This window comes from Suncus etruscus, chromosome 13 (genome assembly GCF_024139225.1).
Source record: "Suncus etruscus isolate mSunEtr1 chromosome 13, mSunEtr1.pri.cur, whole genome shotgun sequence".
NCBI classification, from domain to species: Eukaryota; Metazoa; Chordata; class Mammalia; order Eulipotyphla; family Soricidae; genus Suncus; species Suncus etruscus.
The window spans coordinates 87225217-87297305 of record NC_064860.1 but is presented as its reverse complement, the minus strand read 5'-3'; positions in this window follow the sequence as shown (position 1 = coordinate 87297305).

The window sequence follows — 72089 nt, the reverse complement described above, 5'->3', positions numbered from 1 at the left end:
AAAAGTTAATAGTGTAAATCATCAGGTATTATTTTGAGTCATCTTTGTAGGTGAACCAACCAAATAATTCTAAAAATATAGTTTTAGTAATTTTAGAAATTATTTATATATTTTCAAAATTATATGTTGTAAATAAATATAGTAATAATAGTTTCAATCTGACTTTATTGAGAAAATTTACAGTTACCATTCTGGAAGTCCAATGTCAATACTCACAGCATCAAAATGAAAGTAAGTGTCTCTCCATTATATTAAATACAAGTAAAGTTCACTGAAGCACCATCTAATACTAATGGAAGAACTAAAAGCCGGGTGCAATTGAGCCAAATTCACTTAGCTCAGAAGCTCTCAAAAAATAGATGCACTTTCTTCCTCCTTAGCCAGATGAGTGGAAAACTAAATGTACTGTTCTATTGCAAAAGTATGTGCTTCAAAAAAGGAAACCCATAGAAAGTGAAAGCCCAATTGTGGAAGGCAAGAGATATAAGTAAATATTGGGTGTCAATTATGTTCAAGTATGTGGTGGAAAAGAACAAACAGCTCGGAATATAAGAAATGTCTTACCATGAAGTAGTCCTCTTTGTGAATGCCATAAGGAATGGAAGTGGATATAGTCCATTACCTAGAAATAAAACACATTTTTACTTCAAACAATCATTTTTCAAATTGTCACAAAATCTCAGCAGCAAAAAAAAAATGTCAAATAGAAATAGAACAAATGGGCTGACTCAGATTGTTTTAGGATGATTAGTCCTTCATATTGTTCTTTTTTTGTCCATTGACTAGGTAGTGGAAAATATTTTACTCAATGATGGAACTTTAATTATATGTATTCAAATCAGTGAAAGAAATGATAAGATTGAGAACATGTGCATCAATTCTCTTCTGGCCTGGCCTACATAATGAAGTTAAAATGAAATGTGAATAGTACTAGTGATGGTATCTGTTAGTTGTTTAGAAAAATTATAGATGCTTTGGTAGCAAACACCTTTTCCACAATTTTCAATATAAGTTGTGCATGTCCATGATAACCTGCGATGCAATTAAAATGAAACGTGAAAGTTCAAGTCAAAATCTAAAACCATCATCATTGTGTTTATTATTGTAACACTATAGTTACAAACTTTCAGTTATTTATGAATTTTAAGTAAACAATATCTGGACACCAATTCTTTTACTAGTGTCCACTTTTTTCCATCAATATCCCTAGAGTTCTTCTGTCCCTTCAGCATTCTTTATGGCAGGCCACTCTTTTTTTCCTCCTTTTTAGCCTAATGGTTTGCAATACTATTATTAAGAGGCTATCATGCATATAATTTTACTTCTTTTCACAGTCAGTTCTTATCTAGGGAGACTACTTGACTCAAACATATCAGAGCCACTCCTTTACTATCACATCCCCTGATTTTCTACTGTCAGAAGCTTTCCTATTAAGGATCATTTCTCCTGCTCTTCATTTCTGTTGCCTCTGGGCATTAGTATTACTCTATTATATTTCTAGTGAAATCATTCTATGTCTGTCCATCTCCCTTTGACTCATTTCATTCTCCAAATCCATTTATTTATTAGCAAATTGTACAAATTCACATCTTCAAAAGGTCACACAGTATTTCACTGTGTCTATATAACATAGCTTGTAGCATAGCTTCTATCCAGTCTTCTGTTCTTGCGTTCTGAGTTATTTCCATATTTTGACTATTGTGAATAGTGCTGCAAGAAAAATGGGAGAACATATGTCTTCTAGGCATTGTGTTTGAGCATATGTCTTCTATGCATTGTATTTTTGAATGCTTATCTTCAGTTTTTTTAAGGAACATCCTTATTGTTTTCTAAGAAGGGTGAACCAATTGGCATTCCCACCAGCAAAGAATGAGGGTCCCTTTTCTTCTGCATCCACCTCAATACTGGATCTTGTTGCCTTTTTAATGAGGTTCAGTAACTTTGGTGTGAGGTGATATCTCACTGTTGTTTTGAATTTTCCCAGGTTATTAGCAATATAGAGCATATTTTCATATGATTTTTATATTTCTTCTTTGAGAAAGACAAAGGACTTTACCTGGAAGCTAGACTGATGTGGACAGCTTAAATGTTGTGGTGATCTTCTTGGCTACCATCTTGGCCTCACTGAAGTCAAAAGAGTAGATGCTTATCTTTGTGATCCTGGCATATTCGGGAATGATCATGGCCATTGTCTAATAGAGTTCACCTGAGTATGGGATGTGGGACAATGAAGGTACCCCAAATTCTTAGAGTGGCCTTGCCATTCACCCCAGGGCCAGTGCCAAGGCATCTCTCTCCTGAGGAGCACTGAATGCTCCAGACTGACTCTACCCCCTGATTTCACCACAGCCCTGGAAGCTCCTTTAACAGTTGGGAGAACCTCAGGAATCCTGGATCAATTTTGAGGACTCAGTTGCTTAGGTCAGCTTGTATAGGCCTGGGTCCAGGGAGTTGGTTTGCTTGAATTTGCCTCCAGGTTGGGGGACAATTTGTGCACACAGCATACACCAATCTTGTGGTGATAAAATGGGCACAAAATTATTTGACTACTACTCATCTGATAAAGGGTTACTATCAAGATATATAAAATATTGGTAGAATAAAAAAACAAACACCCACCCCCACTAGAAAATGTGGAGAAGAAATGAATAGAAATTCCCCACCAGGTTTTAAATTTGAGACCCCTTGAAGTCCCCAGCATACAAGGCTGCCTCAAGCTGACCTTTGTTGAGCATCTGTGGAGACCTAGCTGCTATGTTCCTTCACAAACAGGATCTTATAGATGACTCCATGAGATTGGGACACTATCCTACATTCCAGAAGGGGATCAAACTATAAAAGAACATGGTTAGGTTCTTGCTGTGCCAGGGGCGAGCACATTGTAAGGGACTGGTGCCAACCAGGTAGCTGGGGCAAGGGTAGCTAGCACTTACAGAGAAACTGAGCCACACTACCCAAGCTCAAGAGCAATAGGCCCATGGGCAAAAGGTCCTACCACAACACCAGCACTGGGCAAGCTTTCTTTCATTCCATTTCTGTCTATCGACCCCACTGTTGGGGTAGAGATGATCCCCAACTCTGATACCAGTTATAGGAAAACTTCCTAGAGTCACTGCAAGAGCCTTTCTGACTATCCTGCTCATGTGCCACCTGCAATCATTGGGACAAACTTGACTTTTTCCTTTCCTGTCTAGATGCCTTGAATATCTTATTTTCTTGGCCAATTACTGTGGGAATTATTTCCTGTACTCTTGAATAGAAGTGGTAATTATGTCCAAACTTGCTTGTGCCTTATCTTAGAGAAGAGGTTTTTAGTTTTTCCTCATTTAGTATAGAATTTTTTGTGGGATTGTGTTAAAAGGCTTTGTCTATGTTGAAGAAGGTTCCTTCAATTTCCATTTTGTTGAGAGTATTTATCTTGAATGCATGCTCAATTTTGTCAAATGTGTTCTCTGTGTCTATCAAAGATATACAATCGAGTTTTTGTGTATTACATTGATTGACTTAAGTATATTAAATCATCTGTATCAGCACTGAATTCCTATTGGTCATAGTTAATGGTATTTTTAATGAGTTGTTGGATTCTATTAATTATGAGTTATTATGAACACTATGAATTACATAATTATTACTGTAATTCTATAGTATTATGCTCAAGATCTTTGCATAAATGTTATCAGGGATATAGTCTATAATTCCCTTTTTTATGGTGTCTTTGCTTTGATTATCAGGGTTATGTTTGCTTCATAGAAACTGGTAGTGTTTCTTTTTCTTTTTTTATGGAAGTCAGAATAGGATTAGAAATAAGGCTTCTTTCATTACTTTTTTGCATTATTTCTGGATTTCCATTCATTTATTTATGCCATAAGTCTTATTACTTCTTTCCTGCCTGATTCAGAAGAAGTTTTCTTTTCTGGTATTTTTCAGTTTCTTAAACTATGCAGTCAAATAATTTATGTTGTTCTTGTATCTCATACTGATGAATACTTGCATAACAATAAACATACTCTTCTGCTTTTGCTGTATCTGAAATTTTGTTAGCTTTCATCCTCATTATTGTTTATTTCTAGAAATCTTTTATTTTCTCTTCAAATTACTCTCTGACCTGCTTGTTCAGTATTAAGAGATTTAATATCCAGGTATTTGAGTTATTTCTCTGTTTTCATTCATTATAAACTTCTATTTCAGTACCTCATGGTCTGAGAGGGTATTTGGTATTATTTCTATCTGCCTGACTTTGTAGAGATAGTCTCTGTGGTCCAAGATGTGGTCTATCTTGAATAATGTCATATACTCATTTGACAAGAATGTGTGCTTAGCTTTGTGGAGATAAGATGCCAAAGCACCTGACTTTTATTTCTTCAAAATCAATATTTTCCTGCTGAGTTTTAGTTTAATTAATCTTTTGAAAGAATGATGGTGAATTCTCCAACTACTAGAATGTTGCTATTAATGTCTTTCTTCAAGTCTATTAGCAATAGCTTTAAGGGTTTTGCTGGTCTTTCCTTAGATGCATATGTATAAAAGTGAGTTCTTTCTAATATACAGAAGCTTTCTACATTAAGAAATAACACTTTCTGTCTCCTGTAACCCTTTTGAGCATGAAATCTATGTGTTTCAATATTTATAGAGCCACAGTGACCATTTAGAGATAGTATTTTGCTTAAAAATTGTCATCCATCCTTTGACTTTAAGCCTATGATTGCTGTGATATTTCAGATGTTATTTGTGAAGACATCAGAATGTTGGATTTAAATTGTAACTCATCTGTCCAATCTGTGTCTCTTACTTGGTGCATTTAGACTGCTGACATTGAGAGATATTGTCATGGAATTGTTTGCATCTTTTAATATAATTTTGTCATGTTTTTGAGGATTGTATTGTCAGATCAGTGGAACAGGCTTGAGTTCTCAGACAATGTTCCCCAGACATACAATCACCTAATCTTTGACAAAGGAGCAAGAAATCCTAAGTGGAGCAGGGAAAATCTCTTCAACAAGTTGTGCTGGCAGAACTGGTTAGCCACTTGCAAAAAAGTGAACATAGACCCCCAGTTAACATCATGTACGAAGGTAAAATCCAAAGGGATTAAAGACCTTGATATCAGACCCGATACCATAAGGTATATAGAACAACACGTCGGTAAAACACTCCATGACATTGAGACTAAAGGCATCTTCAAAAAGGTAACTGCACTTTCCAAACAAGTGGAAGCAGAGATCAACAGATGGGAAGACATTAAGCTGAAAAGCTTCTGCACCTCAAAAGAAATAGTGCCCAGGATACAAGAGCCACCCACCCTGTGGGAGAAACTCTTCACTCAATACCCATCAGATAAGGGACTAATATCCAAAATATACAGGGCACTGACAGAACTTTACAAGAAAAAAACACCTATCCCATAAAAAAATGGGGAGATGAAATGAACAGACGCTTATATAAAAAAGAAATACAAATGGCCAAAAGGCACATGAAAAAATACTCCTCATCACTTATCATCAGGGAGATGCAAATCAAAACAATGATGAGATACCATCTCACACCACAGAGATTGGCACACATCACAAAGAATGAGAACAATCAGCTCTGGCGGGGGATGTGGAGAGAAAGAAACTCTTGTCCACTGCTGGTGGGAATGCCGTCTAGTCCAACCTCTATGGAAAGTGATATGGAGATTCCTCCAAAAACTGGACATTGAGCTCCCATTCGACCCAGCTAATCCACTCCTAAGGATATACCCTAAGAACACAAGAATACAATACAAAAACCCCTTCCTCACACCTATATTTATTGAGGCACTATTCACAATAGCCAGGCTCTGGAAACAACCAAGATGCCCTTCAACAGATGAATTGCTAAAGCAACTGTGGTACATATACACAATGGAATATTATGCAGCCGACAGGAGAGATGAAGTCATGAAATTTTTCTATACATGGATGTACAATGAGTCTATCATGCTGAGTGAAATAAGTCAGAGGGAGAGAGAGAGAGATGCAGAATAGTCTCACTCACCTTTGGGTTTTAAGAAAAATAAAAGTCATTTTTGCAACAATCCTGAGACAATGAGAGGAGGGCTGGAACTTCCAGCTCACTTCATGGAGCTCACCACAAAGAGTGGTGAGTGCAGTTATAGAAAGAAATACACTGAGAACTACCATAATCATGTGAATGAATGAGGGAACTGGAAAGCCTGTCTAGAGTACAGGTGGGGGTGGGGTGGGATGGAGGGAGATTTGGGACATTGGTGGTGGGAATGTTGCACTGGTGAAGGGGGTATTCTTTACATGACTGAAATCTATTCACAATCATATTTGTAATCAAGATGTTTAAATAAAGAAAAAATATTGAAAAAAAACGTTCTAAATTTAACACACAGAAAAAAAAATAAACTCAGTCCTTTGGTACTTACAAAGTCTATGAAATTCCTGAGCTGCTGTTTATTCCTGCAATTCTGTATACCATTTCTTCAAATCTGAATGAGTTTAGCTAGGTAAACTATTTTTGATGAGGTGTTCATTTCACTAAGTATTTTTCTTCCTTCTTTCATCCCTCCCTCCCTCCATCCTTCCCTCCCTTCCTTCCTTCGTTCCTTCCTTCCTCCCTTCCTTTCTTTCTCCTTTTTTTCTTTCTTTCCTTCCTTCCTACGTTCTTCCTCCCTCCCTCCTCCCTCCCTTTCTACCTTCCTTCCTCCCTTTCTACCTTCCTCCCTCCCTTTCTACCTTCCTCCCTCCCTTTCTACCTTCCTTCCTCCCTCTCTCCCTTCCTTTCTCCATTCCTTTCTCTTTCCTTCCTCCCTCCCTTTCTTCCTCCTTTCCCCCTCCCTTCCATCCTTCATTCCTCCCTCCCTTCCTTTCTTCCTCCCTTCCTTCCTCCCTCCTTTTTCCCTCCTCCCTACTTCCCCTCCCTCCCTTCCCTTCCTTCCTTCCTTCCTTCCTTCCTTCTTTCCTTCTTTCCTTCCTTCCTTCTATCCTTTCTTCCTTTGTTCTTCCTTCTTTCTCTGTTCTACCACCATTTTCCTTGAATCTTGGTCTCTTTTAATAAATCTGCTATAAATCTTAGTGATACTTCTTTGCATGTAATTTCCTTCTTTAATTTTGCTTCTTTCACATTTTTAGTATGATATATTGTGCTTTATTTGATCTGTACATATCAATATCTTTTATTTCCCAAGATACATTGAGAAAATACTTGTTAATATAAGAAAAATATGTTGTAATTGGGTTCAGATGTGCTATATAAACAGAATGAAAAATGTTCTTCTTTGTATAACATGAAATTAGCATAACACACAAATACAATTTACTTAACTAATCAGATACTGTACCTGATAGAAACAGAAAACAGAATAAGTCAACTTTTTTACTTTCTAGTGGTCACCAGGAGGGGAGGGAATGAGTGAATAGGGATAAAGGGGTAAATTGTATGGTAAATAATAACATAAATCATTTATTATAAATTTGATAGTACACATATGTTGGTTTTCAATGGTGTAATATGCGTAAAACATACACATACATAATAAATACGTTAATAAAATAATTTAAAGTTAAGAAAATATACATTTTTTGTTTGCTTTTGTTTTGGGGCACACCTGCCGGTGCTCAGGGCTTACTCCTGGCTATCTGCTCAGAAATAGCTCCTGGAAGGCACAGGGGACCATATGGGATGCTGGGATTCAAACCAACCACCTTAGATCCTGGATCGGCTGCTTGCAAGGCAAACACCGCTGTGCCATCTCTCCAGCCCCTAAAAAAATATAAATTTAATAAAAAGACTTCATGCTGAGAAACTGTTCCTAGGGTTGTAAATATTATTTTAACCTTAATTTCAGTTACGTGTCCTTGAAAAAAGCTATTCAAGAAATTTAAGACTCATCTTCCTTATCTCAACATAAACATAATAATATCTATCTGCAATATTACCATATTAAATGAATGAATATATACAAAATTTGAACAAATAGTGCTCAATGAATATAAATAGTATATTACATGTGCAATAGACATATTCTTTATTCAACCTGAAAATATTACTCATTGCATAGATCTTCTAAGTCACTCAAGAACAATAATTATTTGAATAATTTTTGTTGTGACCAAAGTAAATTACAAGTCTTGCACAGTAATATTTAAAATACATAGTGACAGAGAATTAGGGTCATTCCCACCACCAGTGTTGTTCTTCCTCATCCCTGTTCCCAGCATGCATTCCATACCTCACCCCTTTGTCCCATGGACTGCTGGTGTAACAGGTCTCCTTTGCATATAGATTGTTTTAGATTGGGTATCGATTCTGGTGTCATTGACTTGGGTTTGGTGCTTAAATCTGATCATTTTTTATTTCCACTAAATTGTTGCTCCTAGTATCATCCATTTTTTCCCTCTCAATTCAAGAGGAAGAGAACAGGATGATTCAAGTGCTGTGGTTCTATTGAAAAAGAAAAAGAAGAAAAAAAAAAGAAAGAAAAAAAAAGCTGGAAGGAATTCGTCTAGAGGCTCAAGAACAATAATTTAAAAAATTTTCCTAAATAACACTTTATTTAAAAGCATGTGACTTAAAGATATAAAAATAAATAAAAGCATATGTCGCTTATGCTACTAATATATACTATTTATATAATAATATATAATACATATAATATATGCTTCAAATTTAAGGTGGAAGAATTAATAAAATGGCCTTTGTCCATATAAATAGACAGTGTTTGAAACCTAAGTGACTGGAGGTAAAATATAATTTAGAGAATCATGCAGATGAATGTTAACCTGTGATTTGACATGAAAAAATCCTCAAACCTTTAGCCTCCCTAATCACGTCTCCCTGAGCTCCACTTCCAACAAATACATAATTGTCTGCTTTAGTGCTAACAGACAATTTTAGTGATAAATAAATTTGAATACTTTTAGAGTAAGATCTGAATTACTTTGCATATATTTACACATAAAGCAACATTTGGCAATTCAGAATTTGTCTGGATAAAATATATTAAATTTAAATGATCTCTACCTAAATTTGTTCCAGATGCAAACAATAATTTTACACCATTAATATAAGCATTAACAATGAATTAATGAATAGCTGAATAACTCGGGCAACTTGCTATCTTTGCAGATTTTGTTTCTTCTCATATTAAAAATTTCTTTTCTTATTTAATTTCACCTACCTTTTCTAAATTTGAGCATACAAAACAAGTATTGAAGAAATAGTTTCCTTTCTAAGTAAAAACATACATGATAAAGAACAAAATAGTTCAAAATTGATATATTTTTAATTCAAGTAAAGATTATATATTTAATGTATCTTATATCTAATAATAATAAATGCCATTCATGAATAAAAGAAAAGTTTACTTTCAATTTATAGAACCCAACAGGATATATAAATAAGAGCATTCTGAAATAAAAATTATAACAGGTTGAATTTGACAACTTTCCTCTTAAAGGCTGCTTTTAAGTGAATAGATATCCTATAGAAATTGTGAGCAATGATTATGTTAATAGAACAGGGAATATTTAGAGTGTCCAGGGAAACTATAAACAACCTGTCATTGAAGTAGTGATAACTTTTTAAAAATTTTAGACATTTATGTAGACAGAAATTGATAATGGAAGCTCTTCTCTATTGTCTGTAGCTTCTCAGTTAGTCTGAAATAGGTCATTGATTAAGAATAGTTTATTAGCAGTGGGAAGAAGAAAGTTAGGACTGCTTGTCTTGGGACTTTCTGAAACCTATAAAAGCATATTACCAAGAGTACAATTCCTCTCCCCAGTGATAGTGTAATATATTGTATAGTGTAATATATTGTATATACCAGGCTGGAAATGTCCAAGTAAACAGATACCTTCCTGGCTGGGGAAGAATATGTAAGTTCATAGGATCTTCATTCCTAGGTGCATTGCTGGAGGTTAAAATATTCTTTTCTACTTTTTTATGATATCTAGCTGGCGATTGACAAAATATAGATCAAAACTAGAAAATCAATCAAAAAATGTTGTTTGAATGAGCATGTTCAGAGAGGAGTGACCTAAAGGGATAGATAAAATTTTGGGAAAAACAATAAAAGTGACTATTTTCAAATGTGAAACTAACAAGAAAACACATACCTGGAAAGCTGAGTAGGGCATATATAGAATGATTGCACTCATTTGTGGGATACAAAAAAAAGTAAAAGTATTATAATAATTTCCAAAGATAATAAAGATAATAGAGACAAAAGATAAGAGGACTTGTTCATGGTTCTTGGTAGGAAGTTTGCCACAAATTGCAGGGGAGTGTAGTTAGGGCATAGAATAGTCTATGACAATGCTAGTTGGAAATAATCACTCTGGAAAATAACTGGGTGCTGAAAAAGAAAAGAACTCTGTGTGATACCCCTTCAGCAACGGTATTGCAAATCACAGTATCTAAAAGGAAAAAAAGGAAGAGAAAGAAAACAAAAATGTTTACTATAGAGGCAGGCAGGGAGGAAGCTGGGAGAGAAGCTGGGAACATTGTTGGCTATAAATGTGGAATGGTGAAGGAATTGAAAATTGTATGACTGAACTCAGTCATGGTTTGTAATAGTGTAGCTCATGGTAATTCAATTAAAGAAAGTATTTAAGTAAAATAATAAAAAATAAACTTAAAAAAGAGAGTAAGTCATAAGGATTGTTGTGTGTACTCCTTCTATATCAGAAACTGTTTTGATTCTGAAGAAAAAATTTTGACCTTCCTATGAGAAAGAAGGGACACCTTTGCAAATGTTTGTCCTGCTTCCAATGAAAATGAAAAAGGTGTTTTCTTGCAGTATGTCTGTTTTTTCTCAATACTCTTTAGCTTAAACTAATCCTTATGACAAAGTGGCATGCTTTGGGGTGAAATATTTTATTACAGAATTAAAGTCTCACCTAGGAGTGAGAATTAAATCTCTCACACTCATAGCTGCATTAGATAGTATAAAACTTGAGTAGGTAGAGATAACAAGTCATTCAAACCTAGTAATAAACTTGGGAAATATTAATTACATTTCCTAAAATTAGAAAACAATAGAGATCAACAAAATTTTTTATTGGTAGCAAGTTTTTTTTTTCCGAATTTCATGCATATCTTGTTACATTTCTCTAAATCTTTCCAGTTAACCATATAGTTCATACAACCTTGGAAATTATTTTTTATAAAGCAAGTCTTCTTGGGGGGAGGAGTCACATCTGACAGTTCTTAGAGATCACTTTTTGCTCTGAGCTCAAGAATTACTCCTGGAAGTATTAAGATATTAAATTTGTGGTGGTGATTAAGTCTAGGCGACCATGTGTGAGGTAAGTTCTGTATTTGCTGTATTATCGCCTTGTTTCCCCACAAGAAAATTTGTTAATGAGTTTGGAATTAATAAATGCTTTAAATTCCTTTCTTATAACTTTTTACATAGAAATAAAGATTGCTTTTTGCTTATAGATTAAAAAATATGTGACTCTTACGTCTGGAAAACAAAAACAGTTGGTAGGTTACTCATTTTTCACAGCATGGTTTCATATCCTGGCTTTGAATTTAGGCAACACACAGATGGCATTATAAAAACATAATATGTAACCCTTAAATCATTGGAGGTGGTCTATGACCAAGAACATGGATCCAATTCTTAGTAATATTAAGCCTACCTAATACTTCAAGATTGGGAGTTACATTATTTTATTAATGTTTTAAACACTTTCAGGGAAATTCTGAGATCAGTTGTTACTGTTAGGATATTGCTTGATTTGATATGTGTACATAGGTGGTATAGGATATTTAAGATTTTAAAACAGAATTAAGGATTAACAATTGTTTTCCTTGTAGACACCTATCCTTTTGCTAGGACTAGGGCATGGCTCACATCCATAAAGGGTAAAATTACTTAAGTACTATTGTGGTTATATCTCTGTGTGTCTATCTAGATTTATGTCTATATGGTCATTAAAGCACTCATTGATTACTGTTGTATAAAGTGAAATAATTACAATTATAATGTACATTTGTGTCTTATTTGAATATGTTTACCTAGTTGATTCTGGAACATCAGTTTAGAATTATCTTTCCAGAAAGCTTTTACTACATTATGCAAAGATGTTGTTATCAAATAAATGCTTTAGGAAAATATAATTTTATTTTAGAATTTTTTATTAGTTCAACAATTCTAAATTCTAGATTTAACCATAAAACTATTATGTGACTAATATGTGTTAGAAGTCACGTATTTTCTATATATTTTTATATATATTTAAATTTTTTTTCTTTTTTTGTTTTTGGGTCACATCCGGCAGTGCTCAGAGGTTCCTCCTAGCTCTATGCTCAGAAATCACTCCAGGCAGGCTCGGGGGACCATATGGGATGCAAGAATTTGAACCACCTTCCTCCTGTGGCTAAGGCAAATGTCTTACCTCTGTGCTATCTCTCCGGCCCCTATAAATTTAAAATTTAAAGGCTGCCATATATCAATCATTTTACAAAGATCATCTTTTATATGGAGATTCTGTACATGAACAAACATTTCCAAAAAGCCCCAATAGACCACCAAAAGGAAGTTTACTGAATATCAGATTGAATAGTGGAAGAAGAGATAAAGTTAGGCCATTTGGGGATTTGAATGACCTATATGGCATTCTTCTCACCTCCTTGATAGATGTGAAACTTATATTGAGAATCTTTGTACTCAGTTGACAACTTCTGAGTCAGTATTTCTAATAGATCACAAGTTTTATATAGTCACTGGATCTGTGTTTCTTTTTATAAATAAATAGTCATGAAATACAACTCGTGAGAAGTGATTTGCGAATGATAAATTGTGCCTTGTGAAATTTAGGTACTAAGTGTCCAATAATCAAATAACGTCCAGGTGAAAAGAGCAATAAATCAGTCAATTTCTCTGTTTTATAGGAGCATAAAGCATAAAAGTGGCTTTTAATTAGGAATTTTTTCTCTTGTTTGGTTTTGGGAGACACTTGCAGAAGTACACACTGCTTTGGTTTCACATCCCTGGTTCTGTGCTTAGGTATAACTCATGACAGGTATGTGATGCTGGGAATAGTCCTGGCAAACACCCTGCCCACTGCATAATAACTAGAGTGATAGCTCTAGTTCCTAATTTTAAAATTGTAAAAGTGAAAATTTTAGAAATTAATTTCACTTGTCTCAAACCATATTAGTTTTTAAAAACAGAAAGTGTCATGTTTCTGTACTATTATTTTTTCTGAAAACCATTATAATTCGATATGTTGTAATGAAAATATATAACTTGCAATGCAAACACTTTTTCTTAAATATTAAAAAATATTTGAAAGCCTTTAGAATGGGGCCATATTGATAGTAGAGTGCACAAGTTGTTTGCCTTGCATGCTGCTGATCCAGGTTCCATTCCACATTGTCCCCTGAGCACCTGCAGGAGTAATTCATGAGTACAGAGCCAGGAGTAACCCCTGACCACCATTGCTGGGTGGAGCTCCAAAACTAAACCAAACCAAAGCAGACCAAAAACAAAACAAAACAAAAAACCCTTTAAACTAACCAAGGAGTTGCAAGGATAATAAACATAATTCTTGTATGTCCTCCATAAATACTTTCTTCCATGTTAACATCTTACATAATGATAGCAAATCAACAAAACTAGGCAATTAATATTGATAAACATCGCATGAATCTAAACTCTTTGCATTTTTACTATTTATCCTCTTATTGTTTATTTTGTTGCATTTTTATAAAGAATCTAACTTTTATTTTTTATTTTTTGCAGGGGGTGGTACATCTGATGACACTCATGGGTTACTTCTGGCCATGCACTCAGAAATCACTCGTGGCTTGGAGGAACCATATGGGATGCCAGGGATTGAACCCAGGTCTGTTCTGGGTCAGCTGCGTGCAAGGCAAATGACCTACTGCTGTGCAATCACTCCGGCCCCAATAATCTAACTTTTTAGATTCTTTCAATATGCCAGTTCAATTCCTCTGAATTTTTTTGTTTTCCATTACATTGAAATTTTAAGATTGCTGCTCAGTATTTTATAGAATGTCTCTTTAATTGTATTTACCTAAGGTTTTTTATCAGAAATTATGACATTTGATTAGGAATGCCACTTCTCAGTACATTACACCAGGGATAAATGATATCTAGGACTTATTACGAGTGCTATTATTTTGATAATTTGATTAAATTCTATATACTATTTGGGTCTTACCAGCATTTTGAATTTGACAAATAATTAGAAGACTTTCTTGATTTTGTTCTACTGTAAAATATCTCTCCATCTCTATGAAGTGAAATTCCTGAGTTCTGTCATGCCATGTTCTGTCATGCCATGGTCTGGATTTATTAATGAGTATCAAATTCTTTATATGATCTATTGTAATTTTGGAATTGTTTTATTTTTCATATTACTCAATTCTTAATTTTTAATAGTTTCATATTGAGTATAAAGATATCATACTGCAGGTAGGATGCTTGTCCTGCATGTAATTGACCCAGGTTTGATCCCCAGCATCTTAAATTATCTCCACAGCATCACCAAGAGTAATTCTTGAGTGCAGAGCCAGGAGTAAATTCTTATTATCACTGTGTATGGTCCAAAATAACAAAATAAAATTTGTAGCTTTTTTTCTTATACAAAAGTATTACAAAAGTAGTCCTCACACAAAATCATACACAAGGTGTAAGAAAATTGCATATATAAATGTCCAGAAAAAAGCAGAACTAATTCAATTTGACAGTAAAAAGTAAAGGAAGAACTATGTAAAAGTGACCATTATCTAAACATAGAGTTAAATTTGAAAAATATTATATTTTATAAAGTTTTTTCCTGAAATATATTAGCAGCTGGTTTTGATTATTTTAAATGTTTCTACTAGTAATGGTAAAGATTCATCTATAATTTTTTAATGTAAAAAGTACAGGCTGTAGAATGTCTTATCAATAACCCCTCTATGAGTGTTCTATAATAATGTACATTAACTTGATAGAGTAGTGGCCATTACAGTCTATCATTGCAGTGATCCATACATTGAAGACTCCCTAAGCATAAGTTGACACAATATTGCAGCAGTGATCCATGAATTAAATATGCTTTGAATTCAAGTCATTATAGGTTTAATAGCAGAAATAAACCAATTTCACTGAAAAATAGAGTTTTGACTGATCAATTCTTCAATAAACACATTTATGTGTTTATTTCAGTAATGATTATCCTTTTTAAACCATCTATGCTTATTGCTTTGTGACTTAATCAGCATGCAAAATTCCATTTTATATTAACTATTTGAAACTATTGTGTGTCACAAAAGAGATCTATGAAATAATCGCACAACAATATTCAATGTACATAAATCTTCATGAATAACTGAAAACACTAATTTTGTCCCTTTTAAGAATGGGGTGAAATAAATATTCACTAGAGTTTAAATGAAAAAAAATATTTTATTTGGGTCATTAATCAGTCCATTCTTTTTTTTTTTTTTTGGTTTTTTGGGCCACACCCGGCTGTGTTCAGTCAGGGGTTACTCCTGGCAATCTGCTCAGAAATAGCTCCTGGCAGGCACAGGGGACCATATGGGACACCAGGATTTGAACCAACCACCTTAGGTCCTGGATTGGCTTCTTGCAAGGCAAACATTGCTGTGCTATCTCTCCGGCCCCAATCAGTCCATTCTTTATATAAAGAGATCATGAAGTTATTTCCTTGGTAGATTAAGCACAAAAATATGGCATTGCTCCCTGGCACTACATTTATTCCATATATTTTATTGTTTTCCATATATATTAAATTTTTCTAGTAAAAATATCTAAGAAACATTATTTTTATCAAATATTTTATAATTTCTATAAGTATTAGACTTGCATATATTCTTTGTTCAACACATAGTGAGCACTGCCTCTAAAGAAAAATTTTGCTGCTTATGGATATACAGAAAAATTGACTGAGGGCCAGAGTCATATTTCAGCAAGTAGAATGTTTGCCTTGCATGTGGTCAACCCAGGTTTGATCCCCAGCATCCCATATATTCCTCAGATAATACCAAGAGTAAGTTCTTAGTGCAGAGTCAGGAGTAAACGTGAGTGCTGCTGGGTGTAGCTCCCAAAAATCAAACAAAAAAAAAAGAAAAAAATAACTAAAAAGGAAATTAATATATGAATAATGAAGATAGGTTGGGGTTTAGTTTTTATTTTTCTCATTTTTTCCAAGACTGTTCCCCCTACCTCAGAGCATATTTTAGAATATTTAGCTTATAATGGGCTTCCCACAATCTCATAACTGAGAAAATTTCTTCTAGCCCCAGGACACCTGTCCCAAACTCTCCCCAAGCCACTTTCTCCCCTTGGTTGCCTCTAATGCACTGCCTCCTTCTAGAAGCCCACAGGATGCACCACCATCTCCAGCTGCCCATGTCACACCATTCTTCCACTTTGTGATACAAACCTCCAGTCCTTGCTCCCATGTGTTTTGGGGGGACCCTCTTTGCAGCATCCTAGGAGTCCCTCAAGACCCCTAGGCAAGGTCAGTCAACTTTTCCACTCTGTATACCCTCCCCGATTTTTAACACTAAATATAATTTTGTACTTTGCCTAGAGAGGGAAAGAAGCTATATTATCCAACATACTGGTACTATTTATTGTTCCAAATATATATATATATATATATATATATATATATATATATATATATATATATATATATATATATATATTTGTGATAGTGCTTTTGTTCCTGAGAGAGTAAGAAAATAGACTTGGACTGTTCTTGGTGAAGAATATGGCACTGCACACTCTCTAGCCTGAACCCCACCACCAGTATATACCTTCCCCCCATATTTGGCTCCCTTTCCAGACTGTAAATCCTTACCACCCCTTGTGAGGTCTGAGGGGCAATGCAGCAGCAGGAGAGAATAGATGGAGTTGAAGGAGTCATGGATGGGTACCCTATTGAAGGTTCCAGAAAAGCTGTCTCTTCAGGGCATCAGCTGGGCTTGAACTCAGTGGGCCTGTTTTTTTTCCAGGAAAGTGCTCTGAGACAAGTTAGGAGGCATCTCAGGAAGGCCCCCCCAAAAGTTTTGTCTGCCGTGTGTTGTTTGACTTTGCTATGTTGCTCTGGTTCTGGGTATGGCAGAGAAACCCATCCTGGACTTCACTGTGCCCCTGTGGGATCCTGTAAAATAATTTATTTTTAAATCTAGGATCTAAGAGGAGACCTTGCAAGCCTTCATCATGGGTCAATTCTGTCTGGTGATGAACATTGGGCTGGGGTCCCTCCTAGCCCCCTATGTTCTTGCAGCACATGCTCTGTTCTCAAGAGCAGACCAGTCAGACATTTGATATTTGACATGTATGTTACAGAACCAATATTTTATTTATAATAAAATCGGAATATTTGTTACCTGCTTAAAAAATTAAAAGAGGCAGCCCTTTAAGCACTGCAGTATTTCTCTGACCCCATATTTTTAACTTTTTAAGCTAATGTTCATTCTATTTCTCCATTTCTTTTTCTGTTTGCTTTTTTCTGAATCCTGTTTTTTTTTCCTCTGTCTTCTCTTCACTCTATCTGAATTCACTTTAGAATTTTTCTGTATTTACAAATTTCTAAGAATCTAACTGTGAGTAATGAATGATTCTGCTGTAGTAATTAATCAGGTTTGTCTGCCTTACCTCCCTTTATGATAGATAATATCAATAGATTTAGGAGTAGACAAAATTTGAACATGTATCTGTGAGACACAGGAACAGGGAAGATGTGGAGAGTAAAGGCACTGATGTTGTGTGGATCATTGAATCAGAGAAGACCTGTTCTTATCAGCAGGAGTTGTAGAAAGCACACAGTATGAGAAAGAAGCCCAGGCAAAGAAGAGAAAGCAGCTAAGCAGTTCTAATAAAAAGAAGAAAAATAAATGCCTAAAAGATTGAAACACAGAAAAAGTATCTACTAACTACTTACTCTTTTCTAGAGAAACTGAAATGTAATCTCACATACATTATCTCTTTTATTTTCCACAACCCTGTTAGATAAATATGTCAAGGTTATAAAAGTGTCAATTTAAGTAGCTTTATCAAAGAAAGCCCTGAAACTTGGTGGCAACCTGAAAATAAATGAGAGCAATTATGACCAAATATAGTCTCATAAAATATCAGCACTGGTATGCAAGAGGGATGACTAAATGTAAGATAATTCCATATGTGTGAAGTATTCTACTATCATTAAAATAAATACTTTCAATGTATTAAAATATATTCAGTGCATTAAAATATATATGAAATATATCTTCAAAAAGATCAAGATACTGTCTTTTATGGATCTGAAATATAGGGAAATCACATTGTTTTGTCTGTTTATACATCCACCCAATATTTTTTCAGCTTGACTAAATTTAAATTTATCCTGAATGATAGATCTGACCTCCATTAAAAATTACTTTAGAAAACTTATATAAAAATCAATGCTAGGTACCTTTGAAATACAGCTCTTACAGCCTTTTGGAGGCTTCAGAAACCAGTAATGGCTTCACTGTAGTAAAGCAGATAAGGAATTTACATGTGACAGATTACAGTCTAAGGCCCAGATCCACATCTGTTATCTGAGCACTGCAATACTCCTTGAGCAATGAGAGAAAACCCTGAACATAGCCAATTTTGGTCCCCCAATATTCAATCTCTTTGAAATGTCAATAATGCTGGAGCAATACAAAATTATATAGGCACTTGACTTGCACATGGTCAAACCAAGCTTCAACCTTGGCATTAAATATGACCCCCTGAGCTCCACCAGGAGTAATTACTAAATGCAGAGCAAGGAATACACACTGAGCACTGCAGGGTGTATCCCCAAAGCAAAAAACCATAAAAGAAATGTAATTAAGGTAACCTCTGTGGGGGGCTGAGGCAATGGCACAAAGGGTAAGGCATGAGCTAACATAGGAAGGACCACAGTTTGATCTTCATGTGTCTCATATGGTCCCCCAAGCCAGGAGTGATTTCTGAGCACATAGCCAGGAGTAACCTCTGAGCATCACTGGGTGTGGCCCCAAAAGCAAAAAAAAAAAAAAAAGGTAACACCTATGGGATTCAGTATCTGTGTAATCATAGAAATCTAAATACAATGATATGATATCAATTAGCAAGCACAGCATGTCTACTCATGTTGACCAAGTTTCCCTATAATATTCATTGTGAGTGTGGTGGGGGCATGGGGGTCTGTGGTCACTGTTAGTGATATTTGTTTGGCAATGCAACGTAAATGACATGCACTCTAATCCTCGGAATTATCTCCCAAGATCATGATGACAATTATTTTCCACTTTTTACTTTAGCACTTAAAAACTCTCCTGGTTTTTGTTCCAGAGAAGTTGAGTTCACTCTCTCTCCTTTGTTACAGTTGTTTAGAAATCTATCTCAAGAGTATAATCTAGTTTCCCTGACTGTTCAACTTCAAAAGGTACAACTTTTCTTTGACATTAAAAATCCCAAGTGTCCATATGTAAGACTAAGTATACATTAATATTCCTCTATCAAAACATAACATCCACAAAGTACAGGGCCATATGTCTTAAATAATCAAATTAATAATTCTCCTTAGGAAAAAAATATTTGATAATATTTGAGGTCATTAAGAGATTTTATCTTTAAAAACAAAGTTCTTATAAGGTAAAATGAGTGTTAACAATGTAAAGAAGCGTTTTATGTAGATTAAGAATATTTTTCAGGAAAATGTGGTCAAGGATAATATTACCATGTGAAGCTTACTTCTTGTTGCCCAAACACATTTTTTTCTGTATTTTTTTTTGGGGGGGCACACCCGGCGGTGCTCAGGGGTTACTCCTGGCTGTCTGCTCAGAAATAGCTCCTGGCAGGCACGGGGGACCATATGGGACACCGGGATTCGAACCAACCACCTTTGGTCCTGGATCGGCTGCTTGCAAGGCAAACACTGCTGTGCTTTCTCTCCGGGCCCCCAAACACATTTTATAAAAGTGATTTTGATTTTAAATGTTGTGATAATATTATACAATAGATAGATAAAAAGACATTGAGAATGAATGAGAAATAAAAATGGAGCACACTGTGATGAATATGGACACCATGCCAAAGGGCTTGCACTAGAGGTCTTTTTGTTTTTCTTTTTGATTTTTGGGTCAGACCCAGCAGTGCTCAGGGGTTACTCCTGGCTCTACCACAGGGTGTGGCCCCAAACCAAAAAAAATTAAAAGGAAATAATTTACAGTTTTATCTCTAAGGTGGAGATGAAAATATATTAATTAAGATATAGTTAATATTTTGATATGTGCTTTTCATAAACTAAATTTTTGTGTTTAATAGTAACATATTATTTAGAGGTGAGATAGCCAGACTTCAAATATATTATCTACCATTTATTTCATGTGTGATCTTGAATTAATTTCTTTAGCTCTCAAATCTACTATTAATTTTATTTTGATTCGTTTTCTCCATCATAATAACTTGACTCTTTCCCAGTGAGAAAGGAAGGAGAAGACTTTTTTTTCTATATCTGTTTTATTTTAACTTAGTATTCTTTATTTGTTTGTTTTTGCTTTTGAGCCACAACAGCAGTACTCCTGAGTTACTCCTTGCTTTGTGCTCAGAAATCACTCCTGGCAGGCTCTAGAGACCTTATGAGATGCCAGGGATTGAACTGAGTCAGCCATCTGTCAGGCAAATGCCCTGACATATTGCTCCAGCCTCAAATTTAACATGTTACTTTTTATTCAAGTATTTCACTTTAAAATTTTGGTATGGCAGGTGCTCAGTCCATTGACTTTCATTTGTTTCCTTGTGCAGTATTTTATTAAAACACCTTTTCTGCTTTCCCATTAATGTAGTTTGCATATCTTCTTCATGATTGCTCCAATGCACTTTACTCAATTACTGAGACTATTTTCTATGAATAGTGTAATTCAGACCCAATATTGGCAAATTATATAAGGTTGATACTTTATTTTTGGGGGGGTGTTGAGCCACACCCATTGACATTCAGGGGTTACTCCTGGCTATGAACTCAGAAATTGCTCCTGGCTTGGGAGACCACATGGGACACTGTGTGCAAGGCGAAAGCCCTATCACTGTGCTATCGCTCTGGCTCCAACACTTCATTTCTTATAACAAATTTCCTTCTTCTGATAATGGCTTGTTCCTTACTATTTTTTATAGCCATTGAGTGGAGTCTTCTCATTTCTATAGCACACATTCCTGCGCTTATTTGGAGAACTTGGATCCAGCTTTCAACTCGATACAATTCTAAAGATTTTCTGATGTTGTGAAGTCATTAATATTCATTCCTTCAAGTATCAGCTTCAATAACCATAGGAACTTTTAACTTTAATTTCATGTATCTCTGCAACTCTGAGTTATTTCTTTGCTTCTGATGTATGGTATAGTCTTTCTTTGATATGATACTGCTTTCTCCAAGAGCTTATACTTGATTGGTGGAGTTGACCAGAGTGAGTGCATATGGGATAAATTTTATAGTAAAATTAATTTAGTATTTTTTTTGGTTTTTGGGCCACACCCATTTGACACTCAGGGGTAACTCCTGGCTATGCGCTCAGAAGTCACTCCTGGCTTGGGGGACCATATGGGATGCCGGGGGATCGAACCGCGGTCCGTCCTAGGCTAGCGCAGGCAAGGCAGGCACCTTACCTCTAGCGCCACCGCCTGGCCCCTAATTTAGTATTTCGATTGAAAATTGACTAAACTCTAAACTCTATTTCTTGATCTTATTTGTATCAAAAAGAATTTTGTTCTTGATCAGTCTATGGTATAATACATATAAAATTCTTAATGTAACACTGATTATTACTTAATTGAACTTTAGTCATTTGATTCACTGGCTCTCTATATTTAAAATTATGTATGTAGAGCCATAGTAATTGTATAGAAGGTAAGGCAGTTGGCTTGCTTGTGGGTTTGATTCTTAACACTGCGTTTAGTCCTTGAGCATCACCAGATACTGGATCCAGGAGTAAGTTTAAACACAGACAAGGTACCTTAATATTTTCCCCAAAATTACATATATAAATGCATTAAACATAATATATTGTACTGAAGCAAATACATTTTATTAAAATATGGAGGAAAAAAGGTAATGTGGACTTATCCAGAGGAAGAGAGAAATGTGCTATCGAAGAGTTAGGGACTAGAGAGATAGTACTGTACTAGATAGTACAGCCAGCAGATGGGGTGAATGCCTTGCATGAAGTTAACCTGATTTCAATTTCTAGTACCCGTATGATCCCTTGAGTCACAAGTACCAGCAGGAGTAATCTTTAGAGCAGAGTCAAAAGTAAGCCCCGAAGCACCACTGGGTGTTTTCCAAAACTCAAGATTCCTGCAAGAAATCAAAGATGATGTAAAAGGATTTCTCTGATATGATATTCAGGTAATCCCAAGGTGGAATGAATCTAAAAGTAAATTTATGATCTATATTAAACAAGTATATGCTACATGCTAAATAGTAGTATATTTATTTGTTTCAACATTGGCTATATTTTGATAAATTTATTTTATTCAATTTTGTCATTGTGTGTGTTAAGTAAATTATATAAAACTAAATGGTAAAACCTTGTCTATGTATAAGGACCACATTCTTGTATGTGCTTTGTTGTTGATTAAAATGTATAAGTTAGTAATATGGTAGGTACATAGTAATATAAAGTTACATATAAAACAATTGTTAGGGCTTATTATATAAAATCCCTGAGGCACAGTGATCTTTCAATTTTTTTTTGATTGAGGGTCACAGATCTGGAGTGCTTTATACTTGCTCTGCTCAATGATCACTTGTGGGGCTCAGAGGACTATCAAGAAAAGCTGGATCAAAAGACTGGAGTGATAGCAGAGCAGTAGAGCATTTGCTTTGCACATGTCCGACCTGAGACAGACCCAGGGTCAATCCCCAGCATCCCATATGGTCCCCTGAGCCTGCCAGGAGCGATTTCTGAGTGCAGAGCCAGGAGTAACCCGAGAGCACCACTGGGTGTGACCAAAAAACCCAAAAACCACACAAACAAACAAACAAACAAAAAACCCAAAAACCCAAAAACCAACCAAACTGAATCAAGTGTGTGCAAGTTAAGTCTCCCTGATTTCCAATCACTTTAGTGCAAAAACATTTCTTTTCCCTATATTAAGCTGGCTTTTTATACGTGCCTATTTCTTTCACCCACAATAGGAAATATCTCCTATGACGTTTTCTGCAGTTGCCAATGCCGTCTAATATAGATTAGAAATCACATCTATTGGACACGTTCTTTGTAAAAAATAAAAAAAAAAACACAGTAGAATGCAGGTAAAGGCATGTGATTTGCTTTCCATTGTACCTTTTCATGTATGCAGGTAAAACTGAAGTGAGATCAAGCTGCTATGAGCACCTTTCTTCTTGTTTCCTTTGTAGAGAAAGGAGGCAATTTGAACATGCAGTTGACAAAGAATGATATATAAAATCGTACAGAAAAATGTCTGACACCTTGAATCACTTTTGTCAGTTTTCCTCTTATTGCTACTGAGCTCCAAATTGAGCTTTAATGTATGCTGTGATTTTTTTTTAAAAATATTTTCTCCTTTAGAAAGGACAGTGTTAAATTTTTTCAGTAGAGGGCACTGGAGGAGCACAACACAAAGAATGGACTAACCAGCTAAATAGCTGTATAAGTGGTTAGAGGAAAGTCCATTAAAGTTCTGCAGCAACCACAGACTCAAAGTGTGTGGATCCAGAGACAACTTTCATTGCCAGCCAGGACTGATGATTTCCTTTCTATTCCCACTTTCCACCACAAGGAAACCAGCACCCATTAATCTATTGGTATAAGCATCCCAGTTTCTGCAGGCACCAGAAGCTAAAAAGTTTCCAGCCAGCTGCCTTTCTCTTTGAAGTTACTCTAACATTTTGATCATTTCCACCCTTTTTATATGCCCTTGTACTGGAAGTTGATCACCTACTTTCTGACTCCTCTCTTTGGGCTTGTTTTGTATTTTTAAAGTTTTGCATATTATCCAATAACTAACGTTTGCCTTTTCCTACATTCCAAGTTAAGAACCTTAAGCATGACCAGAGAGTCCCCTTTTAAGTTTGCCCTTCATCAAGAACTGTCTCCTGGGGGAAAATCCGCGAAAGTACACCGGCCCAGTGGGGCTCAGCTGTGAAAGACTGTGAGTGTGACCTGTCTATGTCTGTCTACTGTCCTCTTGCGTGAAACTCTTGCGAGTGGGGCAAAAAGAGCCTCCAGAAACCTCGCTCGCCCAGACGCCATTTTCAGGGAGGGACTTCAGAGCATAAAAGCCGGCTATCCTTTGCAAAAGCTGGCTCCCTGTGTGTGACACCAGGCGGGGAAAATCCGCGAAAGTACACCGGCCCAGTGGGGCTCAGCTGTGAAAGACTGTGAGTGTGACCTGTCTATGTCTGTCTACTGTCCTCTTGCGTGAAACTCTTGCGAGTGGGGCAAAAAGAGCCTCCAGAAACCTCGCTCGCCCAGACGCCATTTTCAGGGAGGGACTTCAGAGCATAAAAACCGGCTATCCTTTGCAAAAGCTGGCTCCCTGTGTGTGACACCAGGCGGGGAAAATCCGCGAAAGTACACCGGCCCAGTGGGGCTCAGCTGTGAAAGACTGTGAGTGTGACCTGTCTATGTCTGTCTACTGTCCTCTTGCGTGAAACTCTTGCGAGTGGGGCAAAAAGAGCCTCCAGAAACCTCGCTCGCCCAGACGCCATTTTCAGGGAGGGACTTCAGAGCATAAAAACCGGCTATCCTTTGCAAAAGCTGGCTCCCTGTGTGTGACACCAGGCGGGGAAAATCCGCGAAAGTACACCGGCCCAGTGGGGCTCAGCTGTGAAAGACTGTGAGTGTGACCTGTCTATGTCTGTCTACTGTCCTCTTGCGTGAAACTCTTGCGAGTGGGGCAAAAAGAGCCTCCAGAAACCTCGCTCGCCCAGACGCCATTTTCAGGGAGGGACTTCAGAGCATAAAAACCGGCTATCCTTTGCAAAAGCTGGCTCCCTGTGTGTGACACCAGGCGGGGAAAATCCGCGAAAGTACACCGGCCCAGTGGGGCTCAGCTGTGAAAGACTGTGAGTGTGACCTGTCTATGTCTGTCTACTGTCCTCTTGCGTGAAACTCTTGCGAGTGGGGCAAAAAGAGGCTCAGAGGAGCACGGCTGCTCCGCTTCGCTACGCGGCCGTGCACTCTTTCTAAGGAAAGAACTCCATTGCAACAAGAAGGAAAAATCACACTAAGAACGGCGCTATATCACAGAAGCAAACATTTCTCTCTGGACTGTCTTCTCTGTTACATGCTCGGGCCTAAGATTTGACCCAGTGTGAGGCTTCATCCACGGAGGACTCCCCTCCCTTAGAGGCAAGTCAGCCCATCCAGAAAGGGAGGAGCCAGAGGAGTGTGCTGCCTACATCATATAGACAATGAATACCACTACAACACGTAGAAAAACCCACAATACAAATGTGACAATGGGGAAACAGCGCAGGCCAGCATCAGACATAGAGAATGAAGATGACAATTCTGAGGACCAGATAATGACTGAACAACTAATCAACCTCTCAGATAAGGACTTTAGACTAGCAATATGGAAGGTGCTCAACAGACTCCAAGAAACCATGGATCGAGTTGAACAGAACACTAATAAGAACCAAGAAAATATGAAGGCAGAAATGACAAAACTCCAAACTGAAATAACATGTCAACTAACAGGCCTGAAAAACTCAGTAAACGAAGTGAATGACAAAATGGATAAGCTCTGGGACAGGGTATCAGAAGCTGAGAATAGACTTGGTGCTGTGGAAGATGAGATACATAACAATTCCATACAGCAGGAGAGATTGGACAAAAAACTTAAAGCAAATGAGCAGACAATGGAAAAATTAGTCAAAGAATGGGAACAGACGAAAATAGAAGTCTATGATAAGATCAACAGAAACAACTTAAGAATCATTGGAGTCCCAGAGACCCAGGAAGAAAATTTCCAGGAAGAATCAATGGTCAAGAACATCATTAAAGAGAAACTCCCAGAGCTAAAGAATATATGTGATCAAATCCTGCATGCCCGAAGAGTACCAACCAAAAGAGACCCCAGAAAAACCACCCCAAGACACATCCTAGTCACAATGACAAATCCCACAGATAGAGACAGAATTCTGAAAACAGCAAGATCAAAAGGGGAAATCATGTTCAAGCAAGCTTCCCTGAGATTTACAGCAGACCTGTCACCAGAAACGCTCAATGCCAGAAAGCAGTGGTGGGATATTGTGACAAGACTGAATGAAATGAATGCTTCACCCAGAATACTATACCCAGCAAAACTCACTTTCCGGTTTGATGGAAGAATACATGGTTTCACAGACAAAAAACAGCTCAGAAACGTCACAGACACAAAACCAGTCTTAAGAGAAAAACTGAAAGACCTAATCTAAGACAAGACTACCCAAAAGACACACCAAATTTTGAAATAAAGATGGCGTTAAATCCCAGGACAATTCTTTCTCTCAACGTCAATGGACTAAATGCACCAGTTAAGAGACACAGAGTGGCTAAATGGATCAAAAAACTCAATCCAACCTTCTGCTGCCTACAAGAAACGCACCTGAATAGTCAGAACAAACATAGACTCAAAATAAAAGGCTGGAGAAAAGTTATCCAAGCAAACAACACCCATAAAAAAGCTGGAGTGGCCATACTAATATCAGATAATGCAAACTTTATACTCAGGAAGGTTGTAAGGGACAAAGACGGACATTTTATATTAATCAAGGGGTACGTAGAGCAGGAAGAATTCACTCTCCTAAACATATATGCACCGAATGAGGGGCCAGCAAAATATTTAATACAACTGCTGACAAATCTGAAAAATAATATCAACAACAACACAATAATTGTGGGGGACCTAAACACGGCTTTGTCAACACTGGACAGGTCAACCAGACTGAAACCCAACAAGAATATACTAGACCTGAGGAGAGAAATGGAAGAAAGAGGCCTAGTGGATATATATAGGACACTCCATCCCCAGAAACCTGGATACACATTCTTCTCCAATGTACATGGGACATTCTCCAGGATAGACTACATGCTGGCACATAAAACATACCTCCATAAGATCAAGAGGATAGAAATTTTGCAGACTACCTTCGCTGACCACAAGGCTCTGAAATTATTTGTGAACTCCAAAGGGACTCAGAAGAAACACTTTAACACCTGGAAGTTAAACAGCCTCATGCTCAATAACCAGTGGGTCCGAGATGAAATCAAGGAGGAAATAAAAAGGTTCCTGGAAACAAATGACAATAAAGACACAAACTCTCAGAACTTATGGGACACAGCAAAAGCAGTACTGAGAGGAAAATTTATAGCTTTGCAAGCACACATCAGGAAGGAAGAAGGAGCTTACCTGAGTAGCTTAATGACACAGCTAATAGAACTAGAAAATGCTCAACAAAAGGACCCAAGAACAGGAAGACAGAAGGAAATAACAAAGCTGAGAGCAGAAATCAACGAAGTGGAAACTCAAAAAACAATCCGAAAGATCAACGAAAGCAGAAGTTGGTTCTTTGAAAAAATAAACAAGATTGATAGACCACTGGCAAACCTAACAAAGAAAGAGAGAGAGAGAAACTTGATAACTCGTATCAGGAATGAAAAAGGAGAGATCACTACTGATATGACAGAGATTCAAAGGGTAATCAGAAACTACTTTGAAAAACTCTACGCCACTAAAAATGAGAACCTGGAAGAAATGGATAAATTCTTGGACTCTTATAATCTTCCACGGTTGAAGGAAGAGGATGTAGCATATCTAAACACCCCCATCACCATTGATGAAATTAAAACAGTAATCAAATGTCTGCCGAAAAACAAAAGCCCAGGTCCAGATGGATTCACTAATGAATTCTATCAAACTTTCCAAGAGGAACTACTGCCAATCTTGGCAAGACTCTTTCATGAAATTGAACAAACAGAAACACTTCCAAATAGCTTTTATGAAGCCAACATCACCTTGATACCTAAACCAGACAGAGACGCTACCAAAAAAGAAAATTACAGACCAATATCACTGATGAATGCAGATGCAAAGATCCTCAACAAAATCCTGGCAAATAGGATTCAATGCCTCATTAAGAAGATCATCCACTACGATCAAGTAGGTTTCATCCCAGGAATGCAAGGCTGGTTTAACATCCGTAAATCTATCAACATAATACACAACATCAATAACAAGAAAAATAAAAACCACATGATCATATCAATAGATGCAGAGAAAGCATTTGATAAGGTCCAACACCCATTCTTGATCAAAACTCTCAGCAAGATGGGAATGGAGGGAACCTTTCTCAATATAGTGAAGGCCATCTACCACAAGCCAGTGGCAAATATTATCCTCAATGGAGAAAAACTGAAAGCCTTCCCTCTAAATTCTGGCACAAGACAAGGCTGTCCTCTCTCACCACTCCTATTCAACATAGCACTGGAAGTACTTGCTATAGCGATTAGGCAAGAAAAGGATATCAAGGGAATCCAGATAGGAAAGGAAGAAGTCAAGCTCTCACTGTTTGCAGATGACATGATACTCTACTTAGAAAACCCTAAAGACTCTATCAAAAAGCTTCTAGAAACAATAGACTCATATAGCAAGGTGGCAGGCTACAAAATTAACACACAAAAATCAATGGCCTTTCTATACACCAACAGTAATAAAGAAGAAATGGACATTAAGAAAACAACCCCATTCACAATAGTACCACACAAACTCAAATATCTTGGAATCAACTTGACTAAATATGTGAAGGACCTATACAAAGAAAACTATAAAACTCTGCTCCAAGAAATAAGAGAGGACACACGGAAATGGAAACACATACCCTGCTCATGGATTGGCAGGATTAACATCATCAAAATGTCAATACTCCCCAAGGCATTATACAGATTTAATGCCATCCCTCTAAAGATACCCATGACATTCTTCAAAGAAGTGGATCAGACACTTTTGAAATTCATTTGGAACAATAAACACCCTCGAATAGCTAAAGCAATCATTGGGAAAAAGAATATGGGAGGAATTACTTTTCCCAACTTTAAACTGTACTACAAAGCAACAGTTATCAAAACAGCATGGTATTGGTATAAGGATAGGTCCTCAGATCAGTGGAATAGGCTTGAATACTCAGAAAATGTTCCCCAGAGATACAACCATCTAATTTTTGATAAAGGAGCAGGAAATCCTAAATGGAGCAGGGAAAGCCTCTTCAACAAGTGGTGTTGGCACAATTGGATAGCCACTTGCAAAAAATTAAACTTAGACCCCCAGCTAACATCATGTACAAAGGTAAAATCCAAATGGATTAAAGACCTCGATATCAGCCCCAAAACCATAAGATATATAGAACAGCACATAGGCAAAACACTACAGGACATTACAGGCATCTTCAAGGAGGAAACTGCACTCTCCAAGCAAGTGAAAGCAGAGATTAACAGATGGGAATATATTAAGCTGAGAAGCTTCTGCACCTCAAAGGAAATAGTGCCCAGGATACAAGAGCCACCCACTGAGTGGGAGAAACTATTCACCCAATACCCATCAGATAAGGGGCTAATCTCCAAAATATACAAGGCACTGACAGAACTTTACAAGAAAAAAACATCTAACCCCATCAAAAAATGGGGAGAAGAAATGAACAGACACTTTGACAAAGAAGAAATACGCATGGCCAAAAGACACATGAAAAAATGTTCCACATCACTAATCATCAGGGAGATGCAAATCAAAACAACGATGAGATACCACCTCACACCCCAGAGAATGGCACACATCACAAAGAATGAGAATAAACAGTGTTGGCGGGGATGTGGAGAGAAAGGAACTCTTATCCACTGCTGGTGGGAATGCTGTCTAGTTCAACCTTTATGGAAAGCGATATGGAGATTCCTCCAAAAACTGGAAATCGAGCTCCCAAACGATCCAGCTATACCACTCCTAGGAATATACCCTAGGAACACAAAAATACAATACAAAAACCCCTTCCTTACACCTATATTCATTGCAGCTCTATTTACCATAGCAAGACTCTGGAAACAACCAAGATGCCCTTCAACAGATGAATGGCTAAAGAAACTGTGGTACATATACACAATGGAATATTATGCAGCTGTCAGGAGAGATGAAGTCATGAAATTTTCCTATACATGGATGTACATGGAATCTATTATGCTGAGTGAAATAAGTCAGAGAGAGAGAGAAAAACGCAGAATGGTCTCACTCATCTATGGGTTTTAAGAAAAATGAAAGACACCCTTGTAATAATAATTTTCAGACACAAAAGAGAAAAGAGCTGGAAGTTCCAGCTCACCTCAGGAAGCTCACCACAAAGAGTGATGAGTTTAGTTAGAGAAATAACTACATTTTGAACTGTCCTAATATTGAGAATGTATGAGGGAAATGTAGAGCCTGTTTAGGGTACAGGCGGGGGTTGGGTGGGGAGGAGGGTGATTTGGGACTTGGGTGATGGGAATGTTGCACTGGTGATGGGTGGTGTTCCTTTTATGACTGAAACCCAAACACAATCATGTATGTAATCAAGGTGTTTAAATAAAAAAAAAATTAAAAAAAAAAAAAAGAACTGTCTCCTGTTCATAATTCATCTTACAGTGTTTACTCATCTGTGATCATTTCTCTATTAATGTTGTCTACAAAATATTTATTCAATATTTGTGGAAAATAGTTTCCCTAATACAAACCACAAAATTAGGACAGTTCCCTAAATAAAATTTAATGATGGATGCCAACCAGCACACAAACTAGAATCTGTCCTTCTTGAATAGAATAGATTGCCATGAACTTAATGCTATATACTAAAGGTGCCAACTGATAGTCTACTACACTTTATGGCCACAGCTATGTAAATATGTCATATTTTACTATTAATGTGTTTATTTATTATTGATGTAGTTAATATAACTGCTTACTATTCTTAATATGTCTGTTAAACATGGCTCACATGTCTAAAGCCTGGGAACCAGAAAAATCAGATATTTTACTTATTAATAAATGACCAGTCTATAATAATTTAAGCTAGCTAGTGGATCTGCACAATATTTTTCACCTTCTTTTTGACTCAATCCTTTTGTACAGAGAATACATTTGCCAATCAAACTGGTTTTATTATGGTAAATTGCCACAGCTTTAGTTCTTCAAACCCAAGTGATTTCTATTTGAATCCAGACTAATAGAATCATTATATAGTGCAAATGATAGCTACACAAGATACAAATATTCTGTAATGGCAAATATGGGGACATAGTAATGTACCAAAATTTGACCTCTGAGTCTTCGTTGGAGTTAATATAAAATCTTATAAGTAGACAATTTAATAATTTTGTCTCTTATTCTGATAAAAATTAAAATGAATGTTCATAGAAAGGCTTGTGCAAGAATGTTCTGAAAAATAACCCAAAGATGAAAAGAAGCAAAATATCAATTAATGGGCACATGAATAAAAACTAAAGCATATTAATGTGATGGGCAATGTGCACTAAATATTACAATGAACAATAAATGTGCTAAAATTAAATGAAAGGAAGGACTGCATACAATACCAGTGAACCTTATGTTTAGTAAATGAGCCTTGAATCAAATTTCTGAATATATAATTTTACTCTTATTGTAAAGGCTTCAGTTGCCAAAGCAGGGGCATCACAAACATTAAGAAACCAGACAGAAGCTGGAGAGATAGCACTGCAGTAGTTTGTTTGCCTTGCACGTAGCTGACCCAGGACAGACCTGAGTTCAATTCCCGGCATCCCATATGTTCCCCTGAGCCTGCCAGAAAAGATTTCTGAGTTCGGAGACAGAAGTCCCCCAGCGCCATTGGGTGTGCCTCCCCAAAAGAAACCAGACAGGTATAAGGAAGAAAAGCAGGGGGTGAGGGGTGAGAGGGCTTCTAGCCTGTGGACTGAGAGAACCACGGAGGGGGGGGGGAGAGAGAGAGACAGACAGACAGACAGAGACAGAGACAGAGAGAGACAGAGAGACAGAGAGAGACAAAGAGAGAGGCAGAGAGAGAGAGCGCGCAACCGCCTCTCTTATAATTAGTTTACTTCATAGAACTACATTGAAATTAAAATGTTTGTTTTGGGGGGATTGGGGCTGAGGATCCTGAGCAACATTTCTCAAGAACGTTTCTTGGATCTGTGCACAGGGGTCAATCCAGTGACCTTTTGTAGGACTGGGGAACTAAATCAGAGTTGGCTGCATTAAGGCAAGTGCCCTCCATTCTGTATTATCATTCCCGTTCCCTGAGCTAAAATATGTTAAGCAAATCATAATGCATATGTTGAAGCATTTAGATAGGAAGCCTATCCTTACCTGCAATTTATATTTGAAATGCATTTAAAATAGTAGATTTTGATCCAAGCAATAGTACAGGTGGCAGGGCACTTGCCTTTCATGTGGCCAGCCTTGGTCAGATCCCTAGCACCACATTTGGTCTTTCAAGCCCCCTAGGCATTAACCCTGATCACTCCTAGTGTGCCCCCCAAAATCATGGTAGCTTGATGGATGCATAGAAGATGAATAACTGAATATAAATGATGAAGCAATATAAAATGTGTTGATTGTTGGATATTTAATAACTGAGATACTAATGTTTATTTTATTTTTTAAATTTACTAAGTTGAAAATTTTGTCTTTGATGTAATTGGGAAAAAATTGGATGTGATCAAAGCTACTTTAGTGTTTTCTTATCTACTCGAACCATTTCTGGGCTTATTCTGATATCAAAGTGTCAAATTTAATTGAGTGCTGATAGATAGTTAAGAGTCTATTTTAAGCTCACACAATCTCATTCATACTGTAGGTCTTTTTCTAGAACTAAAGAAAGAAAAATTGACTAGCTTGAATTTATTATTATAGCATGTATCCTTTCTTGCAATTTATCTTGCTTTGTGTTAGAGACTTAAGTGACAGTTCTATGTGATGTTATGAAGCTTCATATCTATATTTGGTAACTGCTAAAGACAGCCTGACTTTAAATATTTTTTGATTTTCCGTTCATACACGTTTACTTGATTAAATGATAAATTTCTCCAAATAGGATGTAACTTTAATTTTGGAGACTCTTTTAAATTTCTTTTTTTTTTTTTTTTTGGTTTTTGGGCCACATCCGGTGGTGCTCAGGGGTTACTCCTGGCTGTCTGCTCAGAAATAGCTCCTGGCAGGCACGGGGGACCATATGGGACACCGGGATTCGAACCAACCACCTTTGGTCCTGGATCGGCTGCTTGTAAGGCAAACACCGCTGTGCTATCTCTCCGGGCCCTAAATTTCTTAAAGTAGGTTATATACTTTATTATTTTGGAAACTTAATCTAGAAAAATATATGGTATCTTAAACACAGAAAATATTGAAATAACTATGGTGCCAATTATTTGAGTGTTTGAAATCATTTTTAATATTTATTTCAAGTTAAAGACTATTAATACAAATAATAGTTCGCTGAATGATATTGTAAGTACACTATTGTTTTCTACTTAATATACAGTACTTGACTTAAGAATATTGTACTTTTGAAATTAAAATTTTCTAAATTTTGAAAATAAATTTTCTAAAATTTTGTTTGTGGCCTTGATTTAATATAGAATAAAGAGTCAAACAAAATTTATCATATCTTAAAGAATTTAGCATAAAAATACCAGTAAGTCATGAATAACTATAGATCAAATAAAATTATAGATTTTAAGGGGTCAGAGAAGGAAAAAATTTATTTCCAGACACCTGGTTCAGAAGTGATGTAGTGCTATTTCCTTAAACCTATGTTTTTCTTTCAAGGGCCAATGGAAATGCTTCAAGTAACAAAAATAGGGCCATTGTTGTATGTGAATATAATAGATTCTGAGTCAATTTTTCAAATTTCTACCTTCTCTATAAATCATTCAGAACAAAATCTGAAATAGTAAGAAATTCTTTTGCCAATAGATAAAAAACATTGAAAGGATAACTTAACAATTTTCAAAATTTAGGTGATGTTCTTATCAGCTCAATTCTAACGTGAAGACCTCAAATAGGTGTAAAGTATGATTTATAAAGTACATAGATGCTTACCAAAAACCATCATATTATTAGGGCAAGCTTGAATGATGAGGTGAACTATCTTCAGAAAGATTTCTAGAAGCAATCAGATCTGCACTGCGATTTATAGACATTAATATGGAAATTACAGTAGCGGGCTATTATGCACCAGAAATGACCAATGGAGTAGCAGTCAGTATAAATTTTACAGCCCGTGATGTGATAAAACTATGCTAAAATGACAGATAAGAGAAATTGAGAAACAGTGGAGAGTGATGCTGGTATGTAAAAACTTGTCAGCACTTAGTATTTTCGAAATATATAATATAAAATTGATAAATACTATGGTCCCTAGAACATCAAAATTACCATCTATTTTTAACACTGCTTGAATTAAATAAAATATTCATCGTGACCATAAGCATTATATTTTCTCATAAAAATTTAATCATAAGATATAATTATTAAATTGAGTTTAGATATGTTAAGGGAAATATAATCTTGATAGGAAATATGAAAATTTATGTGTCTTTAGCTTAAAATTAATTATGTTTCTTGTCCTTAATTTGGTGCATTCAAATTTATAATCAAAAGACTTAATTTCAGGGGCAAGCAGTAAGGCATCTGCCTCGCGGGCGCTAGCCTAGGACAGTCTGCAGTTCGATTTCCCAGCGTCACATATGGTACCCCAAGACAGGAACGATTTCTGAGCGATAGCCAGGAGTAACCCCTGAGCATCACTGGGTGTGGCCCAAAAACCAAAACCAAAAAAACAACAACAAAAATAGACTTAATTTCAGAGCTATAGAATGCTTCAATTAACTTATAACTAGTATCTACATAGTTGTTTTGTGCTTATTTCTGAACTTCCAAAACATGTTTGTTAATAAATACCTGCTAGGAAACCCCTCTTCTGACCCACTGCAGTGCAGGCGCTCGCAGAGGGGACCCCAAGACAACATAGCCCCTAGTGCTCAGAAAACAGGCCTAGCACTTAACAAATCTTATGTTTCACTTAGTATACCACTCCCGTGTGTAACTTTTATTCTGTTCACCTGCTTGGAATCTAATTTAATTTACTGAAAAGTGTATTATTCACTCAACCTTAACATGAATTGTTTTCAACAATAACAGTACTAAGCTAATTGTGCTGTGTTTGATCTGAAACTGATAATGATGTCCTGTGACAGGTTTAACAAATTTTCAATTATCATATTCAATTACGTTTGGTGCGTCCCACGTATGAGTGAGACAAACATTTTATTCATTTAAGATTTCTGACAAAGAATATAGAATGTGACGATTCATTAGGAAATCTCCCAGGATAGGTCTTGTACTCTAGATGTTATTCGACATGTCCCTCCATGTTTCTTTACAAATTGATTTTAAACTCAAGCTGTGTTGTAGAAAATGTAATTCTTTAACTTGTCAGATATTTCTGTCTGGAAACAGATTGTACAACATGCTGGGATTTGCATTAAAGTATAGGTTAGCATATTACTATATGTGGTTTATGAAATCAGAAGTATAAATGCAATTTTTTTTCAAAAATATGAGGGAACTATTATTTGGACAACCTATTTCTAAGTGTACATTTATCAATTATGTCATGTTAAAAAGTAAAACTTTTAAAAGTGAAAATTACTTTTTCATTCATAGTACTGTTGTTATCCATTGAAGACTAACTCCAAGAAAATTTTATTAGGGAAAAAATATCACCCTGAGCTAAAGAAAAAACAAAAGAATATTGAGTGAAAGTTAACTTTAAACTATTTTCTTAAAATAAGAAAATATTATTATTCCTAAAAATGTAAGATTGATGAAATTACGAGAGAATATTGCAAAGAAGAGAAACAAAAGTAAAACTAAAAAAGATAGTGAAAATTATTTTCACTTTGAAACAGTGAATTCATCTATCACATAGAGGCTCTTTATCCTTTAAAAAACAAGATAAAAAGACATTTGCAGTTTGTAATATCCGTTCTTTATTTAAATTTTTTTTTATTAAGAAAGAGATATTTGGGGCTGGAGTGTTGGCACAAGTAGTAAGGTGTGTGCCTTGCCCATGCTAGTCTAGGTTCGATCCCTGGTGTTCCATATGGTCCCCCATGCAAGCATCACCAGGTATGGCCCACAAACCAAAGAGATATTTGTGTGATTTTTATACTTATCATAATTTGAGGGATTATATTTAGATATAAATAATCAGATGCAATGTAGAAAGGATCATTTCCAGGTTTACTGTTTATTATTTACATATATATAACAGAATTATTGGATATACACATATATTTAGCATGAGAATGAAAAAAGTGATGCAAAATAGGTCTGGAATCTTTGTAGTATGATATATGTGCGGTGAAAATCAATATATAAATCAATACCATATAGGCTTGGTTATAATATTTATGTTATTGTAAAGTATTGTTATTCCTGGAAAATATTTTATTAGCACTAAATTATAGCTAGTAAGATTATATTTCTCTCATAATAAATGATGCATATTTTGGCGTATTGCTTACTAAGTTGTTCTAAAATTGTCTTTCCAATATTTGTCTTTAATCTGTGTCCAGATATGGAAATTATTTATTTGCATTTGTATTTTTCTTGGAAGAGTGACATTTGGAACACATTTTTATTTTAGACATTTGTAAATATAACCTTGGTCAGCCATGTGCAAGTCAAACACCCTACCACTATGCTAACCACTCCGGCCCCATCCTCTTGGCTTTTAATAATAGCTCCATTGTGCTTCCCATTTGAGTAACTAAACCAAGGTTGCGTGAATGACTGTTTCTCTGGCTGAGCAAAACTCTGGTGCAATTCACGCTTCTGATTCTTAATGCCATCAGGCTGAAATTTGTTTCTCAGACAGACTACATAACTGTTTAGCTGTTGTCCCACTGCTTTATTCTTCTTACCTTCTTTCGCTTTTCTTGAAAGAAAACCTCCAATAAATCATTTTTTGAGTCCTCAATTTTTTTTCATGCAAGTAAAGAAAGATAATTTATTAAGCAATTGTTATGTATCAGCCATCTTATTAGTAACATACTATGTTTCTTGGACCACTTCAGATCTGATAGATAGTTTAAAGGTTGCTCATTAAGTCAGATTCATGATGGTATACATAAATATAGAGGTGATTTATTGACTTTGTCAGTAGAAATGAACATAATATTTAAAAATCCCTTACAATAATACTGAACCTGGTATCTTGATTTTCTAAATACTGATTAATCTTTCTCTGATAGGGATGTGAAAATATGTGCAAAATATACATAACTTCTTACATTCCAATTAATGATTCAGGCATATTTTCTCTAATAAGAGTTTTTTTAATAGCAGACGTCATGGCCACTGAATTTTTTTAAGTTAGAAGCCAAAATGTTTGGAATATAATCCTCATCTTGTGGATATATATATTCACATATATATCTCCACACACATACATATTTCCACAGGATGAGGATCAGTCTGTCTGTCTGTCTGTCTATCTATCTATCTATCTATCTATCTATCTATTTATCATCTATCTATCTATCTATCTATCTATCTATCTATCTATCTATCTATCTATCTATCTATCTATCTATCTATCTATCATTTGGTTTGGGCCACACCCAACAGTGCTTACAGGTTGCTCCTGGCTCTACTCTTAGGGTCATTCCTGGCAGTGTTCCGGGACAATATAGGATTTGGAGATTGAACCTGGTTTGGCTGCGTGCAAGGCAAACGTCCTACCCACTGTGCTATTGCTCTGGCCCCTCCTGAGAATATTTTTATGTAATGTTTAAATATGTAACTTCTCTCTGGTTTATTTAACTCACCAGAAAAATTGATATTGATAATAGCTAAAATTCACCCAGGTGACACTATATATCCCCCATTATTTAAATACTTAACACCAGTGTATTTAAAAAACCCTTTAGACATAATTATCTTTTTCATAGAGATGAATGAACTGAGAATTACCTCTTTGAGTATTTTCCTACTTTGAGAAAATCTAAATAACTAAGAAGATTAAACCAGTTTTATTGGATTTTTAGTGTACGCTTATCTACATTATAATGCTTCACTCTTCTGTATGTTTTAAACATTCCAAAGAAAAACAATAATCCAATGGAGGTATTGAACTAGATATAGGTTGAAACAGGAAGACACACTGGAGCAATGATTGGTTTGCCCTCAAGAATTCTTATTTTCCATACTATCTTTTCAAACCTTTTATAAAGAGCTATTTTTCAACTCCAGCTATGCAATGCTTATAATTTTTTTAGTAATTTCTTTATTTGTCATATAAAAATTGCCCAAAAGTTTGAGCTTAATACAGAAAAAAATTTATGACAGAAAAAATTTAATTGGAATTTTTAGAAATTAGAAGGTTACATTGGGCTGTAATCTTGTTAGAAGTACTGGGGTTTTTCTCTTGTGTTATAAGAAAATATTCAGTATGTCATTTCTAGTTTTCAGAGGTCACATGCTGTTGGCAGGTAGGTCTTATTTATAGGTTCAAAATAGCAAAGCACTCTGTTCAAATAGCACTCTGTCTTTCATTTTTGACTAGTTTAAATATATTTGGATGTTTCTCAATGTTTGGGGGTTACTCTAAAATCTGCACTCAGAAATTATTTCTGGTGGTGTTTGGGTGACCAAATGGGATAGATATGTAGGACTAAACCCAAATTTGTCATATGCATGGCAAAAGCCTCCTGTCCCATAGTATAGTCTTATTTATAGTCCAAGTTATAATATTAAATACCACTCAGCTAGTAAACTCATATTCTGAGGATTATTAACTTTTAAAGTTTAAAATTGTGTGTATTTGTTCTTTAAGTTATATAAAACATTTATGTATCAATGTTAACTATAGTATTTAGAGTTATTGTATACCTCAATCAGTTTCTATGAATTTATTTATTTTATTTTACTTATTTGGGGTGATACTCATTACAAGGGCTTATGAGAAATTATTTACACTTTGCTCAGTGATGTCTTCAGGTGATGCTTGGAGACCATATGCAGTTCGGGGGAATCAAACTAGAATTTCTGTCCTATTTGTGGCATATTATTTTAAATGAAAACATTTAATATTATGAGCATAACATAACAGCAGCAATAAAATAACAGTGTCAGGTAAAATTCCAAGTTTCCATAATTTGTACCTCTTGATAGAAATAATCTCTCATGTTAAATGAGGAGAGAAGTGTACATATAATGGGATAGTCCCAGGTTACTATTTATGGTCAACATAAAAATATTTAACAGTTATGATTAAATTACCCAATTCTCTGAATTTTTGTTAAATACACAAGAGTTTTTATGAGATACTCTAACCAAATAAGATTAGCTCTTTTTTTTTTTTTAAGAAATTGGATAAGGAACCGGATATAGGGTGTTTGCCTTGCAGCATCTAAGATATAGGGTATTTGCCTTGCAGCGGCTAACCCAAGACAGACAATGGTTCAATTCCTGGCATCCCATATGGTCCCCCAAGCTTGCCAGGAGCAATTTCTGAGTGCAGACCCAGGAGAACTCCCTGAGTAACCCTCTGTTACTGGATGTGACCAAAAAAACAAAAGAAATTGGATAATGAAGTAGCCAAATACTAACAAATATTAGTATTAGTTGCATTCATGTTGGCTTTGAAAAGACAAATCACTGTGTCATGAAAATACCATGCAGCAAAACTTTAGTTGCTAAGGGACAGACACAGGAACTGTCTCTCCCAATACCACATAACCTGAGATTATGAAGAGAATAAAGCCCCATATAATACATTGCTTTCCTGTGTGAACACTCTAAAAAAGAGGATTCCTCTTACCTGTATCTAGACCACTGACATATAGAATGCATGCAAATTAATTCATATTATTTAGAGCCATTATGTTTGTGGTGATTTTTAAGTAACTTCGACAAATGAATACAATAGTTAATATTTATTTAACTTTTTGGGGTGTCAAACTTTGAAATGAATGCCAGATAATTAAATATAATATTTATAACAGCCTTACTTCAGATTTGGGTCAAAGACTTGTTGATTAAGGAACTAGAATTTTAATTTTTCTTCTAAATAATGTATTTTATATAAACATCCTAGTTACAATGTTGTTCATAATACAGTTGGTATTGTTTTTCAAGAAGCAACGATGTCCATGACTGAATTTCAGTCATACAATGTACAATGACCTTCACGGTGACACTTCCTGCCACCAAAATGAGACTATTGTTTTTAACACAAAACATTTTACAGAATAATGTAAGCCAATATTATTATTAAAATTGTTTTATCTTATGCATAGATAACCATATGTGACAAATATTAAAAATAAACAGCCTTCAATAGAAACATTTTGTCTACCTGGGTCCTTAAAAAGAATTTAATATGAATACCTCCCCAATTATAGAGGCAAGTCTCTTCTGAAGGTAAAATTCTTTATAAAAAGTTCTATAATTGCTATTTTACCTCGAAGAAGAACAATCTACTTTCATCTATCAGGTAGTAATGAGAAGTCATTATCTTACACTCTTCCTTAATTAACATCAATCCTGATTAGTCAGAATAAATTAGGCTCTTTGTCTTTTCCCATAGTTGCAATTCTTCTGGTATAGGAGCCATTCAATTATGTATTATCCCTTACAAAAGACATTAGTATAATTATATTATTGTATTTCAGATTTTACTATTAAGCATATTCCATTGTTAAAATATAATTTATGTTTCCATTTTTTCTTGAATTGGAGAAAAGAATCTCTATATTTTACCATTTAAAACCAAAATTACTATGTTTAGTAAAATTTGTGGTTTTAATAGCTATTCATTATCATAATGTGCATTAAATATCAATAAAAATATCAGAGGAGGTAATTGCTATTTTAAAAGAGGCAAATATAATGAAGGTGCCGATTTATTCTAACTTTTATAAAATTTGAACATTCACATAATTTTCTGGCATAACTATGGAAACCGGGGCACTTAAAGTATTATTTTTATTTTAGTAAGGGCTTATGTAGACATCTGATGGCCGCTATTTTGTTTACTTTGTGACCAAAATGATCCTTTCTTTTATTAATGGTCATTGAAAACTAAAACAGCATAAATACAATTTTAAGGTTTTTTTAGACTGAAAGTGAGTTCTATATAACCAGCATAGTTAATCCTAAAATAGAATTATTTTGGGGCCAGAGTGGTGGCGCAAGCAGTAGGTTATTTGTCTCGCAAGCACTAACATAGGACAGATTGAGGTTCGATCTCCAGGCGTCCCATATGGTCCCTCAAGCCAGAAGCCATTTCTGAGTGCATAGCCAGGAGTAACCGAGTGACTGAATGTCACCGGTGTGGCCCACAAAGAAAAAAACAAAGAATTATTTCTATTCTAAGTGGATGCCACTTAGATAAGCCTGTATATGAAAAAATAAACTTCACACCATGCCAACCCTATCATGAAACTATTCTTTTCTGGATAGAAGATGATCCAGACTATTATTTACTAATATTACTAGGAAAATCACTGAATCCTTGTTTTTGAAAGAAAAAAATATTCTGAGTTATATATTGAAAAGCGTTTGAGGGGCCGGAATGATAGAACAGCAGGTAGGGCGCTTGCCTTGCACACGCTCAACCTGAGTTTGGTCACTGGCATCCAACATGGCCCCCTGAGTATGCCAGAAAGGCATCCTGAGCAAAGCTAGGAATAGCCCCTGAGCATCGCTGGGTGTGGTTAAAAAAAAAAAAAGAAAAGAAAAGCCTTCTAAAATCCTAGTGTGGTCATACCATTTTGCTTGATACCATTGCTTTCACATTTCACATTTTCATCAATTCAGCACCCAGTCAATTATCAATGAAAGCCTACCACAATCTCTCTCTCTCTCTCTCTCTCTCTCTCTCTCTCTCTCTCTCTCTCTCTCTCTCTCTCTCTCTCTCTTTCTCTCTCTCCCTCTCTCACTCTCCCTCTCTCCCTCTCCCCCCTCTCTCCCTCTCTCTCTCTTTCTCTCTCTCTTCATTTTTTCTTCAAACTAAAGAAATAGACCTGAAATTATTTTTCTCTCACATTTTGGCTGTGCTCTTTTCTGTGGCATTTACTTGCTATTTTTAAGGTTAACTGATCATGTCTGAAATATAAACTGAGAACAACAGAGCAATCATCATCTTTCTTTAGCTAGCAATGTTACAGATCATAGAATTTGCCCAGGAGAAAACAAGTTCTTTATTTGCAACGAAAATGATTTTTATTAGAATTGTTTGCTCTGTTTCCATTGACACAGCCATCTCCCACACATACACACACACACTTGTTCACACGTATTACCTGAGCATAGCAGTGTTGTTAAGATAAATCAAACATTGACCCATGCTCTAATTTAATAGCTAGAAGTTAATAAAAAGATGCAAAAAAAGAAGTGATATTTCACATTTCCTAAACTATTACAATATCTTCTTAATTCTCTTAATATGAAAGAGAGGGCAATACTAGAATTGTGTAAGTTTCAGTTATCAGGAACAAAAAAGCAACATATGCCTAAAGCAAGAGTCTCAATTAGTGCTTGAGTCACTAATTTGTTATCTTCCATAAATATTCTGGATAATAAGTAGTTGGTAAATAGAGGTTAAGTTCTTTTAAATAAAACCAGTCATTGCTAATCACATGCCTTATACCCTTGTGAAATAGATTATTGAGGTTCAGCAGTACAAAAGAAGTTGCTTATGCTCTTTTACTTAAAATTTAAGTATAATTATATATAGGGTACTAATTAAATGGGACCAAATATAAATTAATTGATTCCAAATAAATGAGTCCAGTCCCTACAAACCAATACTTTTTATAAAGCAGTGCCTCACATTGCATTTATAATATATTTGTTCAGTTTCAATGGGTTTATTTCAGAACTCAAATATCTTATTCTTAATCTTTCTAATCCTCGTACCCAATATAACACCTGCGATATTAATTGATAATAAATGCTGACTAAATATTTGTTTCCAAATAAATAATATTGGTTGTGTCCTATGAATGTCATTTCATTTTCAGCAATAACATGTTCTATTTTGAATCTTCCTAAAATTACAAAGTGTGTTTTAAAAAGACCAGGTGGCAGGAATTAGAAAACATGTGCTAATCTGGAAGAGAGACTGATAATGAAGAAATTGTTAGCGGCTTATAAATCAGTGCTTTATAAAAAGTATTAATGGAATACCATCTGCATTATAATCACTTGGATTTTTGGTCCATTTTAGAATTAGAATATGCTCAAGAACATAAAAGAGGGCTCAAAAACAAAAAGGATTTTTCAAGACCTCAGGTGAAATTTTGTGTGCTGAGGCTTTGCTTCTCAAAGTGGGGTTTTTAGGTAAGCAGCACTTAATAGAACTCAGGAGCTTGTTACGACTGTTCAATAGGTCTTAGCCCAGAGCTGCTTCATCAGAGCCTGCATTTCCACAAAAAATTCTAGGGAGTAAATGCATTTCGGGAATCAAATCTACCTGAAGTGAGATTTCAGAGTTGCCACAATTGCCTTGAATTGAAGAGTGAAAAACATACTTAAGACTTTATTCATAAATTTCTTTATGAAGTTATACACACCCTCATTCTATTTCCTGCTGAAAAATGGAAAAAAATAAAACCTGGCAATTTCAAACCTTGCTCCTATAAACAGGTGAGTCTCTTTTACTCTGTCAATAAGAACAATATTTTCTCATTGTTTTACTTCAATATTTATGCAGAGTAAATATTGAATAACTATCGGTGGGTGAATAAGTATAAACTAATCAGATTGGGGGAGATGCACCTCTGAAAAACAAAAACTCATGCTATTTTTATTAAGTATGATAATTTGAGAGAGGGCAACTTTGAGAGCAACACTCAGCTGTGGTCAGGACTTACTGTTGTCCTTGATGTATGGGGGGGACACCAATCTTTGAACTACCAGGGATTGAACTATGGTCCACTGCATGCTAGCCATGTGCCTTAAACCTTGTGATATCTCTCCAACCCAATTTTCGCAATTTTAATTTTTGTCTTGCTCTGTGTAAAAGTATATATTTTTCACATTACAAAACAACAAACATATTTAGACTTTATAAAAAATGGTTTTGCACATAACTTGAACTATCTAGTTCCGCCTCTCAAATAGAGGAGGAAATAAGGGAGGGTACCAGAACCAAACAGATATATGATCATTAAGTAGTAAGCTAGATACAGAGGGGACCACTTATTCTAGCAACCCGGGGAGTGCAGGTGGGGGATATGGCATGCAAGATGGGAATGGGGGTGGAGGGAGGATAAATTTGGTGATGGGAATTCCCCTGATTCAATGTTAATATGTAACTAAAATACTACTGTGAAAGATATGTAAGCCAATATGGTCAAAATAAAAATTATATATTAAAAAATTGGTTTTGGGACAGAACCATATAACTTGAACCATCTTGCTCTGCCTCACAAATTGAGGGGGAAATAATGGTGGGTACCAAGACCAAACTGTCGTATGAACATTAATTAGAAATTAAAAAAATCGGACTTAAATACCAAATTCAAACTCAATGACAACAGAATCTATACCCAGTCTACAACAAGCTAGACACTGAGGGAACACTTATACTAGCAGCCTGGGGGATAAAAGAGTGGAATATATGATACATGCTGGGAATGGGGGTGAAGGGAGCACAGCATTGATGAAGAAAATGCCCCTGATTCAATGTCGCTATGTACCTAAAATATTACTGTGAAAGATTTGTAAATCACTTTGGTCAAAATAAAAATTATTATAAAAAAGTTTATAAACTTTTGGAGGTCAGCATATATGTGATATGTTTGTAGTATGAATAAAATTATATTTAAATTAAAAATGGTAAAAAATAAATTAAAAAATGGTTTGGAGGCATTATTCACCATCAATTTTTCCAGGCTTAGACATAAACTTTTTTATTTTAATTGGGGTGTGCTAAATTATATTAAGGGAAAATGCAGGATCAACTTCCTGGAAAGTTTTTTTTTCTATATTTTTTCAACTGAGCAATGAGTTTTTTATCTATATAATATTATGTTTAGAAGTATTTTATTAAAATATATATATGATATTCTATATATAATTGGTTAATTATTATTGAGTTCAAGGACAACAGCACTATCATGCATGCATAAATGAAGCTATTCCAACTCATGATTTTTCTGTAAAACAACAAAGCTTTCTTGCACTTTAGAACACTAAGGACTTCTTAAGCACCACAATTGGGGACCATTATATACAGCATAATCAACCAAAATAGCAAAATAGTGTGGAAATACTTGGCACAAATAGAACTCCTAAAGTACACTAAAATAATAAGGCAAAGGTTGTCTTCATGAAAGAAACATGAATATTGGGTAAATCAATATTTTACTATATCCAAAAATCATCACAGACATAGTGTTTTGATTTTGGTGCTTTAAATAAATTTTTTCTTTTTTCTTTTGGGGGTCACACCCGGCAGTATGCTCAGAAATAGCTCCTGGTAGGCTCGGGGGACCATATGGGATGCTGGGATTCAAACCATCGTCCTTCCACATGAAATGCAAATGCCTTACCGCCATGCTATCTCTCCGGCCCCTAACTAAAATTTTTAAATTAGCCTAATTAAATATCGTGAAATTTAAAATTAGTGTAGATTTAAAAATGCACCACTTTTAGATTGTTTAGAGACATTTCCAAAAGTTTAATATAATTTCTGTCCAGAAAATATCTGAGTTAATGAAATAAGACTATACTTTTATGGCTGGAAAATTTTTCTAATCATATTTGTGTCGATGAATTAAAATTTACTGATATGTTTCTATATGCATAAATATATCAAATATCTTTGTATAAGTCTGTATATAAATAAAATTATATATTTTTAATATTGGAAAGCATGTGTGTTTATATAACAGGTAGAAATACACCAAAAATAGGGTCATATTCCAAGGAAATTTTAAACAAAATTAAAAGGTCCTGAAAATATGCTAGATTTTCTGCAATATGAACCTTATATAGGGAGTTTCATGGTGGCAAAATTCTATGTTGAAGTTTATACTTAAAAACAGTGCCATCAATATTTTGGCTAAAATAAATTAAATGGTATTCTTTATAAAGATAATTCTTGATTCTTTATACTATTCACACACAGCAGGGGTAATAAGGCCACTTGAAATAAAGATATGCATATAATGTATATAATATTTACATATGACTTAAAATATAGTGTTCCATTTACCAAGCTATTTAATTAAACTTGGAATATTATATTTAACTTATTTTCAAGAATTATATGTTTTTGAACCATAGAGTTTATATACTCATACCAAACTTTCATTAACACATTTCAGAATGTGAAAAAACTTTTCCTATCCCTCCCAAAGAGTAACTTATGCAAATTGGAATTGGTAATGCTATCAAACATGTAATGTCTTTTTTTAATTAAAAAGCACCATTCAATAGCAAAACATTTAAAAGTACTAGATTCTCTTGAGACTGTGTGATTATTGCAAAAGAAAACATCTAGAAGTTATGTGGAAGTAAAAATACTTAGAAAAGAAATGCATTTACTAAGATATAACTGTGCAAACCCTTTTTGTTTTCAAATTATCTAGAGTTAGAAAATAGTTGCTTTTTAGGTGAAAGTCATTGTATCTTGCTTAGCCTTAGAATATTCATTATATAGCTGATATGCATTACTTCTATCTTAAAATATAAATGATACCAAAATAATTTTTTACATATTTTTTGTTTTATTTTTTTGGGTCACACCCGGCATCACTCAGGGGTTATTCCTGGTTCTACGCTCAGAAATCATTCCTGGTAGGCTTGGGGGACCATATGGGATGCCGGAATTTGAAACACCATCCTTCTGCATGCAAGGCAAACGCTTTACCTCCATGCTATCTCTCCAACCCCTTTTTACATTTTTTTAGGTGCACTATAATGACTGAAACTGATGACACTATAATTAAGAGTTTATATAGTTGAGTTATTTTTCAGGGATATTAAGAATTTTTCTTCATGGCTTTGAAATTATCCCATTTGTTTATTCTCTAAGTTTCCCCTTCTGCATTTCTGTGGATAAAATTGATAATAAAATGTATGAAATATGATTATGCTATGAGAAAGAGTTGCAGAAAGGTTAAGTGTAGAGAAATGCATGATATTCATCTACAGATAAGCCAGCGAAACGTAGGAGCTAAAGATAGTACATTAGAAAACTATAAAGATAACATATATCAGGCAGTCTCCCAAAGATTTAGAAATAGATATCAGGTACCACTACTTTTGGCTCAGGATTGCAAGTATTAGAAATAAAAGGGGGAAATCTCATGAGCTTCCTTCTATTTGGTAAAGATGATGATTAGAGTTCTGGCTTGCTGAATAAATTGTAGTTATAATAGAATAGAAAACTTTTTTGAAGGTCAGACATGCTATATTTATTACATCTTCCTTGTCTATATGCCAGGACATTCTGTCACTGTTGTAATACAAGCCAACAAGAGTCAAATAAATCTTTGATTCTTTTGGCTCACCAAGCCGTTAAATACAAGCTATTGTAAAGTCATGAAAATTATCTGAGAAAGATGTGAAAGTTGGTTGGGCCACATAGATTGCAGTGATTAAGAAGTGAAAAATATGACCTGTCTCTGAAAATTGTAAGGAAAACTCTAAATGCTACTTAGTTGAAGGTAGAGGAGATTGAATAGTAACTTAATCACTATTTTCAAAGTTCAAGAGGATTATAACCTCTTTTATTCATCTTTAAAGAATTTGAAGTACTGTAGGACTTTTCTGAAATATTCTTGTGGCTAGCACATTTGATTCATTTATAATATCGTATATATTTAGTTCCACATATAAACTTTCATTTGACATTTCTCCATTTGAAAGGGTAAGGAATGAGGAGAGATAAAGAGTATTATTCTTTTCTACGTGAAATTGAAGCAGAGTGTATTTTTTCCTTCCATAATATAAACAAGTTTTTACAAGATTTTTTTGCAAGCTAAATTACCTCTGGATTAAACTGTTCGGTTACTTGGCTCCAGCTAAACTGTGAATTATTATTGCCAAGCATTAATAACAATGACAAAAGGGAGGAAATGACATACTAGGGCTTAAATAAACTGATACACATGAAACAAAAATATAATTGGGGAACTAATATGTTGAAAAATTCACATATAGTCTTGTCTTCATGCCACCTAGGGGGGCACTTGATGCTCACACACATTCGTGTCTCTATCCACCAGGGGGCACTTTGAAGAGTTCATGCGTAGTCCTGTCTCTGCCCACCAGGTGGTGCTGTGGAGCTCGCATACATTTATTGCGCTATATCCACGAGGGGATACAGTAAACATCCATTTATGTCTTCATGCCCCTGAGGGGGGGCTTTGGTACTCACACACATTAGTGTCTCTGCTCACCAGGGGGCGCTGTTGTAAAGTTCATGCATAATCCTGTATCTGCCCACCAGGGGGTGCTATGGAGCTCACATATATTTATGTCCCTATGCCTACGTGTGAACTCTACAACAGCGCCTCCTAGTGGGCACAGCGACATGATAATATGTGAGCTCCACAGCACCTACTAGTGGGCAGAAACAGGACTACGCATGAACTCTTGAACTGCGCCCCCTGGTGGGCAGAGAAAGGAATGTACGTGAGCTCGACAACAGCGCCCCCTGTGGGCAGACGTGAAGATGCTTGTGAGCACCACTGTGCCCCCCCAGGTGTCCAACAGGAGGTGCTGTGGAGCTCACGCACAATTCTTTCTTTGCCCACCAGGGGTGCGTTTAGTTCACGCATAGTCCTGTCTCTGCCCACGAGGGGGCGCTGTTGAAGAGTTCACGCGTAGTCCTGTCTCTGCCCACCAGGGGGTGATGTGGAGCTCACTCATATTCATGTCTCTGCGTCCACAGGGGGGCGCCTGTGTCGAGCTCACGCAAATTCCTTTTTCTGTCCACCAGGGGGCGCTGTTGAAGAGCTCCCGCATAGTCCTGTCTCTGCCCACCAGGGGGTGCTGTGAGCACACATATATTCTTGTCACTGTGCCCACCAGGGGGCGCTGTTTTACGTTCACATATATTCATGACTTCATGCCACCTGGGGGGCTGCTGTAATGCTCACACACATTGTGTCTCTGCCCACCAGGGAGTGCTGCTGTAAAGTTCACGAATAGTCCTGTCTCTGGCCACCAGGGGGTGCTGTGGAGCTCACACATATTCTTTTTTCCTTCCCTCCAAGATGCATATTTTAAAAAAATAAAAGATCTCTGAACTCGGGCCGGAGAGATAGCATGGAGGTAAGGCATTTACCTTCATGTAGAAGGTCATTGGTTCGAATCCCGGCATCCCATATTGTCCCCCGAACTGCCAGGAGAGATTTCTGAGTGTGGAGCCAGGAGTAACCCCTGAGTGCTGCCTGGTGTGAACCAGAAATCTAAAAAAAAAAAAAAAAAAAAAAAAAGAAAAACCAGTCAATAATTTTAGGCATCAAATATTATATGGTGTGATACTTTTGGGTAAAACATACTTTATTGTATGATGTGATATGTATGGGTAAAAGCTGTGGGGATACTTGTTTTATGAACTCAAGATATTTATAATCTGACCTTAAATATAATTTAATGAATTAAAATCTTAGTAGCTCTACCTAATATATGTGCAATGCTTTCATAGAGGCTCAAATAAAGAAAGGAAGGAAGAAGGAAGGAAGGAAGCAAGGAAGCAAGGAAGCAAGGAAGGAAGGAAGAAAGGAAGAGAGGGAGGGAAGGGGAGGGAAAGAATGAAGGAAGTAAAGAAAGGAAAAAGGAAGAAGTGAAATAATGAAGGAAAGGAAATAAAGGAAGGAGAAAAGAAAGGGAGGGAGGAATGGAGAGAGGAGTGAGAGGAGAGAGGGAAGGAGGAAGGGAGAGAGAAAGGGGACATTGCTCATAAGGCTGAATATTTGCTTTATAACAGGTGGGTCAGGTTCAATTTCTGGCATTTCATGGTCCCCCAAGTGCTGTACACAATATAGTGTGACCCCAAATGAAGACCAACAATAATAAGTAAATAGGACATGAGGGTAGAGTGTTTTCCTCACGTGCAGCCAAGTTCACCTCATCCTGGCCAGGAGTAATACCTGAGCAGAGAACAAGTACTAAGCCCTGATCACTATCAGGTTTGGCCCCCAAAATAAATAACAACAACAGCAGCAGCAACAAATAAAACCCTACAAAAGTAGAAACAGAAAAAAAGTAAAAATCTCTTTCCTGTTATTTCTAGGGATACACCTTCACTGTTTAATATTTCATGCCCACTATATTTCGCCTTAACTATTTCTCTTTCTCTCTCTCTCTCTCTCTCTCTCTCTCTCTCTCTCTCTCTCTCTCTCTCTCTCTCTCTCTCTCTTGGTTTGGTTTCATTTGCTAGTTATTACATATGAACTTCTTTTACTCATATGTTCTTTAAAACTTTTGCAATAATTTCCTGCTTCTGATATATTTGCTATCTTTAATTCCCTGCTTCTTTGCATTGCATTCTTTTATTTCTTCCCTGAAATGTCATAGAAGGAACTGCTGATTGCTCCTTCAGATTTACATATGAAATCATGTCACAGAGGACAAGTCAACGCCTAGGTTGGGATCGATGGTATGTTTAAAAAAATTGTTTGTTTTGATTTGTTTAGGCACACCCAACAGTGCTCAGAGTTTACTTCTCTGAGCTTTTTGCTCAGAGATCACTCCTGGCTTTGCACTTAAAGATCATATGGAATGCCAGGCATAAAACCTGGGTCAGCCACTAAATGACAAGCAACATACCCACTATATTATTGCTCCAGGATAGCACTGGTACATTAAATTTACGCTTAGACTAGGTCTGATGTAATGTTTGTTCAAGAATAATTTAGGGATGAGTAGCTTTCCTTGATATCAGGCAGCCAGCGTCTCAAGCTGAATTCCAAACATTATTTATATTGAAAGACAAAAGAAAATATAAAGTTTTAAGGTAAATCTGGAAAAGACCAATATATGATAATTAGAACCATGATTATAAGATTTAGAATAACTGCTTATCTGAAAAGAAACCACTTTCAAAAGAAGAATATAACTAAAATCTGGTTAGGCTGGATGACGACTGGAAACAGAAATTCTCACATAGGAGGAGATGAATTGTCAAACATTTAACAACAAAACAATATGGTTACCCTGAGTTCATAAATCAAGACTAAAAATCTATGTTTTACTATATTTGTTTAAATTAATCAGGAGGAACATCTATAGAGAAATGGGCATATTCCACTTTTGGAAGAAGATCTTTTCATTTATTCCTGAGTTTGTATTCAGGGCTTACTCCTGGAGGGACTTGGGAAGACCGTATGTAGAAAAAGACCTTATGTAGAAATATATATATAATATTGGAGAAGTTGGGACGTGGTAAATATAAACTAGACACTGTGTGATTATTTTTGTAGGCAAAGGAAATTCTCAGTTCCACCTGATCCTTATACTACCCAAATCTGATCCTAATCTTAAAAGAGATCATCTTTAAAATGGCTTTTCCAGGAAGCTATAAAACAGAAAGCTCCTTTATGTTTTGGTTTTTAAAAAGACAAAGTTATTTAGAATGAGATAAAAATTTTGCTGGAGAAATATTAAAAGGGAGGAAGATGCTTATTTTGTTTGCAGCTGACTCAGCTGGCACTGAATATAAGATTTAGAAATCTAAATTACACAGAATGTAAGGGCTAACCACAGCCAGTTGGGTCCAGACACCTTCAAATATTGTTGCATTTAAGTATATTTAATAAATATTTTCAAATAAAGGTGACCCATTTTTAAAGTATCATACCTTTTTTAATTGCCACAAAATTTCAGCAAATATGTTAGTCACTTTTAGATAAGAAATTGATTTCAAAAATTCACAATTGGTCAAATACTGTTAATACTGGAATTTGAAAACTATTTTTCCCAGGCTGAAAAGGTAGTATGTTGTCTGATACTGATATTACATGTGATCGAGTGTATTTTAATCCCTGGAGCTGCATAAGGTTTTCCCAAGACCCTCCAGGAGTGAGCCTTGAATACAGACTCAGGAATAAACTTTGAACACAACTAGGTGTAGCCCCCCCCAATAAACAAAAACAAAAACAAAAAAAAACAAACAAAAACCAATTTTCTCTTTGGCAGTATTTTTACTACCTATCCTCTAACCTTTACCTGTGTGGCTGATAGGGATTGATTGCATTATTATTATTAATTGCATTATATTAAGCATTGAAATTACCCTAAGATCTAGGAGCCAGAGAGACAACACAGCGGTAGGGCGTTTGCCTTGCATGCAGCCAGTCGATCTAGGAACGACTCCTGGCATTCCATATGGTCCCCTGTGCCTGCCAGGAGCAATTTCTGAGCATGGAGCCACAGTAACCCCTGAGAACCCACTGGTGTGACCCAAAAAACAAAGAAAATAAAAAAGAAATTACCCTAAGATCTAAATGCAAAACTAACAGTAGACAAGATGCTACTTTCTTAGAAATGTAAATTTTGTTGTCAGGTGATTAAAGTTCAGCATTGTTATACTGTTATATTATGTTATTATTGTGATAATGACAGATACACTACCTTAATTTCCTTCCCTTTTTTTTATTTCTTAAACAGCTAGCATTTATTATTGATGAATTTAGTTTTATAAAGTAAATCACAATTTTAACAAATGTCCCTCAGTACATTAAAATGAGGATATAAAAAGAGGATTATTTGCTCAGAAAATAATCACTATGTATAACCCCTTCCTCAAAAGCCTTTAGATCAAAGCAGATTTTAAAAGCAAAAACTGTTTTATCGTTCTGATGAAGAACGATGGAAAAGTCTGCTTTTCCAAGACCATAAAAGTCTTATCAATAATTAGGAATTATTCTTTTCATTTTCAGCACCCAGTTTGTTGCTAACTGATCTTCTAGGTTCTATCAAAGTTTTTCTCTGGGTAACACTCATCTATTCTTCCATGTTTTTTGGGACACTAACATCCAGCATTGTCAGTCTGTACTCTCAGAATCAAATTTGAACAGAGCTCGTTATAGCTCTGTTTTGGAATATTCCAAGTATCTCAGCTCTTTGAGAAATCAGTTTTTAGATGCAGTAAATTTTCAGTACCTAAGTAAGAGAAAACTACTCATATTGAATCTCACTCATTTACTTTGTCCACATTCAGACCATGTAAAATCTTGCATTTCACTAAGGGTAGTTTCCTTGAGCCTTGCTTTAAAAAGGTTCCAGATAGATTTTCTTTTTCAATGATCAGAGAGATCTTGTTGATTTTCCTAGAAAATGCTAGTATTAAACTTGATGGATTCTGTAACTTTAAGGCAGGTTCGTAACTAATTTTTTAAATTATAAAAATACTAATATTTCACTAAAATAATTTATAACTCAACATTCAATAATTCAAAAATTAAATGAATACATCTTATTTAATCCTCTATGGGTGGGAGATAAAGATACCAACAATAGAAACTCCTAGGGGAGTAATATTGACAAGGGCACACAAATATAAGTTTATGCACTTCCTTCAATGAAAAGAACTGCAACCGCATTTTATATAAAGAATTGCAGTTGCAGTGTAGACTCAATAATGCAATAATGCTAGACAAGGAATTGTGGACATCTTTCAATTTTTTTCAATATTCTTTTCAACAAGAATATTGCCATGATATAGTTGTCATTTTCTAATATATGGATCATAAAGTTCTTTCTTATTTTGCATGAGTTTATTATTTCATGTTTTATACTTAATAAAACAATTTTATTGATTAAAATTCCTAAAAATACAGAAACATATTTCTTAAACTTAGTACCTATAATAAAAGACACATATTCATTTTCTAGCTACCATCTGTTCTAACACTTAACTTAATATTGACTTTTTGGGCAAAGAACAAAAAATAACTTAAAGAAAATATTTTCAAGTTACTCCCAGTCCAAATTTCAAATTATGGCTTAAACTAGTGACATAGTAGAAATTTATTAAATTTCTATAGAAGATTTTTTAAAAATTCAAAAAGAATTTCATATTCTTCCTAGGGACAGTTCTGAAGAATTTAAAATAGTGCTCCTGAGAAGCATTAAGTCACTGATCATGATTTATTACTTCTATGTCCCATCTATTTGAGAAGGAAGCTTTTCTTTCATGCAAAAGGGTAAAAATGAGGCAATTAGTTTTGACTCTGACTTTCTTCTAGGATATTGCTAAATTTAAGCTTCATATTAGGTCACACTTTAAAAGTTCATTTTTATCTGCATGGATTTAAAACATATGCTCTTTATAAGATAGTTTTGAGAATTGGCACGTTTATAAATAGTATGAGGACTTTCTAGATGCTCAGGTTAACCTATACTCAAATTCGACTATTATTTTTTTCCTCTTACATCTTTCATTATAACAAATGAAAGGGGCAGCTCTGATCCAACTTTTCTATTTTTTGCTCAATTACATCACACAAAAATCTCAGACAGGAGCAGCATTGCTGAGCTGTAGGGAAGCTCAACTTCTGTTTTTGTTTTTGTTTTTGTTTTTTTGAGGAATGTCAATATTGTTCTCTAAAATGTCTGGACCATGGGGCTGGAGTGACGGCAAAGCAGTAGGGTGTTTGTCTTGCACAGGATGACCCAGGATGGACCTCAGGTCGATCCACCATCATCCCATATGGTCCCCCAAGCCAGGAGTGATTTCTGAGTGCATAGCCTGAGTGTCATTGGGTGTGGCCCCAAAATAAAAAATAATAAAATAAAAAAATAAAAAGAAGTCTGGACCAGCATTCGCACTAGCAGTGATTAAGAGTTTCTTTCTCCTTTCATCTGGACTAGCACTAGTTGTTCTTAACATTTTTTGATGTGTGCCAATCTCTGTGATATGAGGTGACATTTCATCTATTTTTTTGATTTGCATCTCCCTAATGATTAGTGATGTGGAGCATTTTTTTTAAATGTCTTTAGCTATTGGTAGTTCTTCCTTGAAGAAGTTTCTGTTCCCTCTTCTTCCCATTATTTTTGATGGGATTGATTAATTTTTTTTCTTGTCCAGAAAAATCATCATTCATCATTTGGTTCATTGGAGATGAAATCCATTTAATTGAAAAAAAAAGTCCGTTGCAAATCAGTGATATTCTATGCTTTGTTGTGCTAGTCTAACTTTTTTGCAATGGACAATAGATAAAATTATAGTTTCTTAAAAAGTAAATTATGAAATAAAATAACCCAGCAATTAAAGATAAAACTGATTTTAATAGTTGCCTCTCAATATGTTAAAATGAAGGTAGAAAAAAGAAGATTATTTGTTCAGAAGATAATGACATAAATGGTGTTCAGTCTAACAAAGTGTTATCTTTCAAATTAATAAGAAAAATGTGTTTCTTTGCTTGATATTTTCTTTAGAAAGACTTTGAATGTGCCCTTTATATTTTTCAGAAAATAATAAAATTATAATGGAAAATATTTTTAATATTTTTAAAAAATCATGCAGCACATACCTGTGGCATTGTGCACAGAAGTTTTCAGCATATTTCAAATATAAGTTGAATTATGTATAAGATTTTTTGTTTCTATGTCCAAGTTTAATGATTCTTAATTGATAAACACATTGTTGACATGCATTGGAGAAAAAATTGCATTCCTTTATGACTAATATTGTCTTCAGCTTCCACCACTAATGATTCACTTTATAGTAAACTTTCTTAAAGTATATTGACCAAAATTAATTGAATATGAAATTCAGTGGAAGATAAATTGGGTTAGTACAAAATAAAATTTAAAAACCTAATGACAATCAGTTTGAAATTATTTATCATTAGTTTTGGAGTAGAAAGAGCTGAAATTATTGGGGTGTTTTGCTTGTGATCTCCTAAATTGCATCCCTGGCCCTGTAAGCCTGCTGCCTACTTTGAGCATACCCCTGTGCCACATGTTCCCTGTGCCAATTGGGTCTGACCCCACATGCCCTTTATCACATTGGCAGGCTCTGGCTTTGAAATTGTTCACTTTCAGATTCTGTTCACGATCAGATTCTGAAACTTGAGCAACTCTTAGGAAGATTCCATCACCAAAAGAGGTAGAAATAATATTTATTTTCATTCAAAAGATGTATGACATAAATGCAATAAATGTCAATCTTATCTAGAATGTGTTACGGAGAGTAATTTCTTTTTTGGGGGGGAGGCACACTTGGCTATGCACTCAGAAATTGTTCCTGGCCCTGGGGACCATACGTAATGGTGGGGAGCGAACCTGCACCATTCTGAGTCAGCCGCATGCAAGGCAAATGTCCCACCACTGTGCTACCACTCCTACCCAGGAGAGTAAATTCCAATAATTTCTAATTGTGGTTTTAGGATTATTACACTGAATGTCATTTAATTAATTATATTATAATGGAATGCTAGTTGATACAAAATGTTTACCTATAACTTAATTTCTTAGTTTGTTCTCATTTTGGGGGGGGTTATATCTGGTAGTGCTTTCACCTTGATCATGGATCTATGTTATTTGTGGTCTATGTCAGTGGGCCATATATGCTGCCAGGGATTGAGTCATATTCCATTGTATGCAGAACAATCCACATAAACCCTCAACTACTGTACTATGTATTTGACCCTTTAGCTTTAGTTTAAATGACAATGCTTTCTATGCAAGAATAATTATTTTATAATAATCTAGATTTTGTACTAGTTGATAATTTGAGGTTTGGGTACAAATATCAGTATCTCTATACATACACACATAATGGGCTATTCAAAAAATTGTGTATACATGTATGGCACATATCTTTCATATTATACATTTAGCGATTTGGTTCCTAAAATCTTTTTCCATTTTTCTCTTATTTCTTTGAATGCATCCACTGACCTTATGAGTAGATTTATTTATTTTAATTTTTAAACTGTTTTTAAACAGTATGTTTTACAGTTGTTCATAGAACAATTGTTTGGGGTATTCAATATTATTACCAGTGTGACATTCACTCTACCATGATGCCAAGTTTGCTATCTCCTTCCCAAAGGAGACACCTTTGCCAGTCTCCTTGAAAACACAAAATAATTCATATTGTATTGCTTGTTACAACAAAATGGCAAATTAAATTGTTGCAAAAGGTTTAGTAAAAAAATGCTTGTAAAATCGCTATATCTCACAATAGGGTTATTAATGTAATTGTCTAAACAAGGTTTGTTTACTGAACTGTTGGTTGCTAGGTGAGCCTATTGTGCTATTGTTCATATTTATTGAGCTTAGTTGCTGCCTGTGTTTCCCCATATTATCTGTTTTCTTCCTAATGGACTATCACGGTAAGCTCCAGGAGATCATGGATATGTAGAACTAGGATGATTCTTGGCCAGCCCCTGAGTTTTAAGCCACAAAACTGGTGTTTCCATGTTGTATCTCTTCTAAGAATTCATCTTGAAGTTGTGAAGCTGGGCCAGGATTTACATAATGATGGCTGTCGTGTGGTAGGGATTCCACCGATATGGGGGTATTGTGGGAAGGCTGTCGGCTCCCACTATAAGAAGACTCCAGATTTTTAAGGCTGTAAACCAGTGTACCTGGAAATTTCATCATCTTAGTATCTTTGCAGAGATTAGTGGTGAAGTAGTTAAAATTAGGTCATTATATGGCAGTGTCTATGGATATGGTTGCAGGAACTTAGCTTGTTCCCCCTCCAGGGACATCACAATGTTTTTAGCTCCAGGATAGATATATCTTTGAGTTTCATCAGTTTGGTTTGAGAGAATTTTATACAGTGTGCCCTTTCTGACTTCATAATTGTCTGCCTCAATCTGTTTTCTACTGCCTCAAATTAATAAAAATATATCTTTCCCTTCTATTATTTATTTATCTATCTATCTATCTATCTATCTATCTATCTATCTATCTATCTATCTATCTATCTATCTATCTATCTATCTATCTATCTATCTATCTATCTATTTATTTATTTATTATCTTATGTCTTTGTCTTCTACATCCAGACTGCTGTATAGGCTCCATCAAAGAGATTGCATATAAAAATATAAAGTATTTGTAGACTAAGAGTTAGACATAATTGCTTCAAAATATTTTTAAATCTAATTTTTACTAAACTTAGTGAACAATTTTAATCACATAAAAACTTATGAAGATAGCAACTTGAGAGAGAGAGAGAGTATAGTTGATCAGGCACTTGCCTTGCATGCTCTTGATCCCAATTTGATTTTCTGGCAACACATGTGGTTCCCTGAGTACTATGTGGCTCATCCTTTTCCAAATAAATAAAAATATATCAAAATAGGAATAAAATTATTCAATACTAATCTATTTTCTGCTGATGTAGGAAAAAGGAACTAAGTATTTTGTTTTTAATGTTGAAAGGAAAATACAATTATACCTCGTTTTGATAAAATTAATTTGTATATGATAATATAAGTATATTAATTAAATTTGCTCCCTTTCTCATTTGTTTTACTTGTTATATTTAAAATATGCACTGAATCTATAATATTTAAACCAAAATTTATTTAAATACTTGCCTTAAGAGTTATCATGTTAAAGTAATATAATTATATCAATAATATCTGTTCTAAATAATTTCTTGTGTCATATGGCATTACACAGAGCCATAGATTCTTCATACATGAACAATATATATCATGCATATATTTATTATATTTGAATTCTGATATATTGCCATGAGAATGTACAGGAGGGTCAAGGAATTCTGCAGTATAATCTATTTTGTTTCACTCACAAAAGTCTTTGTGCAATACATTTAGTGTTGTCTGTATATTTTACATTTCTGTTATTTTTAGTTTAGTTTAGTTTTGGGGTAGTATTTGCCAGTACTAGAGCTAATTCTTGACTCTGTATAAGGATATATCATTGCAGGTTCAGGGGACCTTATGGGGTACTGGGGATCAAACCTAACCCTTGGCTGTGTGCAAACAAGCACCTTACCCACTGTATGTCACTTCTGCCACTGTTATTTTTAAATATAATTTTTTATTAATTGTCCTACCCAAATATATCAAATGTTAAATAAGAGAAATGTAAACATTATATTGTCTTTTAAAATTAATTTTAATTATTAGTACTGTAGGACTGGAGTGATAAAACAGGGGTAGGGTTCTTGCCTTGCAGTAAACCTGGGTTCAATCCCTGGCATACCATATAGTTAACCGAGCCTGCCAGCAGGGATTTCTGAGTTCAGAGCAAAGAATAACCCCTGAGCACCACCAGATGTGGCCCCCAAAGTAATAATAATAATAATAATAATAATAATTGGACTATAGGTAAAAGTGAAACAGTTGACCCAATTAGTAGTTTGAATTCAATTTTCAATTTCTACTGATGAATTGTAATTAACCTAGATGTTTTAATGACCATCACATTGAAATCCCAAAATAGTCTTTTTCTCCCCCAATCTTATTTTGAAATCTTAAACTAAATAAATCTATTTAATTCTTAGACTCTTTTAAGTTTATAGTTTGAATGGATTATTTAATAATAACCAGAAAAACTAACCAAATAACTCATGTTTTGTTTATAGACATTTCTCAGGAAAAAGTCAAATATTTATGAATTCCTCTGCTTTATGAGTATATAATACTGTAGATATCATAAAAAAAAGACTTACAGAATTCTGAAAGTAATAAATATGCTTCTCACCTTCCTTATCTGGAAATGGAAAATACCTTCCATATTGATCAGTATGTAGCTTCCAGAAGACTTTATTATGCTACATTAAAGGGCAAGTAAAAGTTCTAGTTAGGCAAAGCAAAGTTGGCGTTTGGTATAGTTGCGATTCAGTGCCTGCAGGAATGTACTTGAAATCAGTACAGAGAAATCCACTATTTGTATAAGTTTTGTGATCTAAGAAGTACATCTTGAACTGTCAAGCATTTTTTGAAATATATTTCTATATGTTCATGTAGGACATAAAATTATGATAAGTCTTAATAATGGTTGCATCTGGGCTGGAGAGATAACACATCGGTAGGGCATTTGCTGACCTAGGAAGGACCTATGTTCGATTTTTGTCATCCCTTATGGTCCCCTGAGCCTGCCAGGATCCATTTCTGAGCCCAGAGCCAGGAGTAACCCCTGAGCACCACCGGGTGTGCCCACCCCTCAAAAACAAAACGAAACAAAAGGTGGCTGCTCTATAGACATTCTGAAAGTTTTAAATAGATGACAGACACTGCCTCTTCCTAGAAATATGTTAGGTAGCAGTTGATAAAAAAAATAACAAATAGAGAGATGTTTGTGCAAATGCTCTATTTATAACAAATGTCACACCTGTTTTTCAAATAGATTCTTCATAGAGCATGAAATTATGTGAAAGCTGTTTCCAGATTGTTTGAAATTATTATTTGAATTTAGATGCCAACTCAATAGATGATACTTTGAAAACGTAATTATTCATATCTGGAATCTTCTCTTTTAGAACCGATAATTGAGATTAAATATTTCCACAAATAAGATTTACTTTATATAAAAATAAAATAACCAAATTATAAATTTTTAAAGAATATTTATAAAAACAGGTGAATATTTCATTGTATAGACAGATATTGATTTATAAAGTGGCATACCTGAAACATTATGATGCAGAGTTACATAAATGAAATTAACTCTCAATTATTTTTATAGCATATAAGTTTATAAGATTTAATGCCAAATTGGTAAAATCCTCTGTAGCTCCTGAGTTTCTTTGCTATTGTTTAACTAGTATTGATTATCACAAGAATAAGAAGCAAATTATAATATGTAATGATTGTATTTATGACATAAATTTTATTTTATGACATCGTCAAGATGTCACCAGTTCTTTTCTTGAACTCTCCTCGTAGTTTATTTTTATTTGTTTATTTATTTATTTATTTATTTATTTATTTATTTATTTATTTATGTTGGTTTTTGGCCATACCTGGTGATGCTCAGAGGTTACTCCTGGCTTGGGGGACCATATGGGATTCTGGGGGATCCAACCTCCGTCTGTCCCAGGTCAGTTGCATACAAGCAAACACACTACCATTGCACCACCACTCCAGTCCCACTCTCCTCATAGTTTAAAAAGATTTAGAAACAGATAATCCTTATTATTATTATTCATTTTATTTATATTTCTATGCTTGTATTTGAAGTTACATTGTTACTCAGTGATAACTTTTATGGTTTAATGTAATGTTGCATTTAAAGTTACTTGCATTTTCATCACTATCAATCACTGAAATTATATTCCTTCTAGATAGCTTCTTCTTCTTCTATTCACTCCTCTATTTTTGATAAAATAATTCCTGAAATTGAAAGTCAGTCATATTATTATTCAACACTATCTATTCTATTGTTAGATTCCTTTACATACCTCAAGTAAATGAGATAATCTGGCATTTGTTCATATACTTTTTATTTATTTCACTTAACCCGGTGTTCCCCAGTTCCATCTAAATTGCAAATATCTTAAAAGTTTTTATCTTTTCTTTTAGATGCCAATTATTGGTTTCTTCTTCCCAATTTCCAATTTACTCTGTGAAAATTTTGCTTAAGCCATATTTAATTAAAATATACTAGAATTGAATTTTGTGCATATTAGAGAAAGGTTTGAGTTCTTCCTTTTTCTCATGTAGCTGACCAGTTTTTCCAGTAACATTTGTTTAGGAGACTTATCTTGGTCCGTGTCATATATTTTTACTCCTTTATTGAAGACGAATAGTTCATCTGTACCTTATGATCTGTCTCAGGATATCCAATTCTATTTGACTGCTCTGAGGTTCTTACAGTTTGTAATACAGTATAAAGTTGCAGAAAGTGATGCCTCCTGTCTTAATTTTTATAGGCATGAATGATAGTACAACAGGGAGGTTGCTTTTTTTGCATGTTGCCAACCTGAGTTTGATCCTTGACATCCTATGTCATTCTCTAAGCAATGCCAGGTATGTTTTCTGGGTGCAGAGCCAGGAGTAACTCCTGAGCATTCCCAGGGTGACCCCCAAACACAGCAACAACGATTGAAAAAAAACACCTTTTTCCAGAGGACAATTGTTATATACAAAAATATTATATGAGAATAATGCCTAAAGACAATAGAAATGAAGGGAATGCGTTTAAGTTATAGAAGGATCACTATAGCAATTAAATGAAGAAATCATTGGAAAATAATTGAGTCCTGAAAGGAAGTAAAATGATATGCATGATACCCCTTTCAGTAACAATATAATAAATCATAGTGCTTAAAAGGGAGGGAGAGAAGTGTGTGTGTGTGTGTGTGTGTGTGTGTGTGTGTGTGTGTGTGTGTGTGTGTGTGTGTGTACGGTGTCTGCCATAGAGGCAGATAGGCTGAGTATTGGTGTAGGGATGGGAGGAAACAAGAAAACTTGCTTGGCTGAAAATGAACGCTGGTGAAGAGATGAGGTTGGACCACCAAAGGAAAAAAACTCAACAATAAATACATTTTAACTGTAATTAAATATAATTCAATAAAAAATTAAAAATTTTAATATGCTAGAAGGGTTTAAGGAATAGTATGGGGGAAAGGCATTTGCCTTGTATGCAACCAATTCAGGTTCGATTCCCTGCATCTCATATGATCCCTGAATGCAGAGCCATGGTTTTTCCCAGAGCACTATCAATTGTAGTTCAAAACTGAATAAGTATATTTTTCAGGGGCCAGAGCTGTGGCACAAGCAGCAGGGCATTTGCCTTGCAAGCTACTGACCTAGGACAGACTGCGGTTCGATCCCCCAGTGTCCCAGATGGTCCCCCAAGCCAGGAGTGATTTCTGAGTGCATAGCCAGGAGTAACCCCTGAGCGTCATGGGGTGTAGCCTGAAAAACTAAAAAACAAAAGCAAAAAAAAAAGTATATTTGGCAACATAACATTTTAATTTTTTCAATTTTTCCCTGTAGTATGTAAAGAAGAAACAATAAAGGGAATATATTTAATTGCTTTATTTTAGCAATGTGGTTTCAAAATTGTCAATAAAGGGAATTTGTGAGGTGATGGTTTGCTTTTATTTAAATATCTTTATAGCATTTATGGTATTAACTAGATATATAATTACTTTTTGGTAGGAATTAATGGTTTTTGGTTTCCAAGTGGCCTTAAATTTTAAGCACCTTCATAGCAGTTTTATTGTTGAACATTTCAAGAAAGCTGAGAGAGCATTATTTGTTCTTGTCTATCTCTACTTCTCTGTTAAGAACTCCACTGTGACTAAGAAAAGGGAAATTATTGAGAATCATATTCCTCTCTGTTTTTGCAGAGACTCATTACTTGGAACATTTAAAAATACTACTTACTACATAGTATTGGAGCCTGATCTCTTCCTTTTAACAGGGATTAGTTCCAATAGCCTGTTTATGTATTGTCCAGTTCTGAAATATAACAGCTATACAAATATAACAGCTTACACATATATTCTGGGTTTTCTGTCATAGACAATGAAAGGTTTGACTAAAGTACAGAACTTGGGGAACTGAACAAACAGCAGGATTTATTTGATGCACTTTTATTATAGTTCTATCTTTTATTCTCAAGTTAAAAAAAGAGGAGAACTATCAGTTGTTGTTGATATTGTTGTTATTGTGAAGTGGGGTGCAATATGTGTTCAGGGCTTACTTCTGACTATGTACTCAAAGATCAGTACTGGTGGATTTGGGGAGATAATATGTGGTCCAGAGATGAACCCAGGTCAGTCAAATAACTTGCTCATTGTCATCTCCCTGACCCCTCAATCATTTGGAATTATAATTAAGGAGACTAAGAGAGTTCTCAACAGTTCCTGGTAAACTTCTCAATCACTAAGCAGATTTATTTGAATGTGTTTCAAACCAGGCTGAAATTTGATTAATCAAAAAATTTTTAATTTTGTTTGATAAATGAAGGCCCTACCTTGGGTCTATACAGATGCAGTCATTAAAATGAACTTAAATTATTTATAAAAATGTTCTGTGTTTATTTAGGATCTTTTGGTAACCTTAATTTTTAGTTGTTTGGTTGACAGTAACATATGTTTTATTTATGAATAAATACTTCATCCTTTAACTTGTTCATTTAAAAATTATTTTTAAGAAGTTGGAGAAAATATAGTGGATAGGCATAACTGACTTGAATAAGGCTTACATGGGTGCCATCCGGGACTGCATATGATTCCCAAGATATTACAAGAATGAACCCAAATGCAAGGCAGGAATAAGCTCTAGACACTCCCAGGTGTGGCTCAAAAGACAAATATATTTTCTAATTAAATTGATTTTTAATGATACAACTATAGTCATATATATTTTCTCCATATGAATGAAAATTTTAGTTTGTTCCTTATTGTATTTTAATAATATTCTTTAAAGTGACATGATTTTAAACTCTGTTTTCAGAAATGAATATCAATTTGCTGCTCTAGCCCCAGTAATTTAAAAGTACATGATATATTCGCACATTTTTCAGTATTGAGTAGGCTACATATTAAAATTTTAAGTCTTACAAGCTCCAATTATAATCTTGCTCAACCTGCTGTTTGCAATTTCTAGAAATATGTGGGTATTATTCAAATTTAAAATACCTCTCTGAAATAGTGTAGTTATGAAAGGCATAACATCTTAGGATAATATTTTAAAAGATATTGGGTGATAATCTTCTATAGAAAGTTACATCTAGATTCTGGTGAGTACATATCCCAAAATAATTAAACGGTATAGAAAAAATAATTAAAGAGGTTAAATGTGAAACAAATAGTGTTATATTACCTCTGCCTACTTAATTCATGCATATATTCTCTTATTCTCTTTCAAAACACCCAAAATATTTACTTCAGAACGTTCTGGGTAAATTGAAATATTTGTGAATGCATGTGTAATAAAATTATTTTATGTACTGTATTTGCTTCTACACATAGTTTTGCAGTGTATGCTTAGATATTTTTGAAAATCCATGTTATTGTAATTTTTCAAAACATCTAGGAATAAAGGTAAAATATACACATTTAAAATTATGAGGTGGTATGAGATAGGGATATAATTTTATTTTATTTTGTACATGCCCATGTAGTTTTCCCACCACAATTTATTCAATAGGCTTTCTTTATCCTAGCCCCATTATCATCAATTATTTATCCATATATCTGAGAGTTTAATTTCTGGAATTGTAATTCTGTTCCATTAATAAAATATCTGGAAACAGTAAATGATTGGTGATATAATAGAAAGAGAAATTTATTCAGTCCTGATGGGGCTGTTAGTTCAGTCTCATTTGAAAAAAGTTGTATTCGTTTGAGCATCTTCAATTTTGAGTTTCTATTCCTCAAAACCCAATAAATATTAATCCAAAAATATATGCACACCTGTGGTTATTGCCACAATATTTATAATAGTCAAGAAGCAGAAACAACCCAAGTCACTAACAACAGATGAGTGCATAAAGAAACTGTGGTACAGGGATGGCATAAAGCTAGAACTCTTTCTTTGCATGCAACCTACCTGTGTATAATCCCTGGAGCACCTAATCTCACAGAGTGATCTCTGAGAACAAACCCAGATGTGTTATATGATTTTTTGGACCCATATGGTATACTCATAGGAGCAATATTTCTGAGTTAAAATAAAACTCAATTTTTAGATTTTTGAGAAATGTCCATATTGTTTACAAAAAAGGTTTGGTTCAAACTACCATCCCACTAATTGTGAGTGAAGCTTCCTTTCTCTCCAACTCTGTGCCAAATCCTGTTGTTATTTTGGATGTATGCCAGTCTTTTTAGTTTGAAGTGATATCTCTGGTTGTTTTGATTTTCTTCTCCGCGATGACTAGTGATGTGGAGCATTTTTGATCTGCTTTTATAGCTATTTCTATCTAGATGATCTTGATATCTTTTTCTTGCCTAATTGCTATGACAAGTACTTTCAGTACTATATTGAATAGAAGCAGTGAGAGTAGGCAATCTTTTCTTGTGCTGGATCTTAGTGGGAAGGCTTTTAGTCTTTCCTCACTGAGTTTAATGCTTGCTTTGTACTTAGGGTTAATGCCTTTGTCTATATTAAGAAAAGTCTGGGGCCGGCAGGTGACACTAGAGGTAAGGTGTCTGCATAGCAAGCGCTAGCCAAGGAAGGACAGCGTTTCAATCCCCCAGCATCCCATATGGTCCCCCCAAGCCAGGGGCAATTTCTGAGCGCTTAGCCAGGAGTAACCTCTGAGCATCAAATGGGTGTGGCCCAAAAAACAAAACAAAACAAAAAAAAAGAAAAGTCTATTTAATTCCAAATCAGAAATTAAAGAATATTTACACCAGGAAACAAGATAACATAAAAGAAATGTACAAGTATTTGATTCCATAATCTCCAAGGCTGAACCAAGAGAGTATAGTACACCTGAACAGATATATCACTTACAAAGATATTGATGAGGTAATGAAAAGTCTACCCAAAAACAATAGCCTAGGGTGAATTCATTAGTGCACAATTGCTAATCATTTTCAGTCTCTTTTTACAAAATTAAAAAAACAGAAACATACCCAAAAAGTTACTATGAAACAAATATCGCTCTGATACAAAAAGCAATGACATTACACAATAAAAGGAAAATAATAGGCTGACACCCTTGCTGAATGTAAATGCAAAGATTCTCTGCAAAGGACTAGCAGATAAAATTCAACAAATCATCAAAATTCTCATACACCATGACCAAATAAAATTCATTTTCATAAAGCAAGAATGGTTTAACATATGCAAATCAATCAAACTAATATACCATAACAAGAAAATAAAAAATAAAAATGATATAACATAGATTCAGAGATATCATTTAACATCCTACACTCACTTATGATAAATAATCTCAGCATTTAACTCGAATTAAATTCATCGATTATTTTCTTACATCATATTGTTTGGTAGATTGCAACATAATGTCATAAATCAATTCAAAAGGTTCCTTACTTATATATTCTGGAATCAGGGCCTCTTCTAGTCTTATAAAAGTAAAAATATTTATGTGTGTAAATAGCTCAATGTTGGGTTCGAAGCAATAAAGCAGCGGTAAGGTGTTTGGGTTTGCCTTGCATGCAGCTGACTCAGGAAGGACACAGGTTTGATCCCTGGTGTCTCATATGGTCCCCCAAACCAGGAGTGATTTCTGAGAGCATAGCCAGGAGTAACCCCTGAGCATAACTGGATGTGGCCCAACCTCTCCCCCCCCAAAAAAAAGCTCAATATTTATCTCTTAATAAATAAAGATATATGAATGTATGGCATGTCTGCATGTTAATCGTGATCTTGTTTTCTCATAGACTATTTTAGCTTATAACAGAGGACTACATAATAAGCTTATAATACTTTGAATTGGACAGGAGAGATAGCACAGCAGCACAGCTGCCTTGCACGCAGCCAATCTAGGACAGATGGTGGTTCGAATCCCGGCAGTTCGAATCCTGGCATCCCATATGGTCCCCCGAGCCTGTCAGGAACAATTTCTGAGTGCAGAGCCAGGAGTAATCTCTGAGCATCACCGGTGTGACCCGAAAACAAAAACAAACAAAAAAACCCTTTGAATTACTTGAAATATATCTTAAGAATATTAAAAATATTGCATTTTAGTTTTATGGAGTTACTAGAAAAATGTACAATTTTATATTTAATCTTCATAATAGAGAACCACACCACAACAAACTTTTTAATATATCTGCTTTTAATCAGGACACTTCACAGATATATATTGTTTGAAATTGTTTACCTATCAGGGCTCTCAAACTCAATTTACATGGGGGCCGCAGAAGGCAAAGTCGGGGTGATGCTTGAGTGCAAAGTCAGTAGTAAGCCTTGAACATTGGTGGGTGTGACCCAAACAACTAAAACAAAACAAAACAAAAAAAGATTCCTGTAGGGCAGGGCCACAAAATATTGTACGAAGGGCCATAAACGGCCCGCAGGCCGCGAGTTTGAGACCCCTGAATAAAATAGGTTATTATAAACACTAGTCTTTATGTTTTTGTTGCCTGGTTTTAACTTAAAACTAGATTCATTTTTTGACACACTAAAGGTTACTTGTCAACATTATATATTAATATTGATATTAAACTTAATCTTCAAGGGCCAGAGATAGCTCAGCAGTATAGCATTTACCTTGAACATGGGCAACTTGGGACAAACCCAAGTTTGATTCCAGCATCCCATATGGTTTTGTGAGCCTGCTAGGAGATATTTCTGAGTGCAGAGTCAAGAGTAACCCCTGAGTGCCACTGTATGTGGCCCCAAAACAAATAAACCAAAAAATTCCTTAATCTTAAAAAAATTGAGTTTCTGAGGCTGTAGAAATAGTACAAGGGTTAAGGTATATTTCTTGGATGTGGCTATCTCTTGTTTTATTCCCACAACTTTATATGGTAGCCTGACTATCACCGCAATCTCTAATAATATCTGAGTACAGAGACATCTGTACAGAACCGAAAGTAAACCCTAGTACTACCAGTTTTGTCTCAAATACATGAAAAAAAGAAAGAAGTTGACTTTCAAAACCCAGTGATCTAAGTAATTATGTATATATATGACATACATGTATTTATACATATATGTATATGCATATTTCTTTACATATGCAGAGGAAGAACTTTGGTATAGGACAGAGGTGAAAGCTGGTTTTGTTTTTAATGCAGCTAAGCTTGTGATTTGCCACCTAAACCCAATATAACGCTATATAATTGTATGGAAATTTTATACTAAATAGCACATTAGCTAAGATCAAAAGGCCATTGAAGAGTTAAATGGAATAAAAGATAGGGAGTTTTAACATTGTCATCTATTTTCTTTAATCATTCATATATCATGTATAAAGCTAAAAGTAAATAAAAATGAAAACAAACCCATCAAAGTGTAGAGAAGAGATGAACAGGTGCCTTATCAGAGAAGACATGAAGATGGTCAACAATTATCTGGGAAATTAAAAAAAATTAAGATGAGAGCTCATCACACACTCCTGAGACTTACCTATATAAAAATTGAAATGAATAAGCATTGGTGAAAATGAGAAGAAATGGAATTATTCACTTATTCACTATGTAAGAAATATTATCTCACTCAGCCTTTATGAAAAGTAAGTGGTAGCTTCTTAGAAAGGGAATATCTATTTTAAGAATACTAGAACATAATTTTCAAGGATTTATAGACACTTATGTTCAATATAGTATTATTCACAAGAGCAAATAGAAGTGCTCAACTACAGGAAATTGTATAATGAAATTCTGGAATGGAATACTACTCACCTTTGAGAAAAGATAAAATCATGCAATTTCATTTAAGCTGCATGGAATTAAAAGGTATAGATAGGTGAAATGCATCAGAAGGATAATATCGATTTTTTATAATCCTTATCATAGGTAAGATAAATAAAGGGATAGGAGAGGTTCCAATGGGACTAACTTCAAGATATTGCAAAAGAACAGTGATTTGAAGTTGTAAATAGAGCTGAAAGAAGGAACCTTGTAACAGTGAAAGTATGTTTTTAGTTCTCTGGTGAAGCAGCATTTAAGTATAAAACAAGAATAATGAATCTGTAGGTAGGTAGTTGGTAGGTAGGTAGGAGAGGAAGGAAGGAAGGAAGGAAGGAAGGAAGGAAGGAAGGAAGGAAGGAAGGAAGGAAGGAAGGAAGGAAGGAAGGAAGGAAGGGAGGGAGGGAGGGAGGGAGGGAGGGAGGGAGGGAGGGAGGGAGGGAGGGAGGGAGGGAGGGAGGAAGTAAAAAAAACTGAACTTGCTATATTTTTTTTTTACCATGAACCCACTCATTCATTATCTGATGTAGTAGTTCTGCAGATAACTAGATTACTTTTTTCTTTTGGGTACCTTCTAATCTAATTTCTAAGGAGAAAAATTATCTTTTAGAATTTCTGTGTCAGTCTGAACATTTGCTGATGAACTCAGTAGTGCAGAACTTTAATTAACATTATCATTTTTCTTAATTGATTCAATCACATCGTGTGCTAATACTACTTATATAATGTATTTTAATTTAATTCTGTGCCATTAACTGGGAAATGTACCAATTTGCCAATAACTTATTTGTTCCGTAGGACCAAGATACTTATTTTATTTACTACAAAATAATGTAGTCCATTATGACTCAGTTACAGAGTAACTAAGACTATATGCCTATGCTATCAAAGGTTAACAGCTTCTGAGTCTACTATAATCTCGACCTCCTTGTGAGTAGTCCTGGTTAGCAAATTTGCTTTCTACTTTAATTTATATGTTTCAAAACTTTTTTATTAGTAATTTTTTCTGACCAAAGTGGATTACAAATAATTCACAGTAGTATTTTAGGTACCTAGTTACATTGAATCAGGGGCATTCCTACCACCAATGTTGTCCTCCCTCCACCCCTGTTCCCAGCATGCATCCCATATGGCCCCTCCTTTGTCTCCCGGGGCTGCTAGTATAAGTGGTCTCTTCTGTGTCTATCTTGTTGTAGATTGGGTATCGATTCTCTTGTACTTGGCTTTGGATTTGGTGTTTAAGTCTGTTCGTTTTCTCAGGCCAGAACACATTGCTTCCAGGACAGCACATTCGGCTCTTACCTTACATATGGCCTAACCAGGATTGATTCTCAGCATCCCATATGGTCAAGTAATTCTTGAGTATAGGGCTAGGAGCTACTATTGAGAAATGCTGGGTATGACCCAGAAACAAAACAAAAACAAAAGAAATATTCTTTTCTCTCTTTTTAAAATTAAATTTATTTAAAGAAAATGCATCCCATAGTTGACATAACTGATCATAATACATTTTTTTCAAGATGACCAAAAGAAAGTTATTAAAAATATGAAACCCAAACACAATCATGTATGTAATCAAGGTGTTTAAATAAAATTAAAAAATATATATATATATAGGAAATAGAAAGAAAAACTAAAGAGATGGAAGAGAAAGGAAAGAAGAAAAAGTTCAGTAGCAAGTATATTTTTAAAAAATTCTTGATTCATTAATGAAGTCATTAAAGCACTAGCAGAAGATTTTGTAAGCTCATTTTTGTTTGTTTGTTAAAGATAAGAGATAAAGAAATACAGTAAAAATGGTGTGAGAGTAGCAAATGTTGTCGTTTGGATAGGCCCAGCAAAATATAAGGAAAATGGAAAGGAAAAGCCTTGGCTAAATACAGTACCTAAATACCTTACCCCTGAAGTTTTCTGGCATCAGATCAACTCTGGGCTCCAGGCACACTAGGTTATCCAACCCTGAGTCATTCTCTGTGGTCCCAATAAAATTTTTTGCACAATTGCTGTTGCAGGCATCAGGTTTCTGTAGTTAGAGATCCTGGTTTCTGTGCAGATACTAACATTGAAGTCAGGATGATGTGGAGCTTGGTAATGATACTTTATATCAGTATCAAAAATGTCAGCAATTTCCTTGGTTCTTTTTTAATTAATATTTTAGTTAGTTAGTGGGATATAAGAATAAGAGTAAAAAAATTAGTTTTTTAAAGGAGACACAGAACTAGTGGGATAGACTTAAAGTACCAAGATTTGTCTTATCATTGCTCACATGAATTAAAGAGGGTCATATGGAAAAGATTACAGGTTTTCTGTTAGCATGTAAAACAGTAAATTGTTTCATGAGAAAGGCTCCTCTTTACAAAAAACTAAATATTGCTAAAATGAATGGGTTGGAAACAGATGTTTCCTAATTCAGAACTTCCAAAGAGTATTCAAACTGGCTGATAGTATAAATTTAGTTACGCATTCCTTCAGTTGAGAACACGCATGTGCCATGTTAAACATTTAACCTGCTGAAATGTGCAGAAGCTGCAGTTGAAAGGAAGTATATGTGCAAGGCTGGTGGAATATACATTTGTGCAGTCACCGTAAGATATAATTTCTTAATTATAGTAAAATGAACACTATCATGTGTATAAATAGTCCTGTTACAGCACAAATATATGTATATATGAATATATAAAGGATATAAAAACTTTTCAAAGAAATACCTGAATTTCCATGTGAATCACTTTATTTTATAAAGTCAAGATATAAAACAACATAAGAGCCCATTGAGAGATGAAT